Source organism: Schistocerca nitens, chromosome 3 (assembly GCF_023898315.1).
Source record: "Schistocerca nitens isolate TAMUIC-IGC-003100 chromosome 3, iqSchNite1.1, whole genome shotgun sequence".
NCBI lineage: Eukaryota > Metazoa > Arthropoda > Insecta > Orthoptera > Acrididae > Schistocerca > Schistocerca nitens.
The window spans coordinates 631,289,786-631,361,874 of record NC_064616.1 but is presented as its reverse complement, the minus strand read 5'-3'; the positions used below and the strand labels follow the sequence as shown (position 1 = coordinate 631,361,874).

General features: G+C 37.5%; 1 long non-coding RNA gene and 1 other non-coding gene across 2 annotated transcripts; one reads left to right on the top strand and one right to left on the bottom strand.

The window, feature by feature from the left end:
* Nucleotides 1–32,169: 32,169 nt before the first annotated feature.
* On the bottom strand, nucleotides 32,170–67,755 carry LOC126248572 (uncharacterized). The gene is made up of 3 exons (XR_007545510.1): nucleotides 67,518–67,755; nucleotides 38,112–38,453; nucleotides 32,170–32,697 (listed from the first exon to the last, which is right to left on the bottom strand). It is a non-coding gene; the product is annotated as an uncharacterized LOC126248572 (long non-coding RNA).
* Trnai-uau (transfer RNA isoleucine (anticodon UAU)) lies at nucleotides 53,015–53,088 on the top strand. The gene has a single exon. It is a non-coding gene; the product is annotated as a tRNA-Ile (tRNA).
* Nucleotides 67,756–72,089: the final 4,334 nt, after the last annotated feature.

Sequence of the window (72,089 nt, the reverse complement as noted above, 5' to 3'; positions counted from 1 at the left end):
ATCATAGCATCTGCTATTTCTTCAGAAGCCCCTGAATATATTATGTAATACATTTATAATTTTAGATAATTCCTCAGGTGTAACTGGACACATGAATAATTTATTTGTATGATTGTTTTGATCTGATCTGACTTACTTTCTTATTGTCTAGCTGCTTGATATGATGTATATTTATCATCTGCTGTGCTACATTTGAGAAATAACAGTTAAAAATCAATAGTCACTTGTCTGGGGTCAATTAGTTTATTGTGACAGACTGACAGTGCACCTATTTCTCTTTTTAGAACTTGCCAGGTAGTTTTATTCTTGGTGCTATGTATTAGTTTGCCATTTTCATTTTTTTCCTTTTGAAATAACTTGTGTTCATATTTATTCATAGGTAATGAAATCGAGATTAATATTTTGATTTGAGTGATCACAATCTTTTCTATTCTGACGTGTCATCTTTATCCCTTTTGTGGACCACTTGTTTCTTTTTTTGAACAGTTAAATATAGCTGTTTTCTCATTGAAAGCTATTTCAAAAAATGCTTAAATGTGGTCATGAATTTATGATACTTGTCACACGTACCATTACAGTTGATACATAATTCCAGTGTGTTCACTTCGGGAAAAAACAAAAGTATTCCTTATTTTCAATACCGCTATCAAAATTCCTTACAGTGCTTCTTATTACATGTAGTTTTGAGTCTCCAGCAACATACAATGTAAGAAGTTGAACCTAGTTACCACTGATGCCAATGTTTACCAAGTGTTTGCAATAGGCATATGTGTGTGTATCTGGTCAGTGAAAACGATCATTAAAACAATACAATACAATGCAATGTAAAAGTTGCTGTTTTCCAAATTGGTTCAGTTACAATTGGGCTCATACTGAATGACTGTATTGTCTCTATAACACTGTCTTTGAATTTCTTGGATTTCAAGATATCAGCATGGAAGCACCGCATATGACTACATTTTTCTTGAGAGAGTTAATTTCTTCCAAAAGTACTCTGTGTCATTATACGACACTTGTCTCCATCTGGTGACCTGCATATGCAAACAGTAACTGTACCACTGAACAGATTACTATATTTAGTTACACTGCTGAAATCTGTTTTCTATAACATAGGTACAACTATCTTGATGTCTCAATATTTTCATACAAAGCATGCTTGATAGTTTGAACTGAAGGAGGTATATTAGCACTAACTGTCTTGACAGTTTTCCTGCGTTATTTTGTGATATTCTGAAAGAATTATCCTTCGACCCGCCAGGATAGCTGAGAGCGCAAACACGCTGCTTCCCGGACTCGCGTAGGCGTGCCGGCCCCGGATCGATTACCGATGACGGCTGGTGTGCTGGCCAGCCTGGATGTGGTTTTCCACATTCTACTAGGTGAATACTGGGCTGGTCCCCATGTCCCGCCTCAGTTACACAATTCACAGACATTTTTAAACACATTCACACTATTTCACGATTTACATTAGACACAGACAGCTGGGGTACACTAATTCCATCCCGGGGGGTATGGGGTGGCGGCAGGAAGGGCATCCGGCCACCCATTCAAATTAACTATGCCAGATCCGTACTTAACCCTGCACACAATGCAGGATAAAGGCAGTAGCGAAAGAAAGAAAGACAAAAAAATTCTGAAAGAATTATCCTTCATTACTCATGGTGGACTATGAGCAGTGAAGGATAATTCTTTTGGAATGCCAGCCATTCTTGCCAACAAAACATCAGATTATGAAACCAATACTGCCCAAAGATCCCAAAAAAGACATCTACAGACACAATGTCAATAGCGTCTGAGTTTGGTATCTAAAAGATATGAATATTTTGTTGTATATGCCTTTAGTTATTGTTAAGCCATTTCCATTTTTTAAATATTTAATATGGAGGCTTGTTTCACAGAGATGTTTCACCAGCATATTTGAATATTCATGTATGTTTGATATCTCCTTGTTCTGTTTGTAGCTCACGTCAAGGAAATAGCCAAAGGGGGGGTCCAGGGGTCTGGATCCCACTATTACCTAAGTGAAATTACACCTGACCTAGTTGCTATGTGGTAAAATTGAAAGATTTCCGATTTTAAATCATATGACGAAAAAGGGATACGCACTATCAATTGTCAACACAAGGTTAACGATAGGTTTAAACTAACTATACATCCATAGCACTATCGACTATTGCCCATCCCTATTTTAGCCAAGACCAATTTGTTGGCCTTGCTTGAGCTCAGTTATTGTTTCGGTAATCAGTTCAGTTCTTTCTTGCAGCTAAATTTAATGTAAGTGCTACTGTTTTTTGCTTTTATGCTGTGTGCTGTTGTCATAGTTTCTAATTCTGGATGGGTCTGTAATAACAAAGAAGAGGATAACCGATTTTGACTTTTATAAAAGCCTAATTACCCACCTACAGCAGTTTAATGTTAGTACTCGAGTCATTATTTGGAGGCTGGTAGAACTTTGGGGTTGCAGCATTTCAGAAGGTAGCGGACTGATAAATATCGTTTCAAATAACATCAGCGCATAAAAATACACCTGGATTTGTCTGTCTCACCTAAGAATTGGATTGATCAACAAAAGTATCACCCAAATGCTGATGGTTGCATTTTAAAAAATTTGCTCAATATTCTATCATTAGTACCCCAAATGCAAAATATCACCCAATCTGGTGACACTGGTTATTACTTAGCTATGGATACAGAATGATGGGGAGGGGTATGTCATGACTGCACATTCTATAATTTGTCCATTTCTATAAGATTTTTTCAGTGGAGTGCTTGAATTCATCCAAACTGGATCTATGCTGCATCCCTCCCTCCCCCTTTCATCCAAAACCTATTTATGCTCTTGTAATACTATAACTGAAGCTAGCAATTAAATATTAAACTATGCATGCATTCATGCACTATCAAATGACTTAACACGCACAATTAAAGGAAAAACATGCAATGTCACAATCCAATCTTTTGTTGCGAGGCATTGTATTTGATTTTAAAATAATGTACAACAACCAGTTTTTCCAAAATTTCCATGTTGAGCTGCTGAGCTAGCAATCCCTGGATTCATGAGGTAAGGTGGTTTGAATCCATCTGCTGGCAACCTTGAAAATGGTTTTCTGTGGTTTTGCGTTTTCAATTTAGGCAAATGCCAGGGTTGGTTCCTTTCTATAGACCACAGCTAATTCCTTCCAAATACCTTTCTTTCCTGACAGATCTCAGTTATCAAAGATGCAGCCCCTCTGCTTAAATGAAAAAGAGCTGCGTCATGGGCGAGCCAAGCATCCCTTCAAAGACACCTGGTACTAAAAGCCACATGACAAATAAATCCAAATTCTTGTCATTTAGGCTCATGCATTTGTCTGCTGGGACATTCTTTAGTGCAGAAAATGATCTTTCTTGCATTGCACAAAGTGAAAGATGCGTATTAAAATGAGGAAAATTGGAAAAGTGTAAGGTTGAGCGATTCGAGATCCTTTGAATTTTTGCAACCAAAAGTTGTTCTAGCTTCTCTGTCAAACAGAGATTCTTTATTCCAAAAGCCCTGTCAGTAATAATCATGGTGTCACAAAAAATTTGCACTTGTCCATTCCTGATCACTTCTTTGGGTCAAATTCAGACTGAAAGAAGAAGAGTGTAAAACGACCTTGGAGAGTGAAGGGAGATTGGAGCTAGAATTTTCTTAGTGGTTTGCCAAAATACAGCACTCCTAAGTAATGAGATTATCTCTCCGCCTGATGAAAATGCCATGATCATTGCCAAATAAAATGGTTTACCGTTCTTTATGAAAATTGTCTGAATAAGTGAAAAATGTGAGTCTTTTTAAGGCCTTCTTTAACAAATTGGACCTCCCCCCCTTTCTTTCTTTCAAGATCTGGGCTACAGCCTTGATCATGTGGCATCTATTTGATGTTTATGTTGATATCCTTCAATTGTGTGCAAAATAAGGCCAGGCTATTGTAGATCATTCAAATCTGATTCCATTTTCTTTTCAACCCTATAATATCTGTAATGTTTGTACCACTCAGGCTGTATGCATAGTGCTGTCTTGAGAGAACAGTCAACAAGCAAGAACAACAGTTCATTTCTTTGTCTTACTCTTGTCTTGAAAGAGAAAGATTATGCAGTCTGTGTTGTAAAGTTCTGTGTGGTCTGTTGGGCAAGTGAGTTGATTGCTTCTGCCATAGGCCATTTTACATCAGTGAACTTGAGGTTCAAGTTTCTAGACCAAAATTTACACACTATATGAATATCCTTTCCTGAATCCTCCTATAGTATTCTTCCAGTTGTGGATGTATTACTGTTGTGCTATGCTCTTGAGGTATTTTGAGAGAATTTTGTGGTGTATTAGTAACAGGGAATTTCTGCAGTAGTTGTTAACATTCATTCTGTCACCTTTCTAACATAGGTGACAAATCAGAGCAGAAGTCTAGCCAGTTGCAGTGTTTTTCTATTTACCAGACCTTGTAGATTCTGTTTATTATCTTATCAATCACTCTGACCCCAGCACAGAACATGAAAAACCTTAATCTTTCCTCCTTGTGTTTATTCCATGTATGGTTATAGTTTTGCTACTCTGAAGTCCTCAACTGTAGTCTTGTTGCTCGTGAGTGTCTGGATTAATCAGTTTAGGTGGATATGTATCAGTTACAACATCTGCATTGTCTTCACATGAGGAAGGAAATTGTGGTGGCTTTGATGTAAGGATTACCTCCAGTTTATCTTGATCTGCTACTTCCCTTTTAGAGCCGTGGAATTTTAGACTTAGAGAAAAGAAGAAGGAGACTTATGTTTAGGGAGATTGTTTTTTAACATTCTAAAGTATTTCTGTATATTGTTTTTCTTGGAGTTTTGTTCGGCTTGCTCCATCAGCATGTTGTCAAAATATGTTAAACCTCATGGAATCCCTCCAAAGCACATTCCCTCATCTAAAAAGTTTAACCACTTAGTTTGGTTATTTTTTAAGTTACTTGCCTGCCAGGTGAGTTGCATTTGCTTTGCAACTGAATTACATCCACTGCTCTCCATTGTATGTTTCCTTAGTTTTGCTAGTGTCACTCTCATTTGCAGTTGTGATCAGAATCTCTTGCAGCTGTACACAGTTCCCTATAATTCAGGATTCCATATCTATATGAACACTCAATTTTTCTTTTAGTTGTTCTATGTCACTTCTCTCAGTCCTTCTCAAAATGGTGTTCTTGGCATTTCTTGGAAGCATCCTGATTTTAGTACTGATATTTAATGATCTGAATCAATGTTGACATTTTACATTCTGAATTTGTTTTTGAGCCTTCTATGTGATGGTAATGTGACCAATTTGGAATTCACCCATATGAAGATTTATATATGTTCAAGTTTTTATCTGTCTATGCAAGTTTGAGAAAGCAGCTGACTTTAAAAAGGATGTTGAAAGTGTTGCTTGACTCTATAGTTAGACTTTCTTCTTTAGTTAGCCAGATAATTTTCATGAAAGGGAGAAATTGTTAAATGTTAAAGCTGGTTCGACTTTCTTTTAAAAAAGTGTAAATGGCCATTACTGTACACAATATATATAAAAATAATGCAATCAATAACAGGCTCTTTGCAGATAATGCTATTACATACAAGAAAGTTGCAATATCAGAAAACTGCAGCAAAATGCAGAAAGACCTATAGATAAATCATGCCTGTTGTAGTTCCTGGCAGTAGACCCTCAACTAAATCAATATAACATATTATGTATAAACAGATGGAAGCATCCATCATTGTTTGATATTATGATTTGCTGTCTAACAACAGAAATGGCCACAGCCATTAAATATGTAGGAGTATGTGTCTAGAAAATTTTAAAGTAGCACAACCATCTTGTAATTGTAGGAATAGAAAACAACAGACTAAAATAATAAGAGACTATAACTCATCCACAAAAGACACAGTTTGCAAAGCCCATGTTTGACTGATTTCTGAGACCACTAACAGATATTATTAACAGGGGAAATAGAGCTGATCCAAAGAAGAGCACAACATTTTGCCTTTGGTTCATTTAGTAACTGTGAAAGCATAATGGAGATGTTCACCCAACTTTGATGGTAGATGTTGCAGGAGATGCATTTCGGATCACTATATGATGAAAGACCCGAGTTGAAACAAGGCCCCGGGAGTAGACAACATTCCATCAGAACTACTGACGGCATTGGGAGAGCCAGTCAGGACAAAACTCTACCATCTGGTGAGCAAGATGTATGAGACAGGCGAAATACCCTCAGACTTCAAGAAGAATATAATAATTCCAATCCCAAAGAAAGCAGGTGTTGACCGCTGTCAAAATTACTGAACTATCAGTTTAATAAGTCACAGCTGCAAAATACTAACGCAAATTCTTTACAGACGAATGGAAAAACTGGTAGAAGCTGACCTCGGGGAAGATCAGTTTGGATTCCGTAGAAATGTTGGAACATGTAAGGCAATACTGACCTTACGACTTATCTTAGAAGAAAGATTAAGGAAAGGCACACCTACGTTTCTAGCATTTGTAGACTTAGAGAAAGCTTTCGACAATGTTGACTGGAATACTCTCTTTCAAATTCTAAAGGTGGCAGGGGTAAAACACAGGGAGCAAAAGGCTATTTACAATTTGTACAGAAACCAGATGGCAGTTGTAAGAGTCCAGGGGCATGAAAGGGAAGCGGTGGTTGGGAAGGGAGTGAGACAGGGTTGTATCCTCTCCCCGATGTTATTCAATCTGTATATTGAGCAAGCAGTAAAGGAAACAAAAGAAAAATTTGGAGTAGGTATTAAAATCCATGGCGAAGAAATGAAAACTTTGAGATTCGCTGACGACATTGTAATTCTGTCAGATACAGCAAAGGACTTACAAGAGCAGTTGAACGGAATGGACAGTGTCTTGAAAGGAGGATATAAGATGAACATCAACAAAAGCAAAACGAGGATAATGGAATGTAGTCGAATTAAGTCGGGCGGTGCTGAGGGAATTAGATTAGGAAATGAGACACTGAAAGTAGTAAAGGAGTTTTCTATTTGGGGAGCAAAATAACTGATGATGGTCGAAGTAGAGAGGATATAAAGTGTAGAATAGCAATGGCAAGGAAAGCGTTTCTGAAGAAGAGAAATTTGTTAACATCGAGTATAGATTTAAGTGTCAGGAAGTCATTTCTGAAAGTATTTGTATGGAGTGAAGCCATGTATGGAAGTGAAACATGGACGATAAATAGTTTGGACAAGAAGAGAATAGAAGCTTTCGAAATGTGGTGCTACAGAAGAATGCTGAAGATTAGATGGGTAGATCACATAACTAATGAGGAGGTATTGAATAGAATTGGGGAGAAGAGGAGTTTGTGGCACAGCTTGACAAGAAGAAGAGACCGGTTGGTAGGACATGTTCTGAGGCATCAAGGGATCACAAATTTAGCATTGGAGGGCAGCATGGAGGGTAAAAATCGTAGAGGGAGCCCAAGAGATGAATACACTAAACAGATTCAGAAGGATGTAGGTTGCAGTAAGTACTGGGAGATGATGAAGCTTGCACAGGATAGAGTAGCATGGAGAGCTGCATCAAACCAGTCTCAGGACTGAAGACTACAACAACAACAACATACGATTATGATTAGAATTCTGAGAGTCGAAGAAGAATCTGAAGAAATAACAATGACAGTAAAATCAGAGAAATTCCAACTCATTACGTATGTTACCAACATTTTTCCTTGCCACACATTTGCAAATGGAATAGAAAATTGGGGAAACTATAGTGAAATCCAAAGTACTCTCTGCAACCCTCCGTAAGTTGAAATGTGGAGTGTAGATGTTAGTGAATCTATTGTCTAGTCTCAACACTAATTTTGTAATGGTTCTCTCTCATTCTCATTTTTGTACAAAGATACTAATAAAACAGATTATTATTGTTATAATTAATATTAATACTAAATTCATTCAGACAGAGGAACTGATCTTGGAATATTCTTTCTAACAATTAACAAATAAAAAATAATTACAGAAGGATATGCTATTTCTGACTTTGTGTATTCAGTATGATTTGAAGCCTCCACTTACTGCAATACCTCTAAATGTAGCTCCATGGAATCGTGTCCCAGATGTGTTCAGTGGGCAGCACGCCCCATGAATACTACATGATCATGCCAGGGAAACAATTGGAACCATTCTTAAATGAACACATTAGTCAAAATATGGCATGTGGGGATACGGGAAAGAGGTTCAGCACCTAAAACCTCATGGACGAGAATTTACGTTGTCAGTACATACACTGCCAGAATATATGACTCTGCAGGCAGTAGCTGTGCTGAGTTTAGCGGTGAACAGTGTTTGCAACATTCATTCCTGGGGTCAACCATAGCCCAATGAGTATGTACACCTGTTGAACATCTTCCGCCAATCAGTTGGGATTGGATTGTGGGCCTGTGGGAAGCTGGATGGACGTATCAATGGATTGCAGCACACATTGGGCACAGTATATCAGTGGTGTGTCACTGCTTTTGACAATGGTATTTGGAACATTCCCACACTTGTAGAACAGATTCTGGATGCTCGCGTAAACCAGACGCACGTGAAGATTGACACATTGTGCAAGCAATAGCTGACTGCAAGTCATCCATGGATGAAATCTGGGCACATTTTGCATTGTGCAACACATTCTGAACGTGACCCCAGAAATGCTTCGATCAGTTGTGGATCATGTTGTTTCTCGATTTCAACTTGTTGCAGAAAACAGCAGACACCTTATTGAACATGTTTTGCACCAGTCACACTGAAATTAATAATCCGGTTTGATTTTGACTGATGCTTTTTATGCGGGTTTTAGCCTCAGGACAATTAAAAACTGATGTGAGTGATGCTTTTTATGCATTATTTGGCCTCAGGACAATTAAAAACCGATTTTTCCCATTCAACGTAATATGACTTTGGCGTGGTGGATGGGCTTCTGCAACTAACAGAATCACACCTGTACGCCCATGCACGCTGGGTAGTACAGTTTGTTTAATGTCAAATGTACACCTTAGGCATTGTTGTGTGATCCATTTGTCATTTGTAGTTACTTATGTTTCTTCTGCCATACTTTTCCCCCTTCTCCGATAATATTCTGCTGCAATTTGACGTCATTCTGACCAGTGGTGTTATTACTACAGCAGTTTGAAAGTTTAACTTTAATTATAATCACCTTGTACATGAGTATGGTGTAGACCTGATGAGCTCACTGTTCCCAAGTACCTTTGCCCGTGACACACAGGTCTCATCCCAGGTTTCACAATGTGAAGAGCTGTCATTTACAGCTTGTGGTCACACTTGGTGTTTCTGCAGAGTAAAGTAACCATTGTCTGCTGCATTCCACAGGCTGTTACCCTGAAGTTTCTGCCATTTCTTTTGACGGGAAAAATGACGTGGATTTTCAGCAGGACAGTGCACATCCACATATAGCTGCTATGACACAGTGTGCTCTTTGTGATGTACAACTGCCCTGGCCAGCAAGATCACCAGGTCTCTCGCCAATTGAACATGTATGGGACATGATGAAGCGGGAACTTACTTGTTCTCCAAGAACTGCAAGAACCATTGCTGAATTGCAGCCGAAGGAGCAAGATGCTTGGCACAGTCAATCATAGGATGCCATTTGGCATCTCTATGATCATTTGTACACGAGAATACATGCCTGTGCTGCCGCCAGGGGAAGAGATGTGTGCGTTTCATTGGTCTGAATTTGTTATTATGTACTCCTACAATGATCAACCAACTATCACCTCACTTGTCAATAAAATGACCTTGTCCCTGAGAATGTTGTAATTTTTTTTCCTGGCATTGTAGGAATCAGGATCACATTACTCAAATTCTTCCCAAAATCATCACAATTGACATTAGTTTATTACACAATGCAGGCTGCTAAATTTCAGTCTCCACGGTAACATCTTATAAGTATTCAGCAACCATTGTAGTGTGGGTTGAAATGGAACTTATTGGGGGGGGGGGGGGGATTACTACACTTTACCCCTTACAGTGCTAGCAGCAGCATACATGTGCCAATTGTAGTCAGAGCTATGTGTGATTTTTAGACATCGGTAACTGATGCAGTGCCATCAGTATAGCTTACAGCAGTATGTATTCAACTAATACTGCTGACAGGTACAAACCTCTTGCGTTGCCCTACCCCTAAGCCTACACTGCGAATGTGGTGTATGTTTATTGCCATGTAAACAACATGGTAGCTATTTATTCATCCATCCATCCATCCGTCCATCACTGTTTACAGTGGTATTACACGTCAGTATACATTTACAATTACAGTACAGGGTAAATTACAGTTTGAGCACATATTATTTTACAGTAGGCTTATACATATTTGTATGTTAATTAATGAAAGTATGTACATCAACTGTGTGGGACATTTTACTCGTTAAGAATTCATTACTACTAATTTTGAGCAGTTCTTTTTCTATATGATTTTCCCAACTCACAAATCTGTCTGTTTTCAATCCCATGCACTTGCTACAGCCAACTTCTGTTAGCAGTTTTAAGTTTCTCTTTATCTGTTGTTCTCTACTCTTTCCAAGTATTTCCATGTAGGTTATTTTATTTTCATTTATGAATAGATTGTTTCCATTTAAATATTCATTTGCCCTTCCAGTGCCCATGACAGTTCTTGTTTCTAAGTCATTCGTTGAGCTACAGGTTATATCATTTGCATAAATGATTACATTTTCTTTTACTGATGATGCCCACTTGAAAATCACAGTAAAAGGTTGCCACCATATTGTTTACCTTGTATCGTAATTCTACACAGTTGAAGGCTTTTCAGAACTCAAGAAGCACACCACAAACTTCCTTCTGTTTTTCCAGAGCTCTGATTACATGTGTCATGAAACTTGCCGCTGCTGTTTTTGTAGACTACCTTTTTCTAAACCCATGTTGTACTTCATCCAGGATATCTTGTTTTTCTATGAATTTTATAATTCTGTTTTCAACAGCTGTTTCTACAATTATGGTAGGGGTGGTGTAACTGTCTTAGGTCTTTAGTTTTCAGGATCTCCCTTTTCACCACCTTTACAATAGCTTCTGTTACATATATTTGAAATAGGAATAGACATTCTGTTATTCCTGGCAAAACTATACTCTTTAGTCAATGCTTAATTTTGTTTCATTAGTTTCTAACCTATATGCCAATGGCCTTGCTGCAGTGGTAACATCAGTTCTTGTTAGATCACCAAAGTTAAGCGCTGTCGGGCTTGGCTAGCACAAGCGCTGTTGGCAAGCGGGTTGCACTCAGCACTTGTGAGGTGAACTGAGGAGCTACTTGATTGGGGAGCAGCGACTCCAGTCACAAAGACTGACAACAGCCGGCAGAGCAGTGTGCTGACCACATGCCCCTCCATATCCGCATCCAGTGATACCTGTGGGCTGAGGATGGTAAGACGGTCGGTCAGTCCCATTGGGCCTTCAAGGCCCATTTGGATGGAGAGGATTTCTGAACAATATTTACATAATACAGATTTAAAGCAGAACACGCTTCACATGGGGTCAGTCAGTTATTTCCCTTGTGCTGTAAGTACTTTGTTTCCACTTTCTGTCTTACTTGATTTGTTCCTGTTTGTGTTTATGTGTGACCAGACTGTCTGAGAAATATTGGACAAGGTCCCAATTTGATGTTTATAATAACTAGCTTTTGTTGCCTTATCTTGCTATATTCCAACTTTTATGTTTGTACATTGCACTGTCTGCTTGACTGTTATATTTCCTATACCTTTCATGCAATAGTTGCTCTGTTTTAGTGTATTTATACTTAGGTTACCATTCACTGCTATGTTTCCACTGATTGATCTAGTCACTTGGTTTGAGTTATAATTAAACTTTCCCTGCTTAACACGTTATAACAATGAAACCAATTACCGTACGAATACCAAACATGGTAACATTAATGTCCAGAGTATGGAATGTATGATTTCCACGCATCACAGCACCACTGTGCAGTACCGACTATTGCCACCAGGTGCCGTGATTCATGGTCTCACACACCTGACCAATCGCAGTGCACTTGCTGATGTGCCAACATGTGCTTAGACAAAAGGAGCAGGGCCACTTTGAGAATATCACTGGCTGAAAGGATTACGGAAGGGTCCTCTTCCTCCATCTGCTGTGCGGAACATGATGAAGAAATTCGAATCAACTGGAGACCTGGGTGTCACTCCAGGGAGAGGTTGCACCACAGGTGGTTGATGCAATCGCTGTTGCTATGACAGACAAAGCTGCATGCAATTCCTGATCGTCAGGCAGTGCGCATGCTGGGTCACAACAGTAGAACATTCCGTGGTCCACTGTATGGAAGGTGCTTCAAACCATTCTCAAATGGCATTCATACAAGATCCATATTGTACAGCAGCTTGTACCACAGGACGCACAACAATGTGTTGACCTCACTATCCACTTCCTCACAAAGATTGAAGTTGATGAGAGCTGACCCTGGACCATCCTATGGGCAGACACAGCTACTTTTTCTCTGACGGGTGAGGTGAAAATGGACAATTTCCTAGTGTGGGGACCTCCACCTCCAATCACTGTGCACGAAGTTCCTCTGTACTGTCACCGTATGGTATGGCTTATGGCTATGTTCATCATTGGCCAATTCTTATTTGAACAGGTTGGGCACTCAAGGACCAAAGATGTGCAGTGTGACTGGCCAGCGTTACTGCAATATACTTTGCCAAGTCATACCTGCCCCACAGGTGAGAGACACATTGAACTCAACATTTTTCATGCAAGATGGGGCCCCACTGCATATTGCTAGTGAAGTTCACCTGCTTCTCCAACACACATTTGGGAACAATTTAATTATCAGCCGATCGTTTCCAAATGCTGAGCGGCACGATCACCTGACCTCACTCCCTGTGATTTCTGGTTGTGGGGCTACCTGAAGGACAGGATTTACCAGGGGAACATTCACTCATGTGCTGATCTGAAGTGCGGCGTATCAAGAGAGGTAGCCAGCATACCTACAGACATGCTTCGCTCTGCTTTGCAGAATGCAATCCTGTGCTTTCAGACTCTTCTGGATACTGATGGGGTGCCCCTTTTGTAGTGGTAATGGTACCAGTATGAGGTACCACAGCAGTGCATTAAAAAGTATTTCAATTGAATTGTTTCTGCATTATTTCTCTTCCCCATGTCCTTGACATTAATGTTACTAAGTTTGGTTCTCGTACGGTAATTAATTTTCATGTTATAACAAGTTAAATAGGGAAAGTTTAATTATAACCACCTGGTATATTGCTATCATAGCAGCCTACCCTGCACAAATTAAAATGCCATGGTATAACAAACACATTTCCCCAGAGTTTACTTTTACTTCTTTCAAATTCTTTCTGGATGCTGCAGTTTTGCCAATCATTAATATATTATGTTTGCCACTTTATAGGTGGAAATTTTAAATTTGAACAACTTATTCATCAGTAACTGTCTATGTTTGTTTCTTGTAGGAAGAAAGCATTGATCCTTCTCTCAGTTTTCATGAAACAGGTGTTTACATGGCAATATTATGAGGACAGACTGCTACTCACCGTATGGCAGAGATGGTGAGTCACACACAAGCACAACAAAAAGACTGTTAACCAAGTAAGCTTGTGGCCTTAGTTCTTCTTCCGAATTAGACGAAGACACACACACACACACACACACACACACACACACACACACACACACACACACACACACACACACACATGCGCGCGCGCACACACGCGCACAAAAAAAAAAAACCTGCGGGTCCGCGCGTGCGCGCACTCACGCACGCGACCACTGTCTCTGGCTGCTGAGACCAGACTTTGTGAGTTGCATTTGTATAAGAGAGAGAGAGAGAGAGAGAGAGAGAGAGAGAGAGAGAGAGAGAGAGTTTTGTCTATTCAGAAGAATGCCTTTTGGCCGAAAGGAAGTTTAACAATCTTTTTGTTGTGCCAATGTGGTACTCAACATTTCTGCCATATGGTGAGTAGCAATCTACCAAAGATTTGAATATAATTCGCATGCTCTATCACAAAAAAATGATTAAATAGTCAAAAATTTCTGGTTCTTTGGTAATTTTAATTCCTCTTATGAAAATGAATATTATTAGTTTCTTATTTATTGCAGTGTGTGTCAGAGACAGCAGTTAACTGTTGTGCAGCCATTTAAAAATACAGGGTGTTACAAAAAGGTATGGCCAAACTTTCAGGAAACATTCCTCACACACAAAGAAAGAAAATATGTTATGTGGACATGTGTCCGGAAACCCTTACTTTCCATGTTACAGCTCATTTTATTACTTCTCTTCAAATCACATTAATCATGGAATGGAAACACACAGCAACAGAATGTACCAGCGTGACTTCAAACACTTTGTTACAGGAAATGTTCAAAATGCCCTCCGTTAGTGAGGATACATGCATCCACCCTCCGTTGCATGGAATCCCTGATGCGCTAATGCAGCCCTGGAGAATGGCGTATTGTATCACAGCCGTCCAAAATACGAGCACAAAAAGTCTCTACATTTGGTACCGGGGTTGCTTAGACAAGAGCTTTCAAATGCCCCCATAAATGAAAGTCAAGAGGGTTGAGGTCAGGAGAGCGTGGAGGCCATGGAATTGGTCCACCTCTACCAATCCATTGGCCATCGAATCTGTTGTTGAGAAGCGTACGAACACTTCGACTGAAATGTGCAGGAGCTCCATCATGCATGAACCACATGTTGTGTCGTACTTGTAAAGGCACATGTTCTTGCAGCACAGGCAGAGTATCCCGTATGAAATCATGGTAACGTGCTCCATTGAGTGTAGGTGGAAGAACACGGGGCCCAATCAAGACATCACCAACAATGCCTGCCCAAACGTTAACAGAAAATCTGTGTTGATGACGTGATTGCACAATTGCGTGGGGATTCTCGTCAGCCCACACATGCTGATTGTGAAAATTTACAATTTGATCACGTTGGAATGAAGCCTCATCCGTAAAGAAAACATTTGTACTGAAATGAGGATTGACACATTGTTGGATGAACAATTCGCAGAAGTGTACCCGTGGAGGCCAATCAGCTGCTGATAGTTCCTGCACACGCTGTACATGGTACGGAAACAACTGGTTCTCCCGTAGCTCTCCATACAGTGACGTGGTCAACGTTACCTTGTACAGCAGCAACTTCTCTGACGCTGACATTAGGGTTATCATCAACTGCACGAAGAATTGCCTCGTCCATTGCAGGTGTCCTCGTCGTTCTAGGTCTTCCCCAGTTGCGAGTCATAGGCTGGAATGTTCCGTGCTCCCTAAGACGCCGATCAATTGCTTCGAATGTCTTCCTGTCGGGACACCTTAGTTCTGGAAATCTGTCTCGATACAAATGTACTGCGCCACGGCTATTGCCCCGTGCTAATCCATACATCAAATGGGCATCTGCCAACTCCGCATTTGTAAACATTGCACTGACTGCAAAACCACATTCGTGATGAACACCAACCTGTTGATGCTACGTACTGATGTGCTTGATGCTAGTACTGTAGAGCAATGAGTCGCATGTCAACACAAGCACCGAAGTCAACATTACCTTCCTTCAATTGGGCCAACTGGCAGTGAATCGAGGACGTACAGTACATACTGACGAAACTAAAATGAGCTCTAACATGGAAATTAAGTGTTTCTGGACACATGTCCACATAACATCTTTTCTTTATTTGTGTGTGAGGAATGTTTCCTGAAAGTTTGGCTGTACCTTTTTGTAACACCCTGTATATGCCTGTATCTATTACACAAATCTTTGAAGAGCAGCACAAGATGTACCAGTCACATTCATATTTGTACTCTGATTTCTGTTTACTGTATAGATGCTCCTGTCTTCTAGAACAAGTCATGTTATCAGTAATGATTCTCAAGAGGTAATGAGTATATTCAAAAATTAATTTAAGACTGTGTAACCTTCAGAATAAAAGTTTTTGCAAGATTTGTGGATTAACAGCCAATGAACCTGATTTTCAATCACTGTGTATTTGCAGAATTTGAAGTGTTTACATAAATACAGTAAACTGTTATGTAATTATGTGTATAGAATGTGTGTTTAACAGTTTTTAAACCTACAATGTTGTGAAAAACACACACACACACACACACACACACACACACACACACACACACACACACACACACACACACAACAGGTGCAATATTTCATTACAGAATACAATATTTCATTATAATTTCATCATCTTTTTTCATAAATTATATGAAGATATATCTTCTGCCAATAACAATGGAAGCAAAATGCCACATTTTCTATACATGGTGATATCTTCTTCTGCATGCAGAGAAAACCTTTTCTCACCTCCGCATTCGAGTAATTTAGCATCAACTTTACACTTATTAGCAACAGGGTTAGAATGGGTCTTAATGTGTTAAACTCAAAGGATTTTTATAATTTTGGTAAAGCTTCCCATGCTGATGACTGGAGGTTAAACAGAGCATGGCTGTTCCCTTCTATGTACTTCTTAGAATTGAGAATTTACATAGTTCTAATACTGTCATATTTTTTGTGATGGAATAACATGATGCACTACATCAAATGCACTCCTAATTCTTACAGACATTAATTTTATTTAGGAGAATATTGTTTGAGCACTCTCCTGATAAATGAAAAAGCTTCCTACCAAGGAATTTTGATGTTTATGCTCTTCACGGGTATGCTGCCGGATATGATCGTCTTTGCTGAAATATCATGTAGTGAAGATGATCATGTCCAGCAACATACCCGTGAAGAGCGTAAACATATAAGACAGGAAAATCTACAGAATCACAAGGAATTTTGATGTCCGTTCTATATCTACTTACATACTCAGCAAGCTATCATACGGTGCACAGTAGAGGTAACTTTCTACCGCTACTAGCCACTCCCTTTCCTGTTCCACTCATAAACGAGGCAAGGGAAACATGATCTGACATCTTATGCATTTGTAATCACAGGTCAATATCAGTGACACTCAAATTACTAACAATATTTGTAACACTAGTTCTTGTTATCTAGCAGTACTAATATTTATTTTAGAAGAAGATAGCATCAATGACTGCACAGCTCTTACATTGATGACTGTTGACAATGTTTATACGTTCATAATTATTATTGGTTATAGACATCCATATCAAGTTAACTAATAAGTCTATTTGAAATGTGCGATACATCTTTTCACACTACTTTACATAGGTGGTGTGATGACATTTCCACGCCACTGATTCGTTTTCATATAAGCATGTAATGCAAATTTAATTGCATCTGAGAGAGAAATTTTTTCACTTTCAAAATATTTTTTTTTTTTAATTTTTCTGTAAGAAAGTTTTTTTAATCATTAGTTGAATGATGTCAACAATTGTTAATCACTAATGTTGTTATAGAGAAATAATAAAACATGATAGCAGCATTTTAACGGACTCCACAGATATCATTTCATATCATGCCAGTGAATTTAATTCAGTTGGTATGTATTCCTATGGAATACATATGGTTGCCCGTCAAATGCAAACCCACTCTGATGTTACCCCCACATGCCCCATGAGAGAACCTCTAGTTGCAGAGTTCAGAAGTAATTGAAAGAAATATTAGTGACACTGAAAATTGGGGGTTGTACTCAGATACTTAAGGTGAGTGCTTGAGATAAGCAGGAGATTCAGGGTCTAGATCCCATTCCGGCACATATTTTTGTTTGTCATGACATATGAAATGGAAGAATGGTTACATAATACAAATGTCAATAATATAAGCGCTGGATTTAAGTTCAGGTCCTGGCAACCTAGCCATGTAGGTTATATCATCATCTGAACACTAGTACAGCATTATTATGTGATGCTTCTCAAACTATTAGGTTACTGAATACATCAGAATAAGCATTCAAGTTACACTCACTATGTTCATTCAGCAGTAAAGCCGGTTGTCGTTTTCTATGTACATAAATTTCTATTTCTTCCACTAGGTTCAATAATTGCCCTTTTGGTGCCATATGCGACACTTCCATATTATTCTCTACATTTCCTGTCACGTTTTTCTTTATCCAAGCATTTACCAAATGCATGCGTGTACCGAGTGCACTCTTATTTTGGCTATATGTGTGCTCTCTAAAACGACTTTCATACTGTCTGACAAATATAAAACTTCTCAGCCTTGGCAGTCGATCTTTAGAACCAACTCATAGCAACAAAATATGTCTTCCTGCAATTCATTTTTCTCATCTTTGAAAGTTATTGTTGTTGTTGTTGTTGTTATCACAATCAACTTTGTTCTCTCCATAGTATGTTTTCATTGATTATCTTTGCTGAAGTACGAGGGCGTAAATAAAAGAAACGGAGTAACATTGCCATGAGCGGAGCTTATGTAGTAGGCATTTCTGTTCCTTGGCGTGTATAGCACAACTCACTGCCAGTTCAGAACCACTTTTGTTGTCAACCTGGCTTGTTCTGTTGATCTGCAATGATTGTTTTTGCTAGTGCTGTTTTGTTCTTGTTCCATTTTTTATGGTTGGTTGGCTGGTTGTGGGATGGGAGCAAACAGCGAGGTCATCGGTCCCAGCAGATAAAGAAAGGATGGGGAAGAGCGTCGGCCATGCCCTTTCAAAGGAACCATCCCGGCATTTACCTGAAGTGATTTACGGAAATCACTGAAAACGTACACTCCTGGAAATGGAAAAAAGAACACATTGACACCGGTGTGTCAGACCGACCATACTTGCTCCGGACACTGCGAGAGGGCTGTACAAGCAATGATCACACGCACGGCACAGCGGACACATCAGGAACCGCGGTGTTGGCCGTCGAATGGCGCTAGCTGCGCAGCATTTGTGCACCGCCGCCGTCAGTGTCAGCCAGTTTGCCGTGGCATACGGAGCTCCATCGCAGTGTTTAACACTGGTAGCATGCCGCGACAGCGTGGACGTGAACCGTATGTGCAGTTGACGGACTTTGAGCGAGGGCGTATAGTGGGCATGCGGGAGGCCGGGTGGACGTACCGCCGAATTGCTCAACACGTAGGGCGTGAGGTCTCCACAGTACATCAATGTTGTCGCCAGTGGTCGGCAGAAGGTGCACGTGCCCGTCGACCTGGGACCGGACCGCAGCGACGCACGGATGCACGCCAAGACCGTAGGATCCTACGCAGTGCCGTAGGGGACCGCACCGCCACTTCCCAGCAAATTAGGGACACTGTTGCTCCTGGGGTATCGGCGAGGACCATTCGCAACCGTCTCTATGAAGCTGGGCTACGGTCCCGCACACCGTTAGGCCGTCTTCCGCTCACGCCCCAACATCGTGCAGCCCGCCTCCAGTGGTGTCGCGACAGGCGTGAATGGAGGGACGAATGGAGACGTGTCGTCTTCAGCGATGAGAGTCGCTTCTGCCTTGGTGCCAATGATGGTCGTATGAGTGTTTGGCGCCGTGCAGGTGAGCGCCACAATCAGGACTGCATACGACCGAGGTACACAGGGCCAACACCCGGCATCATGGTGTGGGGAGCGATCTCTTACACTGGCCGTACACCACTGGTGATCGTCGAGGGGACACTGAATAGTGCACGGTACATCCAAACCGTCATCGAACCCATCGTTCTACCATTCCTAGACCGGCAAGGGAACTTGCTGTTCCAACATGACAATGCACGTCCGCATGTATCCCGTGCCACCCAACATGCTCTAGAAGGTGTAAGTCAACTACCCTGGCCAGCAAGATCTCCGGATCTGTCCTCCATTGAGCATGTTTGGGACTGGATGAAGCGTCGTGTCACGCGGTCTGCACGTCCAGCACGAACGCTGGTCCAACTGAGGCACCAGGTGGAAATGGCATGGCAAGCCGTTCCACAGGACTACATCCAGCATCTCTACGATCGTCTCCATGGGAGAATAGCAGCCTGCATTGCTGCGAAAGGTGGATATACACTGTACTAGTGCCGACATTGTGCATGCTCTGTTGCCTGTGTCTATGTGCCTGTGGTTCTGTCAGTCTGATCATGTGATGTATCTGACCCCAGGAATGTGTCAATAAAGTTTCCCCTTCCCGGGACAATGAATTCACGGTGTTCTTATTTCAATTTCCAGGAATGTATATCAGGATGGCCGGAGGTTTGAAAAGTCATCCTCCCAAATGCGAGTCCAGTGTGCTAACCACTGCGCCACCTCACCTCACTCAGTCGTTTTTTATGATGGCAGGTTTGAGTGAACAACATGCAGCTGCAAAATTGTATTAAAGTTGAAAATAGCTTACCAAGATGATGCTGTGGGAAAAACTCAAGTTCATGAGTGGTTAGCTCAGTTCAAAAATGGCGACACTTCGACTGATGACAAGCCTCATTCTGGATGTCCATCAATTGCCCGAACTGACAAAAATATTGAAAAAATTCAGAGCTTGTATTCACAGACAATTGATCAACTGTCAGAGATTAGTGGTTTATCCTGGAGCTCGGTTCAGCCCGATTTGTGGCAGACAGGAAACTGGTTCTTCCACAACAACAACAACAACAACAACAACAATGCACTTGCACACACGACCATCTCTGATAAGACAGTTTTTGGCTAAAAATGGCATGGTTCTGCTGCCCCAAGCACCTTACTCCCCTGACCTGGCTCCATGTGACTGTTTTTTATTTCCATGCATGAAAAGGGACATGAAAAAGACACTGATTTGACAACACTGAAGAAGTCAAGAAAAAAGATGAGGGAGGAGTTGTCAGCCATTTCTAAAGATGACTACAAAAATTTTTCAAACAGAAGCAGCACTGGAGGGACTAATGTATTAGTTGTAATGGAGAGTATTTTGAAGAGGATAAAATTGTTTAGTAAAAGATTTGAAAATATATTGCTTTTAAAAAAAATCAGTGTTTTTTTTTGGTAACCCCTCGTCTGTACTTTTTGCTTTTTTGAGCAGTTTCTAGTGTTCCTGCTGTTTTGCATATTAGAGTTAAGAAACTTTGTACATGAACACTTCCAAAATATGTAAGTCACAGAGCATCTTTTTTCCAGGGGCTGGTATATACTCCAACACTGCACTTCTCTACCGCTGCAAATTTTGCAGCGAGTGCAGCAAAGAAGAGGGCATAAAAAAGAAGAAAAATTCACAAAGTAGTTTGTATTAAATTTAGTCTGAAGGTATTAGTGTTCACTGTCTTAAATCTGTTATCAATATGATCAAATACTCAAGTGCAAGAGAGCACCACAAAGGTTTTTTGTCCCCTTCAACTGTCCCAAAACACGTTTTGTGCAGTTCTAGCCAATACACTCATTGCAAAAACTGTTAAAATACAACTACAATAGTGGCAGTAGAAACTGTCTCATTCAATAAACTTTATGAAGGAAGTTCTATTAACAAGGAAGGAGCTTGTTAGCAACTGAAAGCAATGCACATTTCACACCCTTACTGTTCGTGAAACTCTTGCTAGGTGATGACCCTCATGTTACTGTATTCTAGTGCACTCTTGCGAGACATTTACATATTTAGCATGTATTTCTTACAGTTAATAGAATTGCTAGTGCCACAGATAAAAAAATGTCTTTAACATTATAAAAACATAAACATTAACTGCTGATTAATGACACATAATAGAGATATGCTGGATGGAATATAGAGAATGAAAGTTCAGGCATTTCTTAGCTTCCCCTTAATTAGAATATGAAACTCAAATGGAAGTTGGTATGAACCTCTTCGGCTCAGCTAGCTGAGTTTTCCAAATGCCCCATAAGAGTTGTACTCCATAGAAGCCATATCCTCAAACCTCTGTTACATGGAATAATCAGCATTTAAAGGCATAGCTTTTAGAGTAGCTAGTACCTGTTTGAAACAGATCACTCATCTTAAACAGTTCAAAAAATGTTGTCTGTCATTATTTAAATCAGAGTGGAAGGTGTTTGATATACTTCATAATAATACTTAATAAACATTATATTTTGCAGTGGACCTACCTGTCTCTTTTTATTATAATCCACTCATGATCAAGGACAATCAAAATACCAGTGCTTTACCAGGCAAGATCCTTTTTGAGGTGGTTTGCTGTTGCCTTTTTCTGGACTTTAAACTGACTTACCCAGTTTGTTATCACTGTACATCCAAGGAACTCATGTTGCCAATTGTTTAAACATCTGCAGTTCTCAACAGTCACATTACAATACATCTATGAGATCATCATCTTTTTAAACAACAAATAAGATTTTTTCATGAAAAATAGTTTTAATTATTCATATAATTACAGAAATAAAGATAATTTAATTTCTCCTGTTCAACAATTAGAATTACATCCTCTTTCTCCACAATACATGGGAAGTAAAATTTACAACAAATTAAAAGACAAGAATATTCTGAACACGAAGGGGCACAACTGTACAGAACAAAACTCTGCTACAGATGTTTGGTGCTCTGTGGGAGAATTTGTGAAGGACAAACTGAGAATTTAAGCAGAACCATGTTGTATTACTAGGTTAACTGAGTAAAACAACCAGTATCATAATTGTATTGTCTCATCACACACAAACACACAGAACTAACTCAAGTAATGTACATGACACTCTTAAATACAAATATATAAATGAGGTACATATAAAGAGTAAAAATACTTGTTTCATGAATAAAAACTGCTTTTTATTGATGCAGTGTATTTCATTTCTGCCAGATGCATTTTGCCTTTTACTTTAAGGCATCTTCAGTGGGATTTAGAATGACACAGTTTTCTTTTGATATGTGATAATTGTAGATTAGAGAACAGTTCATGTCTCGTTTCTTATGCAAATAAGAGGTTACTTAGAGTTCTTTGTGGTTTTGGTTGGTATCTGCGTTTCCTCTCAACTGGTCACATACATACTGCAGGTTGCACAAGAACTTCACGTACGAAACATAAGCACATTTTCATGTTCTAAACTTTCTTCTTCACAATTTTCATATTGTTTGCCCTTGTTGCTGTGGAGCAATTCACTGTTCTGTACACTATGTTTATGCCCTGTCTATTGAGAATGTTGGAGATTTTATGTGCGAGTTTGTATTTGTACGTCATTGTGTACCATCTTGTGTTTTCCTTTATATTTTCCTGATTATTCTGTGTAGTTGTTATGCTACTGAATGTTTGTGATTGTGTTTGGTTCTATTGTGTTGTGTTGTTGTCTGTGGTTGTTTTTTCTGCTTTTATTTTACTTTTAATTTTGCTGTTTAGATCATACACCATGACATAAAAACACAAACACCCTCATAAAAAGCCAACATTTTCAAAAGGTAGGTCATAAACATAGTGTACAGAACAGTCATTTCTATCCCAAAATACACCCCAAAACTGACAAAACACAGAGACATATACCAGGAAGCATGTATATGGCAATTACAGTGTAGCATTTTTGATGGCAGATACGTAGGAAACACAGGCAGAACCTGATGCCAGATACAAAGAACACATGAGAGCCAAGAAGTATGGGACAAACCATTTCACATTTGCAGAACACACAAGAGAACACACACACACAAAGCAACGTGCAGAGACGAAGACATGAAAATAATTAGACTTAAAAAAACACCTAAATCTGCAAGAAAATTGCCACATACAGAAAACCAAAGCAGAAAAAAAAAAAAAAAAACTGTTGAATGATCAAGTACACATTCCAAACAATGCATTATTTACACTAATAGATACAATAATATAGTAACACTCAAACAGGGGATTATTATCACAACAACAACAATAATAATAATAATATAAAATAATAAAATAATAATAAAAAAGAATAGGCCTCCGGTATGTTCTGCCAGTCGTAAAAGGCGACGAAAAGAACAAACCACTAATAGGGCTAACCCCCCTTTAGTGTGATTAGTTGGTTCAGGACAGAACTAAAGAAGCCTCGGACAAGCGCCGTCATGGTCGGGGACGACGCTTGAACCCTATGCCCGCCCACAATGGTAACGACACTGCTAGCCAACTGGAAAATGATTTAAATCCAAATAGAGGTGTTTTGCAGGATATGCTTCCTGCAACCACCCTAGAAGGAAAACAAAGACAGAGGATGAGATGGTCAGATGAAGTTAATCGACACCTCATGTTCTGTTATTACCAAGCAACAAACCTAGGAACCAACACAACTGGATACAGATCACAAGTATACACAACATTTATTACCAGATACCCAGAATTAAAATTTTTAACAGAACAACGACTAGCTGATCAGATCCGTGTAATAATCAAAAATAACAGGATACCCCAGTCAGAATTAGAAAACATCAAACAACAAGTACAACAAATACTGGAACAAAATAATGTGCAATCAGAAGAAGAAGAAAATACAGTAATGGACTCAAACATCCCAGAGCAAACAAACAAAGAACAACACGCACCAATTAAACAATCAGAGGAAAACGAAATCTTAAGACAGCCACCAGAACAAGCACAAATAGAACACGAAGTGACACACATGTTAGATATAGAAGAAAAATTTCAGCTGACATATATAGAATACAAAGACACAAATACAGACATAAGACCATTCTTGCATAGACCACCAAATAACCCACAAGTCGAAACAACAATAAAAACTATCAACACAATCATACACAACAAAATAAATGAAAACACAACTATGGAAGAGTTACAACTACTGGTTTATATAGGAGCACTCACTACACTAAATATACACACTAGACAGAGATCAGAACGAACCAACACACAGAAGAAACCCACAAAACCAGCATGGCAACACAGGCTACAGATCAGAATAGAAAAACTGAGAAAAGACATCGGACAGCTAACACAATTTATAAGAAATGAAATGTCAGAAAAAAAACGAAAAAGGTTAGGTAAAATCTCACAACAAGAAGCGACAGAGCAATTAGACGAAAAGAAGCAGAAATTACAAGCATTAGCCAAACGACTCAGAAGATACAAAAAAAGTGAAAATAGAAGGAAACAAAACCAAACATTCAACACAAACCAGAAGAAATTTTACCAGACAATAGATAACACACACATTAAAATAAACAATCCACCAAACATAACAGACATTGAACACTTCTGGAGCAACATATGGTCTAACCCGGTACAACATAACAGGCATGCACGGTGGATACAAGCAGAAACAGACACATACAAGATGATACCACAAATGCCTGAAGTGATAATTTTGCAACATGAAGTCACCCAAGCAATTAATTCTACTCACAATTGGAAAGCCGCTGGAAATGATAAAATAGCAAATTTCTGGTTAAAGAAGTTCACCTCAACACATTCACATCTAACTAAATTATTTAACAGTTACATTGCAGACCCATACACATTCCCTGATACACTTACACATGGAATAACTTATCTGAAACCTAAAGATCAAGCAGACACAGCGAACCCAGCTAAATATCGCCCCATAACATGCCCACCAACAATATACAAAATATTAACTTCAATCATTAAACAGAAATTAATGACACATACAACACAGAACAAAATTATAAATGAAGAACAAAAAGGCTGTTGCAAAGGAGCACGAGGATGTAAAGAGCAACTGATAATAGATGCAGAGGTGACATATCAAGCTAAAACTAAACAAAGGTCGCTACACTACGCATACATTGATTACCAAAAAGCTTTTGATAGTGTACCCCACTCATGGTTACTACAAATATTGGAAATATACAAAGTAGATCCTAAATTGATACAGTTCCTAAACATAGTAATGAAAAATTGGAAAACCACACTTAATATCCAAACAAATTCAAATAATATCACATCACAGCCAATACAGATTAAGCGTGGAATATACCAAGGAGACTCATTAAGTCCTTTCTGGTTCTGCCTTACTCTGAACCCACTATCCAACATGCTAAATAATACAAATTATGGATACAATATTACTGGAACATACCCACACAAAATCACACATTTGCTATACATGGATGATCTAAAACTACTGGCAGCAACAAATCAACAACTCAACCAATTACTAAAGATAACAGAAGTATTCAGCAATGATATAAATAAGGCTTTTGGAACAGACAAATGTAAGAAAAATAGCATAGTCAAGGGAAAACACACTAAACAAGAAGATTACATATTGGATAACCACAGCGACTGCATAGAAGCGATGGAAAAAACGGATGCCTATAAATATCTAGGATACAGACAAAAAATAGGAATAGATAATACAAATATTAAAGAAGAACTAAAAGAAAAATATAGACAAAGACTAACAAAAATACTGAAAACAGAATTGACAGCAAGAAACAAGACCAAAGCTATAAATACTTATGCCATACCAATATTGACCTACTCATTTGGAGTAGTGAAATGGAGTAACACAGACCTAGAAGCACTCAATACACTTACACGATCACAATGCCATAAATATAGAATACATCACATACATTCAGCAACAGAAAGATTCACATTAAGCAGAAAGGAAGGAGGAAGGGGATTTATCGATATAAAAAACCTACATTATGGACAGGTAGACAATTTAAGAAAATTCTTTCTAGAACGAGCAGAAACTAGCAAAATACACAAAGCAATCACTCATATAAATACATCGGCTACACCACTACAATTTCATAACCACCTCTACAACCCTTTAGACCACATAACATCAAGAGATACGAAGAAAGTAAATTGGAAAAAGAAAACACTTCATGGCAAGCACCCGTATCATCTAACACAGCCACACATCGATCAAGACGCATCCAACACATGGCTAAGAAAAGGCAATATATACAGTGAGACAGAAGGATTCATGATTGCAATACAGGATCAAACAATAAACACCAGGTATTACAGCAAGCATATTATTAAAGATCCCAATACCGCAACAGATAAATGCAGACTTTGTAAACAACAAATAGAAACAGTAGATCACATCACAAGCGGATGTACAATACTAGCAAATACAGAATACCCCAGAAGACATGACAATGTCGCAAAAATAATACATCAACAGCTTGCCTTACAACATAAACTTTTAAAACAACAAGTTCCTACATACAAGTATGCACCACAAAATGTACTGGAGAATGATGAATACAAATTATACTGGAACAGAACCATTATAACAGATAAAACAACGCCACATAACAAACCTGACATCATACTCACCAATAAAAAGAAGAAATTAACACAACTAATCGAAATATCCATACCCAATACAACAAATATACAAAAGAAAACAGGAGAAAAAATTGAAAAATACATCCAACTGGCTGAGGAAGTCAAAGACATGTGGCATCAGGATAAAGTTGACATCATACCAATTATAGTATCAACTACAGGAGTCATACCACACAATATCCACCAGTACATCAATGCAATACAGCTACATCCAAACACATATATACAACTACAGAAATCCGTAATTATTGATACACGTTCAATTACCCGAAAGTTCCTAAATGCAATATAACACATACCGTACAGTTAATAGGAAGTGACGCTTGATCAAGGTCCGCGTCACTTTCCATTCTCAACCAGACTTAACGTCTGAGAAAGTAAAGAAATAATAATAATAATACCACCCAACTCCTTACCACTCACCTGTCCATGAACCCCTCAAAACTTTCAACTGCTCTCTGACAGCTATTACATTCATATTCAACATTCTACAACTCTAACTGAATAATAACCCCCCACCACCACACACACGCACAAATAATTTACAAATTGCAAATAACGATCCATACATATACACACTCTTTCCATCTTTCTTCAACACACACCAATATAAAGAATAGACTTAGGTTTCAGCATATACTTCATTAGGTTGGCAACATGTATACAAACAAATCCAGCAGGATGAGACAAAGTGAACTCACAGGAGTTAAGACTTTCAATCACAGTTTCTGATCAAATATCTACAACTGGAGACAGAAGACTAATAGCACTTCACCATAATAATGGCAAACCATGTGAAAATAAGTTTGGAACATGAAAACATGCTTGTGTTCCATAAGTGAAGTTCTAGTGCGGCCTCCAGCATGTGACCCGACGAGAGGAAATGCAAATGTCAACCAAAACTGTACAGGTAAAATGTGCCGGGGAAAAATAAAATACACTAGAAACAAATATTTTTGTGATTGCAGTGGATGATGGCCATGCAAACAAACTTGTTAAAGAGTAAAAAAATCTAAATCAATCTTAGTATACAACCATCAGTACAAGTTTATTACATTAATTTACAATGATAGCCCTATCACAATTTAAAAATTCCATGACTGAATAACAACATTTTTGCCAAGGATAGCATGCAATTTTCTTTACAGGAAACCTAGTTCCATAATGGGTTGCCTTTCAATTTACAGTAAATTAACCACAGTCTAGGTGTAGCATTTTTCGCTAGCAATTAATGTCATCCTGTGTCCCAGGCTACATTCCAGTCACTACTTATGTTTTGAATAAAAATAATATCAGTGGTGACCAAAGACTTCTTGTACAGGGAGTCACCCTAGTTCTGCCCATGGTGTTGTCAAAGAAGTGGGATACTGAAGTAGTGAGGGATGACAACACATGTTTGAAGTTCTTTAAGGCTATAGATACTGTGATAATGAATACCACAATATGCAGTTCACCGAAGAGGAATGGACGCCTTTAAAATGGCCAATCACTGAAGTTGGACAGACAATTACAGAAGCAATGGATAACAGAAGAAATACTGCAACTGATCAACATAAGAAGGAAGTAAAAAAAAATGTTCAGGGAAAGATAGGCCTCCATGAGATATGGTGCTATAGAAGAATACTGAAAATTACATGGGCTGATAAGATGAAATATGATAAGGCTCTTTGTACAATGCATGAGGAGAGGAAAATACAGAAAATCTTTCTTCTGAATGAGGTTCTATGTTAATGCAGATGTTGGACCATTATGGAATAAATATGAGGAGTAGCTCACAATTGGTTCCTCTCATACTCTAAGAACAGACAGCAGAAGACTGTTCTCCAATGTAATGAGAATGGCTATGAGAGGAAGTCTGATTGAGGCACAGTTAAGTTTGGGTGGGGGGAGGGTGGGGGTGACTCAGGGGTCAGGACCAGTTGTGATTCTTGTATACAAAACTGACTCATTCCATGACCATGGACATTTGCTCCTCGGTTAGGTCCTACATAACTAGATATGTAAAATAATATGAAAATAAATACATAAATAAAAATATTGACAAGAAGGGACAAGAGTGATACAAATGTCTTCTAATATGACAGGCAATGCCAAAATGTTTCTGTCTGTTCAGCAGTTAAGTATGTTGAGTGCTACACAGGTAATGTATCAAATACTGTACCTCAAGAGACAAGTTCATGGGCTACAGAAAATAAATCGGTGCTAAATTAAAGTAAGACTCAGTTTTTACAGTCTCTACCACAAAATTCAACTAAAATTGAAATCCTGGTTACACAGAATAGCCATATGATTAGTGGGTCTGAACTATTGAGATTTCTAGGTGTCAGATAGATAGTAGACTGTCATGGAAAGCCCATGTTCAGGATCTTGTTCAAAAACTAAGTGCCACTATATTTCCCATTAGAACAGGGTCTCCAGTGAACAAGGGTCCAACATAAAAATTGGTCTACTTTGCCTATTTTCATTTGCTTATAACATATGGCATAATATTCTGGGGTAACGCTTTCGAAGAACAACAGGTAATTTTAGCTCAAAAAAGGGCAGTTTGAGTGATCATGTGAGATTGTGAGCGTCTTGTAGATCCCTGTTCAAGCATCTGGGAATTCTGACAATGACCTGTCCCTATTTATTTTCTTTAAAGTCATTTGTTGTTAACAATGTGAGCTTATTCCTCAGAATTGGCAGCTTTCACTTTATTAATACTAGCCAGAAATCCATTGTGCATTTGGATTGCGCCTTCTTGACTCTTGTCCAGAATGGCACGGTGTATTGCACTGCTGTATTTTCAGTAAGCTAAAAAAAAAAAAAAAAAAAAAAAAAAAAAAATAATTATCTTAGCAGTAATCCTTGCACATTCAACTGAAGAACTTCCTCATGGATTATTCCTTCTATTCTATTGGGTAGTTCCTGGAGAAAACCTAAGCTAATTCTTGGTTTATATTGTTGATTGTGTCATATATAGTCTCAGCTCGTCTTTGCATAGAATTCATCTACATTTGATTTTATCCATGTCAGTTTCATGCACCGACTCATTCCATGACCATAGACATTTGCTCCTCAATTAGGTCCTACAGAACGAGATGTGTAAAATAATATGAAAATAAATAGATAAGAAGAAGAAGGGAGAGAGTGATATGAAATGTGTCAAAATATCAAGGAATAACTGACATGGTATTTGAGGAAGTTTTACAAAGTAAAGACTGTAAGGGAAGACAGACATTACAATACATCCAACAAATAATTGAGGACATTAAGTGCACGTGTTGCTCTGAGATGAAGAGGTTGGCTCAGGGGAGGAATTCATGGCATGCCACATCAAACCAATCAGAAGACTGACGGGGAGGGGGGGGGGGGGGAAATCAAGGCATGTACTGAGGGGTCTCCGAATGGGATTTTAATCTACAAGAGGCTAACATACACATGTCAGACACAGTTTCCAATTTATTTACTTACTTTTTCTTTGCATCGTCAATCTTCTGACAGATTTGATGTGGCCCACCACAATTTGCTCTCCTGTGCCAACATCTTCACCCCCAAGTAGCAATTTCAACCTACACCCTCGATTATTTGTTGGATGTTTTCCAATCTCCATCTTCCTCCACAATTTTTAGCCTCTAGTACCACGGAAGTTATTCCTTGATGTCTTAACACATGAAAATTATTCTCTGATGTCTTAACATTCTGCTTCTTCTTCTACTTACCAGTGTTTTCCATATATTCCTTTGCTTGCCGATTCTGCAGAGTTCTTGCACATTTCTTATATCAGTCAACATAATTTTCAACATTCATTCTCTTCCGTTTCAGTTTTCCCAGAGTCCATGTCTCACTACCATACAATGCTGTGTTCCAAACATACATTCTTAGAAATATCTTCCTCAAATTAAGGCCTATGTTTGATACTGGTAGACATCTCTTCACCAGGACTGCCCTCTTTGCCAGTGCTAGTTTGCTTTTTATGTCCTCCTTGCTCCATCCATCATGGGTTATTTTAATGCGTAGGTATCAAAATTCCTTAACTTTGTCTACTTCGTGATCACCAATTCTGATGTTAAGTTTCTTAACATTCTCATTTCTGCAACTTCTCATTACTTTCATCTTTCTTTGATTTACTCTCAATCTGTACTCTGTATTCATTAGACTGTTTATTCCATTCACTAGATATTGTAATTCCTATTTACTTTCACTGAGACTAGTAATGCCATCAGCGAATCTTATTATTGACAGCCTTTCACCTTGAATTTTAATCCCACTCTTAGACCTTTTTTTAAAATTTGCATCAGTGTTTCTTTGATGTCTAGATTGAACAGTGAGGGCAAAAGTCTATATTCCTGTCTTGCACACTTTTGCATCTGAGCATTTTGTTATTGGTCTTCCAGTCTTCCTTTAGCCTCTTGGTTCTTGTACATATTGCATATTACCCATCTTTACCTGAAGCTTACCCCTACTTTTCTCAGAGTTTTTCCCATGAATTTACATTGTCATAAGCTTTTCCCAGGTCGACAAATCCTATGGAAGTGTCTTGATTTGTCTTCAGTCTTGCTTTCATTATCAACCACAATATCAGAACCGCCTCTACGCTACCTTTATCTTTCTTGAAGCCAAACTGATCGTCATCTACCAGATCTTCAATTTTTGTGTCCATTCTTCTGTATATTATTCATGTCAGCAACTTGAATGCAACAGCTGTTAAGCTGACTGTGCGATAGTTCTCGCACTTGTTGGCTCTTGCTATCTTTAGAACTGTGTTAATGATTTTTTTTTCTGAAGTCTGATGGTATATCGCCAGTCTCCTACATTCTACACACCAACTTGAATAGTTGTTTTGTTACCACTTCCTCCAATGATTTTAGAAATTCTGATGGAATGTTATCTATCCATTCTGCCTTATTTGATCTCAAGCCAGCCAAAGATCTTTTATTACAGTACATTTTCTGCAATATTTTAAATTACTGACTTTTCCAAAACTGCTATTTTTTTTATTTCAGGTCCTAAGGTTCTTGTTCCTACTATTGGATAAATTAAGTAATCTGGCTCTTTTTTATTTTATTCTACAAATTATAATCATTTATGTTTTAAGAATCGTATGCATTTATTATAAACATAATTTTGTACATCTTAGTGTATTTACTCATGACACAGCCACACCATGTGGCTTGTTGGTTGTCATAATTGCAGTCGGTCCATTGGTTGCTCACGGCGTTCAAGTCTTTGTAGCACCCCATTTCCATTTATCTCAAATACCATAATGCATGCAGCATATATTAAAAATAAACACTAGATACACACATAAGATTAATATTCATGGAAACCAAAATCACAATAAAGTTAGTTAGATTAATATTTAATAAATACACACAGTAAATTAAATTTGTACATATTTATTTCATATAATTTCCTTTTTATCAGTGAGTGATTATTTGCTCAACTTGTTGATAAATTATGAACTCTTACGTTGCTCTGAATCCTCTCAATATCCAGATCATAATTTGTGTTTTGGCTGCCGCTAATATGTCCTTGACTGCCAGGTGTCAGCAACCCAGACAATACAATTCACCAACTCTACATTCCAGAGAGGCCACTAGTCCATTGCACTGTGTGAGCCTTTTGATCTGTCCTCTATGCTACATACAAAACATTACAACATTTGTACTTATTATCAAATAACATTAACAGAGTACTGACATACCTTTTAAAATACATAATGGCTAAAGTAACATAGTCAGTTCCCTATCATTTCTCAGTGTAATAATGATGCCTGTAATTTTTCATGTGCAGTAGTATTTTATAACTACAACACCCTAGAGGCCTTTCATCACATTTTTTACAGATGCTGCCAGTTCCACTGCATTAGTATGAGTTGTGCGTATTATTTTGTGTGGTCCTTCATTTATTCCATAATTTTTTTTACATCACTAATCCTGTATTCTTTTCTGGATTTTGTCAAATGCCATCTACTATAATAACATATCCAAAAACTTTATTTCTTTTTGTCCAAATTCAGATACATACCATTAACTTTGATGCCATTCTCAGAGAATGCCCCTGATACTGATATATCCAAAATTATGTTATGCTCCTTCCAATTACTAACTGATATCAGTCATCTACATAACGCCTAACTCTTGGTAATAAGTCCTCTCCTAACACACCATCCAAAATACTTATAAAGGCTGACACAAATATATTCCTCTAACATCTCTGTTCTATCCATTTGTGGAATGATTATTTTATTAATTGCCTTAGCATCCAGTGTTATTTAATTTATTTATTCATCCAAAAACCTTTCCAGGTTGTGGGACACAAAACAAACTTGAAACAAAACAGTAACACATCACAGCAAAAACACGGTATTACTTCAGCAGATACATAAATTTTATTTTTATCCACAAACAAGCTTGCACTAGTTGCAGTAGCTGCACTGTCTTGTTTCAAGTCTCTTGTACCTCAAATATTAAAAAAAAAAAATTGTTACTGAATTGAAGCAATGATCTAACAAGAATGCCCATAGGGTTTCACAAAAGAGTGAATGATGACATGATTTTTACTGTATGTGAAGGCCTATTGTAAATTTTTATAACCTGCTTATTGTAGAAGTTTTGTAGGCTGATGTCCTTACTGAATGGACATGAAGCTTTTCCTTATGTCTTGTATCATACTCATGGCTATTAAAATTTTCATTTATTTCTTTAAATTCTTTCTAGCACACTTAAAGATTTCTAGTATGTACATACAGGAAAGTGGGAGGACTGATGAGTTTTGAATGAGGGTTTTGCAAGAATCTGTTTGACGTGCCTGTTGCATTGCTCTTACAGTTCTTTTATGGGTTAGGAAAATGAGTGAACTAGGTGGTGTACTACCCCAGAATACAATTCCGTACCACACAATGCTATGGAACTGGGCAAAGAGGCAATTTGGACGTGCTAAAACTTGCTTTAACATAGAGTAATTGTACTCTATAACATATTTTATTTAGTGTTCCATTTATTTTATGTTTGTGTGTATCTTGAAGGCATGTGCCGAAAAACTTTGTTTCCAGAGAAGATGAGAAATTTTGTAATAGCCACCATTTTTTATTACCACAACAATGGGGCTAGGATATTGCCTCTGGGCTCTCTAAAAAACATTCCATTTCAGTATGTGTCTAATGTCTTTATCTATGGCCTTCTGTCTTACTATTGGTATTACATATAACTGCAGTTTGGGACGGCTACATTCTCTCACCTCCAAACTAGTGAACATAGTCCTTCCTCAGGCCACATCTATCGGAAAATACTTTAACATTTTCCTCAACAACCTCTTTAGTGATTTCTTTCCATCATATCCTGCACCTTACAACTGATATTATGTCATCATTGCTTTCCTGGGATGCTATGAAATTTAACTTTAATCTACATATTTCAAGTGCACTGTTCTCCTCTACACTATCAAAAGAAACATCTTCCTCATCATCATACATGATGCAATTTGATTTGTCTCTACAAGCTACAATTGTGCTGTCTCAACTTTCATTATATCATTGCCACTTTCATCAGCGTAATCATTAATTTTGTTCTTTGATATTTTTACATGCATTCTGTTTACTTTTTGGGATTACACAGCCTACAAACATCAGTTCCTCTCCCTCTTCACCTACCTTTATTTTAACACCACCTCTCAATAAATCTACAAAATCACAAGTTGCTATTAGTTATTTCATTCCCAAAATTAATTCCATGTATATTCCTGGAATAATCATCTCATTCACATCAAATCTACATTGAATGTCAACTTCCAACATTGCTTGGTCCCATATTAGCTTACTCTTGGCACCAATAGCTAAAATAATTCTTACCCCTTGCACTAGCAGTCCTAGACTATTATTTACTTCTTTTATCTTTAAGTAAATCTCTTCATTAAATGAATGAATGTCACTTCCTGAAACTACAACCACTAGTATTTCTATACCATGTAACGGTATCTTCAATGTCGGCTGATAGCTTTTATTTATTTCCTTTCTGGTTCTAATTCAGTCTGCAACTGAACCTTATCAGAACTCCTAATTATTTTTTCTGTCATGGAAAGTTTCCTTCATATCATTTACTTACTCCAGCCTCATTCTTTCCTCCTGGTTTCTCACCTCCCTTCGATTATGCCTGTAGTTGTTATGGTAATCTCCATGATTCCATCCACCTCCACCTCTAATAGGTGGTCCTCTAAAATTCTCTCTCATATCCTCCCTTTGTCCTTCCTGCCTGTTACCTTGTCTCCAGTAATTACCTCTCCACTTTCTCTATGTTGATTTACTCTGGAAATGAAACCAGCTTGTGACAAAGCAAGCTGGGATATTTTTAATTCCCCTCTTGTTTTGTCATCTGCCTCCTTAAAATTCATTTTCTCAATTTTAACTAATTACCATTAACATACGTAAATATAATCTTCATTTCCATAAAAGAGAAAGATTGGCCCTCAGATTTAAAGAATATAACACCAGATCTAATTTTGTGCTTAGTTTTACATATGTAATTGATTTTCTAATTTATTTTGATTATTACTAGTTAGTATCTTTTGTTATAGGGTGAAATCAGCAATTTTTTATAACTTAAATTCTATTGTTGATAAACAAATATAAAATCTGTAATAATTGTAAACATTTGGGAGACGAAACAATAGCAGTCTGAAAGTATTTATTTGGCTCTATTTGAAAACATGTTAGAAAAGCCAGTCCTTAATTAATCCCAAAGTAATTAACAGTTTTGTCCAAACGTAACTATATTTGTTAATTTCATGATTTAAACAAATAATTCCATCTAACTCTTGCAGTAGAGGAAACTGTTAAAAAGAACCAATTTTTCAATGTATTCAGTTAATCAAGCGAGTTATGTTTTAAATGTAATTTCTGTAAATTTAACTTTAAACAATCTGTAGTTTCAGCAGCTATTATTGCGATGATATATAAGGGCCCGATTTTTGGTCACGAGACAGTTAGTCCACGGCTGGGTTTCAGACGAGTAACCTGTGCTGGTTAGAACAACAACAATGCTTCAAATTAACTAGGAAATAAATGTTAAACAATTAGGTCTTGGGTAAAAATCAGTGACAGTGTCTGTCTCCATATGAACCTGATTATTCTTCAAGAACTGTGAACTTTGTGGTTAGGTTTTACTGCTCATAGATGTTCAACAAGAAACTATTGTAGCAGTATATGGAGTTTCGCCTGCAAACTATTAATGAGGCTTATGGAAAGTTTAAACAATAGTGCACTGGCCATTTAACTGTGTAATATTAGGGGGTTGTTCAAAGTGAAAATTAAAATAATGTAAAACGTAACTGTGCATCTATCGGCTACATCATTTAAAGTAGTTAGTGTTGGACTCCATAAAACCCCATTTTTCAGCCAGTGTAGCAACACAGTACGTTGACACTGAGGACAACAAACAACGAGATAAATGAAGCAGGTGGAACCGCCACAAGCTGTTCTAGAGCATGTAAAATACTGTCAACATTGTCTCTCAGAATTACCAGTAGTTTTTCTTGTACCTTGCAGGAAATCTAATTAAGGCAACTGAAAATAGATCCCTTTCCTGCAGTGGATCATCTAAATATAAGTTCCTTACCCAATAATTTCGAATGAATTCTTTGTAGCTGTGACGCCCACTGTCAACATTTCTTCCATGAAAATGTTACTAAGCAAACTGTTTGGTGCAATGTTTGTTGAACACTGGCTAAGAAAAACCATCAATAAATTCATTGTATGTTTTACAGGAAAACCTGATTCTCATTCCCCATAACAATTCATCACCTTCAAATCTAATAAATAAAGGACTGAATTTTCTTTCTATCATCCCACGATATAGGTAAAGCATTGTCAAATTTTTTAACAATCAAAATTGATGGAGCTTGCACACCTGCATGAAACTTTCGCCAATTGCATCACAACTACCTAATCCTATTTGGCTTCTTCCTGTATGTACTAAGCCTCTATATTTCTGTCATACTATTTTCAACTTTAGCACCATAGTAATTTAATCCCTGCTTGTTAACATCAATATTGTCAGTCATCAATTTTTCCATTTCAGTTATTTCATTTGCTTTATTATGACACTAAGATCTGGCATTATCTATCTCATGAGTGTTTTCACATACCTTTTTGGATTAACTTTTTAATTCTCTGACTAAAAATGTGTGATTCTGTTATGGCAAAATCTAGTGCTGTTATGTGATTTAGTTACTACTTTCTCAACAGCAGATGTTAGCTCACTAATTTGACCAATCATTTTCATGGATTTTACCATCAGTGCTACTAATTCTTCCTGATAATTCCCCTTACTGCACAGAGTGACTGTTCCGCCTTGTCTTGATTGAGTATACCCCTTATGTTTTCTCCAATGATTTATTCAGCTGATCAATTCTAGTGTTTGTCCTCTTGCTTTCCTCTATGAACATATTTCTTATGCCTGTCATTACAAAGTTTTGTTTAGATAGTCCAACCTTAAATTTCTTTCTTAACTCTTCACAAGATTTGGTCAGCTGATCAATTCATTTCATTAAATTTATCAATCTTACTGTTATTTATCTTTAACTGATTATTAGTTTGTTCATTGGTTAGTTTCAGCTTCTTTGACAAACCTTTTTTATTTTCTTTTATTTCCCTGTGGAAATCTACCATTAGCCTATGATTTTCTTTTGACACACGTTTCATTTCAAGTAATATGCATGTGTTCCAATACTAATACCATCATCACTGATCAACAATTCTGTTGACTCAACATGACCTAAACTTTCATAAGCCTCTTGTTCCCCACCTGTTTCAACAATATCCTGATCTGCTAATTATAAGATTCACCATTTGCCTTGATAGTTTCATCATATGCTATGTTATGAGAGACATTTAAAGGTAGTAAAACATCATTCTCATGATCAACTAATTCATGAACATTGTCCTCAACACTTCCCTGTGTCACAACATCATTGGATGCATTTTCATTCACTGAATTCATGTTACATGAAAACGATAACAAAAATTCCTTTCTTCAATAACTCTTTAAATACAACTTACATTAATTAAATGTGAAGCCAGGCACTGCTTCCAGGGTGTCGCAACCTGCCACCCTGGCCACATCCCTGTCAGTCACCAGCAGTCCTCCACTACTGCCTGCCACTTTCGACATTGTGCCCACCATCTGCTAAGTGACACTGATTCCACCAAGTTGATGCAGCACTGTCAATTTAATTTGATCACTGTCAGTCACCAGTACTGCCCTTTTGTCATCACCACACTCCAAGTCATGCACGTTGTCTGATGATAGCATTATCTTCACTCATCCATCTCCTCTCACAGTTTGTATGCTGTCATCCAATTAATAATGTGGCAATAAAATCCATTCACAGTTCATTATACCTGCAATGTTAAACAACAACAGTTCACAATCAATGTCTCTTCCTACCATTATTGCCTGTTATTAACATTGTTACATGGAGTATGTAGAAATATTTAATGTCACTGTTCATAACAATGTAACCCTCAATAACAGTTCAAAATCAAAGTTTCTCCCAATGTTCAATATTCAACATAATTAATTTTGGCTCATGTAATATTACTTAGTTAAAATAGTTCCTATGACAGCAACTATTCCTTATCCAGTGGCAGTTAACAAGGCACACAAACTGTATTTATTATGCAAATGCATTTTGCCAAACCAATTGCACACTTTTTTATGGCTAAATCCAAAATGTGCATGTAAAATCCCCTGTTCAAAATGTTCCTTGTCACATGTATCATTCAGAGTCTATTGGCAGTTTCCTCAGAAAGAGATAACAAATATAACAGTCTGAAATTTAATATTCAGATTATTTTCTGCAACACCAGTCATCCACAGTCAGTTTTGTTTTCCCTACTAGGAAAACTAATTAATTAATTAGGATGAGATATGGAGTGTTCAAAGCGTGACACACCACTGCATCAGATATACGAATGGCACAAGTTCTTCCTCATGAATTGTTGCATGTGGAGGGTTGTGGTGGTGGTGGTGGTGGTGGTGGTGGTGGTGGTGGTGGTGGTGGTGATTGGTTTGTGGGGCCCTCAACTGCGCAGTCATCAGTGCTCATACAAAGTCCCAGTTGTTACACAGTCCAATTTTTCTTTTGCACAGTCCAGTGTCACGAATGATGATGATGAAATGACGAGGGCAACACAAACACTCAGTCCCTGGGCAGAGAAAATCCCCAAGCTGGCCGGGAATCAATCCGAGGACCCCATGATCCAGAGACAGCAACGCTAGCCACTAGACCACGAGCTGCAGACGGGTTATGCTGACCAGCTCATAAAGAGAACGTACGTCGCAGCTGCAAGTTCTCTGATTCATTATTAAGGGATTTGCTTACCTCATATCTTGTAAAGTTGTTTCGATGTCTCAAATGGTCTTCTTCTAATCCAAAAGTAATGGTTCTGGACAAGCGTTCAGTCTACTGTGTATAATGGAATGGCAAGGTGGAAAACCTCAATGCTACTTTAAATGAAAAATCCTGAAACAGTGGGATACCACCTTGTTTCAATGAAAAAGCAAGGAGAAAAAAGGTCTTTTGAATGTCTACTAGGGGTAATACTTGAATGTAAGTTTGCAAATTCTAAACTTCACTTATGAAGCACCATTCCAAGTTCATAAAATTATCTCCACATAAAGTAATAACTAGCCATTCTCTGAGGCACTTTCACCTCAAACAATCACTTTTACACAAAAAACATATTTGATTCACTGTACACGCTTTGTGCCTCTCTGAAAGCTAGTTGGAGACTGTGTAGTGAGTTACCATTAGTGTTTTGTGTCATTCTACACAAAGACATTTTTGATTGATTGGTTATTCAGCCAATGATAAATAACATCAAACAAAATTCTAATTAAATATGAGTTTGACTTTGAAATTACTAAAAAGATATTTAGGGAACTTGCACTGTGGATAATTTCAACAGTCTAGTTGGAGACATGTAGAAACATTTAAATGTTAGTACTATTAAACTAAGTTATACGTATGCTCTTCCAAGATTCACAGTCTGATTCCCTGTACTCTCCATACGCTTCAATACAACATGGCTCCTGCGTATATCTCCTTTCTCATGCTCTGTGACCATCTGTCTTACTATGGGATGGTGACTGCTACTAGTTCTAACTGCTGGCTGACACACAGTAGCATCAGCCTTTCTACATTGTATGATAAAATATAATAAGATTTGGGTTGACACGGGTCATAAATGCCTCAAAGTGAACAGGTACCACTGACTGAAACTACTCTAGACACCCCAAATTCAGAACTGTCATAATCTACATTCCCACAGATGACTTCGTAAGCACCACTTCTTCAGTATAATGAGCACTGACATGTATCCTCAGTTATGAATACCACATATCACACCATATTACCTCCCAGGATTACCAGCATCTATTACTTAATTGGTGGCAATGTGGTGCTGACAGTATAAATATTTAATTCTGATAACTCAATTATTTTTCATTGCTTTGTATTAAAAAAAAGTTGTCAAATAGAGTATTATTATATTTTATGCAATGGGTTTAAATTTATAAGTACACAGATTTGTTCATAATAAACTGTTATGATTCATGTTTTCTCCAGTATTTCTTTCACAGAATATACTAATTACAAAACTGCATCTTACTTCTTGAACTGAGATACTTTTCCTCCAGTTTGTCTTTTTTGTAATGACAGGATGAAGATTTTCTGCCAACTCTTTGAAGAATTTCTTTCACACTTTCTAAATTACTTTGAAATTTACTTTGTCTTTTACAAGTTCTTGTGCTAGTATCAAAACAGAACATCTCTGATTTTTATGAATGAAAGGCTAAATCCAAAAAAAATTCCACTTCCTTTGACATTTCATCAAGTACCAGTAGGCAACAAGAAAATTACAACCAGTACATTGCGGAGCAGACTGACAAAAACCAGCACTTTTGAGTTGCTTAACAGTTACAAAAAGAGTTGTGTCATTGGAAGAAGAACATGGAGAGTGACACTCATCCAACTGTAGTCAAAAGTCACATTGCAGTTGTGTTGCACCGGTGAATGCACTGCTTTCATTTTAATCCATATAGATCAAATAAATGTTCTAAGCTGTTAGGATAACAATGACTCTTCAGAAATTTGTTCTGTGGTTTCACTTTTAGTGAGTAATATGTGTCATCTGCAAATAAAACTGAGTGGGGTTTTATATTTAGATGTAGGCCTAAATCATTTATAAAAAATAGAACCAAGGTTGCACATAAAATGGAACCTTGTAGGACTCCCTGTGAAGTAATTTTCCAATAAGTAATTGTCATTTTTCCATTAATTTTAAAATGCTGGTCTATCTCTTTAGCTATAATTTATTCAGTTATTTCTGTTATGGTACTGGTACAGTATTCATATTTGATTTCCTTTATGACAACCACATGAGTAGTAAGTGTGCATATTTTTATTCAAGCAGTATTTTACTAAATTTTATTATTCACAATATAATTTACAGTCCGTTGATAACCACACTATATTTAATTCACATGGAAATATTTTATTTAATGTGTCATTTTAAAGCTACGACTGTCATCTTTCTAGCAAATGTTTTACTTTTTCCAAAAACGTAATATGTCATAATTTATTCTGAAACAAAATTTTCATGTTTCAGAATGTTTCAATCTTTCCAAATTAAAAAAAATTCCACTACCTAGATAATTCTTAGTTAACTTTGGAAATTCCCATACACATTAAAACTTCCCTGTAATAATGTAGAACCTATTATTTCATTTGCTAATTATGCAACTTTTGGTTAAACCAAGTTACTTCACCGCCTATTGTATGTTTGTACCTCTTATGTTTTCTGCATTTTACTTTAACATTTTAAAAGTAATAATAATGTATTTTGGCATTTTGTAACTTCTACAAATCAGATCCGTAAGTAGGCCTAGTGTGAAAAGCAGCAATCACCACACTGAATGTAGTAAAAAAGTGGACTCTTAATTTGTATGCAAGCATTCAATATGTCAATAAAAAAAAATAATGTAGTTTTCGAGTCTGAGTCCAACAATCATTATGTAAAGTTCGTAGTGAGTCTGTTACATGTACTGTTATTTCATTAAAATTTCCACTAGTGAAATGTTTTGAACTTCTTTTAGTTGGTCTAGCTTACTGACCTGTGGTAAGAGATAGACACTCAAATATTCTAAAAAATGCTCATGATCGAACTAAACTGTGTGCTAATAAATGTGACGGGAAATGAATAATAATAATAATAATAATAATAATAATAAAACCAAACATGCAACACAAACCAAAAGAAATTTTACGAGACAATAGATAACACACACATTAAAATAAACAATCCACCAAACATAACAGACATGGAACACTTCTGGAGCAACATATGGTCAAACCCGGTACAACGTAACAGGCATGCACGGTGGATACAAGCAGAAACAGACACATACAAGATGACACCACAAATGCCTGAAGTGATAATTTTGCAACATGAAGTCACCCAAGCAATTAACTCTACTCACAATTGGAAAGCCCCTGCAAATTTCTGGCTAAAGAAGTTCACCTCAACACATTCACATCTAACTAAATTATTTAACAGTTACATTGCAGACCCATACACATTCCCTGATACACTTACACATGGAATAACTTATCTGAAACCTAAAGATCAAGCAGACACAGCAAATCCAGCTAAATATTGCCCCATAACATGACTACCAACAATATACAAAATATTAACTTCAGTCATTACACAGAAATTAATGACACATACAACACAGAACAAAATTATAAACGAAGAACAAAAAGGCTGTTGCAAAGGAGCACGAGGATGTAAAGAGCAACTGATAATAGATGCAGAGGTGACATATCAAGCTAAAACTAAACAAAGGTCGCTACACTACGCATACATTGATTACCAAAAAGCTTTTGATAGTGTACCCCACTCATGGTTACTACAAATATTGGAAATATACAAAGTAGATCCTAAATTGATACAGTTCCTAAACATAGTAATGAAAAATTGGAAAACCACACTTAATATCCAAACAAATTCAAATAATATCACATCACAGCCAATACAGATTAAGCGTGGAATATACCAAGGAGATTCATTAAGTCCTTTCTGGTTCTGCCTTGCTCTGAACCCACTATCCAACATGCTAAATAATACAAATTATGGATACAATATTACTGGAACATACCCACACAAAATCACACATTTGCTCTACATGGGTGATCTAAAACTACTGGCAGCAACAAATCAACAACTCAACCAATTACTAAAGATAACAGAAGTATTCAGCAATGATATAAATAAGGCTTTTGGAACAGACAAATGTAATAAAAATAGCATAGTCAAGGGAAAACACACTAAACAAGAAGATTACATATTGGATAACCACAGCGACTGCATAGAAGCGATGGAAAAAACGGATGCCTATAAATATCTAGGATACAGACAAAAAATAGGAATAGATAATACAAATATTAAAGAAGAACTAAAAGAAAAATATAGACAAAGACTAACAAAAATACTGAAAACAGAATTGACAGCAAGAAACAAGACAAAAGCTATAAATACTTATGCTATACCAATACTGACCTACTCATTTGGAGTAGTGAAATGGAGTAACACAGACCTAGAAGCACCCAATACACTTACACGATCACAATGCCACAAATATAGAATACATCACATACATTCAGCAACAGAAAGATTCACATTAAGCAGAAAGGAAGGAGGAAGGGGATTTATCGATATAAAAAACCTACATTATGGACAGGTAGACAATTTAAGAAAATTCTTTCTAGAACGAGCAGAAACTAGCAAAATACACAAAGCAATCACTCATATAAATACATCGGCTACACCACTGCAATTTCATAACCACTTCTACAACCCTTTAGATCACACAACTATCAACAGATTCGAAGAAAGTAAATTGGAAAAAGAAAACACTACATGGCAAGCACCCATATCATCTAACACAGCCACACATCGATCAAGACGCATCCAACACGTGGCTAAGAAAAGGCAATATATACAGTGAGACTGAAGGATTCATGATTGCAATACAGGATCAAACAATAAACACCAGATATTACAGCAAGCATATTATTAAAGATCCCAATACCACAACAGATAAATGCAGACTTTGCAAACAACAAATAGAAACAGTAGATCACATCACAAGCGGATGTACAATACTACCAAATACAGAATACCCCAGAAGACATGACAATGTAGCAAAAATAATACATCAACAGCTTGCCTTACAAAATAAACTTATAAAACAACACGTTCCCACATACAAGTATGCACCACAAAGTGTACTGGAGAATGATGAATTCAAATTATACTGGAACAGAACCATTATAACAGATAAAACAACACCACATAACAAACCTGACATCATACTCACCAATAAAAAGAAGAAATTAACACAACTAATCGAAATATCCATACCCAATACAACAAATATACAAAAGAAAACAGGAGAAAAAATTGAAAAATACATCCAACTGGCTGAGGAAGTCAAGGATATGTGGCATCAGGATAAAGTTGACATTATACCAATTATACTATCAACTACAGGAGTCATACCACACAATATCCACCAGTACATCAATGCAATACAGCTACATCCAAACTTATATATACAACTACAGAAATCCGTAATTATCGATACATGTTTAATTACCCGAAAGTTCCTAAATGCAATATAACATATACCGTACAGTTAAAAGGAAGTCACGCTTGATCAAGGTCCGCGTCACTTTCCATTTTTGACCAGACATAACGTCTGAGAAAAGAAAGAAATAATAATAATAATCTTCAGTGATGTGTACATCATTTAATAACAGTTAATCACCATCAATAACCACAAAAAGAATATCAAAATCAAAGAAGAAATTCTATGAGGCAGTGGTATATGAAGCAGGTTGGTGAGTTACAACCCATACATCAAATTAAGAGAAATATTTCCTTATTATGTGAGGTTGCATTTTATTTATTTTGAGATTGTGTGTGAAGCAGAAATTAGATAACAGTAATTTGACAATATCTTTTCTAAATGGCTGACCAGACCACATAAAACATTTACTATATTTTGGCATTTATAGCTACCCTATCAAGTTTAAACCAAATGGCAGTATGTGGTATTATTGACATGAATCTGTGTCAGCTATAATTAAACTAATTTAGCTTCAACATTTCCAAGGAAGTGGTACATAGTAGTATCATGATTCTCTACATGTTTCTCACTGAGAATCAGTTCTTCATATTTTACAAATAGATTTTCATGAGATAGTGTGTATCTTTGCAGCATGTTATGTCAGTTCAGATTTTTGTTTTCCCATTTCTGTGACACTCTGTCATGACAAACAAATCTATAATCACTCACATTGCCATGATATATGTACACTTAATGTAAAGCGTTAATACATTCTGATGAGGATACCATAACCTTATGCATAATTATAGCATAGGTCATATGAATGTTATTTCATACAAAACAGTTCAATGAACAGAAACCTGTCACCTGGACAAATGTTTTGTAAAAAAAGTTCATCACACAATGTTAGAAAAACGTCACTAGAGAGGAAAAAAGAAAAAAAATCAATAATGACTATGGTGGGAATGGGAGTGTTGCGTGTAGTCAGTGGAAAAATAGATAGTGCCATTATCTTGTTTTAAGCTTGGGAAACAACTTTGGTGGATTCACCGGATACATCAGTTAACCAATCAGCTCAGTTCTGTCCGGATTGCATTTAGAACGCGCTCTCACTTTGTTACCCCGCAGAGAGAATTACTAGTGTTCTTTGCATATATTTACCCAATACTGTTCAATGGCATAATCTTTAACTTTTGAGGTCAAAAACTGTTTATTCTACAGAATCATGTATTAAGAATGTTGTATAAAGTGAGTAACTGAACATTTTGCAGCAGCCTCTTCAAGGATGTAAGGATTCTTAAACTTCAGTTATGTTGTTGTTGTTGTTGTTGTTGTTGTTGTCTTCAGTCCTGAGACTGGTTTGATGCAGCTCTCCATGCTACTCTATCCTGTGGAAGCTTCTTCATCTCCCAGTACCTACTGCAACCTACATCCTTCTGAATCTGTTTAGTGTATTCATCTCTTGGTCTCCCTCTACGATTTTTACCCTCCACGCTGCCCTCCAATACTAAATTGGTGATCCCTTGATGCCTCAGAACATGTCCTACCAACTGATCCCTTCTTCTAGTCAAGTTGTGCCACAAGCTCCCCTTCTCCCCAATTCTATTCAATACCTCCTCATTAGTTATGTGATATACCCATCTAATCTTTAGCATTATTCTGTAGCACCACGTTTCGAAAGCTACTATTCTCTTCTTGTCCAAACTAGTTATCGTCCATGTTTCACTTCCATACATGGCTACACTCCATACAAATACTTTCAGAAACGACTTCCTGACACTTAAATCTATACTCGATGTTAACAAATTTCTCTTCTTCAGAAACGCTTTCCTTGCCATTGCCATTCTACACTTTATATCCTCTCTACTTCGACCATCATCAGTTATTTTGCACCCCAGATAGCAAAACTCCTTTACAACTTTAAGTGACTCATTTCCTAATCTAATACCCTCAACATCACCCGATTTAATTTGACTACATTCCATTATCCTCGTTTTGCTTTTGTTGATGTTCATCTTATATCCTCCTTTCAAGACACTGTCCATTCCGTTCAACTGCTCTTCCAAGTCCTTTGCTGTCTCAGACAGAATTACAATGTCATCGGCAAACCTTAAACTTTTTATTTCTTCTCCATGGATTTTAATACCTACTCCGAATTTTTCTTTTGTTTCCTTCACTGCTTGCTCAATATACAGATTGAATAACATCTGGGGTAGGTTACAACCCTGTCTCACTCCCTTCCCAACCACTGCTTCCCTTTCATGCCCCTAGACTCTTACAACTGCCATCTGGTTTCTGTACAAATTGTAAACAGCCTTTCGCTCCCTGTATTTTACCCCTGCCACGTTCAGAATTTGAAAGACAGTATTCCAGTCAACATTGTCAAAAGCTTTCTCTAAGTCTACAAATGCTAGAAACGTAGGTTTGCCTTTCCTTAATCTAGCTTCTAAGATAAGTCGTAGGGTCAAGTATTGCCTCACGTGTTCCAATATTTCTACGGAATCCAAACCGATCTTCCCCGAGGTCGGCTTCTACCAGTTTTTCCATTCGTCTGTAAAGAATTCACATTAGTATTTTGCATCCGTGACTTATTAAACTGATAGTTCGGTAATTTTCACATCTGTCAGCACCTGCTTTCTTTGGGATTGGAATTATTATATTCCTCTTGAAGTCTGGGGGTATTTCGCCTGTCTCATACATCTTGCTCACCAGATGGTAGAGTTCTGTCAGGCTGGCTCTCCCAAGGCCGTCAGTAGTTCTAATGGAATGTTGTCTACCCCTGGGGCCTTGTTTCGACTCAGGTCCTTCATTGCTCTGTCAAACTCTTCACGCAGTATCGTATCTCCCATTTCATCATCATCTACATCCTCTTTCATTTCCATAATATTGTCCTCAAGTACATCGCCCTTGTATAGACCCTCTATATACTCCTTCCACCTTTCTGCTTTGCCTTCTTTGCTTAGAACTGGGTTTCCATCTGAGCTCCTGATATTCATACAAGTGGTCTCTTTTCTCCACAGGTCTCTTTAATTTTCCTGTAGGCAGTCTCTATCTTACCCCTAGTGAGATAAGCCTCTACATCCTTACATTTGTCCTCTAGCCATTCCCGCTTAGCCATTTTGCACTTACTGTCGACCTCATTTTTTGAGATGTTTGTATTCCTTTTTGCCTGCTTCATTTACTGCACTTTTATATTTTCTCCTTTCATCAATTAAATTCAATATCTCTCCTGTTACCCAAGGATTTCTACTAGCCCTCGTCTTTTTACATATTTGATCCTCTGCTGCCTTCACTGTTTCATTCCCCAAAGCTACCCATTCTTCTTCTACTGTATTTCTTTCCCCCATTCCTGTCAATTGTTCCCTTATGCTCTGCCTGAAACTCTGTACAACCTCTGGTTTAGTCAGTTTATCCAGGTCCCATCTCCTTAAATTCCCACGTTTTTGGAGTTTCTTCAGTTTTAATCTACAGTTCATAACCAATAGATTGTGGTCAGAGTTCACATCTGCCCCTGGAAATGTCTTACAATTTAAGACCTGGTTCCTAAATCTCTGTCTTACCATTATATAATCTATCTGAAACCTGTCAGTATCTCCAGGCTTCTTCCATGTATACAACCTCCTTTTATGATTCTTGAACCAAGTGTTAGCTATGATTAAGTTGTGCTCTGTGCAAAATTCTATCAGGCGGCTTCCTCTTTCATTTCTTAGCCCCAATCCGTATTCACCTACTACGTTTCCTTCTCTCCCTTTTCCTACTACCGAATTCCAGTCACCCATGACTATTAAATTTTTGTCTCCCTTCACTATCTAAATAATTTCTTTTATTTCATCATACATTTCTTCAATTTCTTCGTCATCTGCAGAGCTAGTTGGCATATAAACTTGTACTACTGTAGTACGCGTGGGCTTTGTGTCTATCTTGGCTACAATAATGCGTTCACTTCAGTTTATTGTGATTTATGAAATTAATAATGATAAGTAAAAATAATTTTGATATGGATTATGCTTCCATCTTGGATTCAGAATGAAGCTTTATATTCTAGTTCAAAGGACTCAAATTGGGTACTAGCAAACATTAAGCAAGGATAGTAATTTTTTTCTGTTTTCCGCCTTTCCCTTAGTTGATCTAAATTCCTTGAGGTATGTACCGTCTATGCAACTAAATGAAGGCAGCTTGGTTAGTGCCATACGCGTTTTGCTTCTTTTATTTGGGAAGCATCATCAGTGGCCTGAAATACATATTTCCTTTTATACATACAATAAACATATTATGTAGTAGATATAATATACTGCTATAAAGAAAAAACATGACAAACTGTAATATAGCATCATATTATATCTACCACATAATACATTTACTGTATGTATAAAAGGAAACATGGAAGTAGGGCCACTGATGATACTTCCCAAATAAAAGAAGGGTAACGCATATGGTAATAAACAAATTGCCTTCATTTAGTTGCATAGATGGTTCATGCCTCCAGGAATTAAGCAAGTAATTGGAAATCCCCAGATGCTCAAAATTAACTGAAAAGAATGCTTTATCTAGCTCTCTTCCTTTAACTTAGCAAAATGTTTGGACTCTGGGATGTAAATTAATTTGTACACATTATGAACCAGGTTTTTTTAGATGTCACAGAGCTAAATTTCTTAGCTGCAGGCCCACACAGCTGTGACTACAGTGCTGAATGAGAAACAAGCCAGTATACTGTTCAAATGTGTCAACTTCACACATCCTCCAAAAATATTGGAGAGTTCCTAATAGTAATAGAGGACTTTATTGTATACATCAAGACACAGATTTCTGTCTATAAAATTCTGTAAAACCCATATGTAAACTTTGTGAAACATATTGTCTTTTTCAACTTCTTATATGTGTCAAGTTTATGTTGTTATGCAAGCCATATACTAAATAAATAAATCATTAAGTGATGGGCACAATGTTGTAGCCTGTATTGTTGAGCAACACATAAATAAAAAAAATGTATATATTTGACAGCCATGTGTGTTAAATAATTACTTGAAAACCATTGACCCATTCCATACTAAAGGAGTGGAGAAAGCCAAGTAGTAATGATTTGAGACATTGTTGGATGCAGTATTAAATATTGGTTCCTATGTATTGGGGCACAACCTGAAAAGGAGTCAGATCACGGAGGTACCTTACGTTCTTCCAGTGCTGATGTTGATTTGAGTCTTCTCAGGTTTTCTGGCAGATTATCATGTCTGATTGACACAGTATTCTGTCCATCTTGCCGACATTGTTAGGTGCTCCTGATCGGAGGTGTCACATCACCTGCTCCTCCCATTATACCTGCCGCCTACCTCCACCACTCTCCCCTTGTGGTCCATCTCATGGTGCTCTGTCATGCCATCTGCACCCATGTCCATGCCTGTGCCTTCATTTGCACCTGTGAATGTTTGTGAATGGATTAACAGTGTCTAATGCTTCCTCTCCCAATCAAGGACACACTGAGAAAGTGCTACCTTCATTTGCATGGGGTCCCATGCCTTGCTGAGTTGGTAGGCAGTGTCCCTATTAATCAGGTTTTCCCCGTAGCTTGATTTCAGTCACTTCCTTAATGATACTGTCCCGAACCTCGGAGTCTATGTCATGATTTTCATCTCATCATACTTTATGAAGTGCTTGTATCACAGATAGTGCTCAGCTACTGTTGTTTACTGGGTTGTTCCAGCCTAGTGTGGCACTGGTGTAGCACACATTGAATTTCTACTGTTCTGGTTGTCTGGCCAATGTATGACATGCCAAACTCACAAGGTATGTTGTAGGTGTCTGTCTGTCATAAACCTAAGTTGTTCTCTGCACTGCCTAGTATGTTGTTTGTTTGGTGGCTGGGTATGCCACACATACAATGCCAAATTTTGTTTAAATTCTGCTGATCTTCAGAGAGACAGGCCCTACATATGGTATGTACGTTAATGTCTTTGGTTTGTCCTCTTCTCTTTCTTTGTTTGGCACGGACACTGATTGACAAACACTATGTGATCAAAAGTATCCAGACACCTGGCTCAAAATGACTTATAAGCCTGTGGCACCCTCATTCGGTAATGCTGGAATTCAATATAGTGTTAATCCACACTTAGCCTTGATGACAGCTTCCACTCTCGCAGGCATATGCTCAATCAGGTGTTGGAAGGTTTCTTGGGGAATGGGAGCCCATTCTTCGTGGAGTGCTGCATTGAGGAGAGGTATCGTGTCGGTCGGTGAGACCTGACATGTAGTCGGTGTTCCAAAACACCCCAAAGGTGTTCTATAGGATCCAGGTCAGGACTCTGTGCAAGCCAGTCCATTACAGAGATGTTATTGTCGTGAAACCACTCCGCCACAGGCCGTGCATTATGAACAGGTGCTCGATCATGTTGAAAGATGCAATCGCCATCCCCGAATAGCTCTTCAACCGGGGGAAGCAAGATGGTGCTTAAAACATCAATGCAGGTCTATGCTGTGATAGTGCCACAAAACAACAATGGGTGCAAGCCACCTCCATGAAACAGAGGACCACATCATAACACCACTGCCTTTGAATTTTACTGTTGGCACTACACACAATGGCAGATGACTTTCACCAGGCATTCACCATACGCACACCCTGCCATCGGATCGCCACATTGTGTACCATGATTCACAACTCCACACAACATTTTTCTACTGTCCAATCATTCAATATTTATGCTTCTTACACCAAGGGAGGTGTCGTTTGTCATTTACTGGCGTGATTTGTGCCTTATGAGCAGCCGCTCGACCATGAAATCAAAGTTTTCTCACCTCCCACCTGACTGTCATAGTATTTGCAGGGGATCCCGATGCAGTTGGAATTCCTGTGTGATGGTCTGGATAGATGTCTGCCTATTACACATTACGACCCTCTTCAACTGTCCTCTGTCTCTGTCAGTCAACAGACGAGGTCGGCCTGTACACTTTTGTGCTGTATGTGTCCCTTCACATTTCCACTTCACTGTCACATCGGAAACAGTGAACCTACGGCTGTTTAGGAGTGTGGAAATCTCATGTACAGACATATGACACAAGTGACACCCAATTACCTGACCATGTTCAAAGTCCATGAGTTCCGCAGAGTGCCCCATTCTGCTCTCTCACGATGTCTAATGACTACAAAGGTCACTGATATGGAGCACCTGGCAGTAGGTGGCAGCACAATGCACCTAATATGGAAAACGTATATTTTTGGGGGTGTCGGGATACTTTTGATCACATAGTGTAGTGCACATCTGATTTGGGCAATGAAGTAGCCATTTTTATGGAAGACCTCTCAGAGATGCTCAGGTTCAGAGCCCAAGCTGTCTTTGTCTGGTAGGGCGTGTGCCCTGTGGACTTCAAGTGCTCGTCTTCTGAGCAGGATGGTGGCAGCTATTGGAAAAGGGGTACTGATCAGTGTGGTTTGCATGATGACTGGGTGTTGTGTGATGTCCTTAGGTTAGTTAGGTTTAACTAGTTCTAAGTTCTAGGGGACTGATGACCATAGCTGCTAAGTCCCATAGTGCTCAGAGCCAGTGTAGTTTGGCTTGTGGTAGACACTGCACACGCGACCATTTGGTTTGTCTCTCACCTGATCATCAAAGAACATCATCTGTTCATCCTTCTCCAGTTCCGTGGTGAATCTGATATTTGGATGGTATTAGAGAAGCAGGAACTCGCTGAGCTTCACCATTCCACAGGGCCATCTCACAAACATGTAATCCCTGTACCAAATGAAATATGTTGGTTTGTAAGTGGTCAAGTCAGATTCACCAGCACTGGGGACAGAGGACTGCCAATGGCTACACCTTCAGTTCATTTATAATATTGTCCTTTGAACAAGAAGTAGGTGAATGTTAACAAATGCCTGCACAGGTCTTTCAACATAGGGTTGAACTATTCACTTATCACTTCTATCAAATCCTTTAGTAAATGATGACTAACTGAAACCCTCAGCTGCCGACAGGTGTTGTTGATATACCTCGATGTGGACAACTGAAAATGTGTGCCCCGACCAGGATTCGAACCCGGGATCTCCTGCTTACATGGCAGACGCTCTATCCAGCTGAGCCACCGAGGACACAGATGAATAGCACGACTGCAGGGACTTATCCATTGCACGCTTCCCGTGGGACTCACATTCCCAACTGTCCACAATTCTACATATGTAATGTACCTTATAGACATTTGCCCATTCACTCATTACTCGCACACGCTTTGGTGATTCCCATAAGATAAGTCCCTGCAGTCGCGCTATTCATCTGTGTCCTCGGTGGCTCAGATGGATAGAGCGTCTGCCATATAAGCAGGAGATCCCGGGTTCGAGTCCCGGTCGGGGCACACATTTTCAGCTGTCCACATCGAGGTATATCAACAACACCTGTCGGCAGCTGAGGGTTTCAGTTAGTCATCATTTATTCCAGGGAAAAGCTGCACGGTCATCAACAGTATTCTGTTCTTTCGAGAACATTTACTGTCTTCATATAAATCCTTTAGTGGCACTCTTGTGAACAAAGAAACTACATCAAAACTGACCTTCATGTCAGTACCCAAAATGTGTAGGTCCTTCAGACACTGGATGAAGTCCATTAACTCGTGTATCTGGTGGCAGCATTTCTCTTCGTAATGATTGAGCAACATCTTGAGTAACTTGGTGAGGTTCTATGCAGAATTGTTGACTACAGGGCATAAAAGGGTATACCACTTGTGTACTTTTGGTAGCCCATACATTACAGGTGGTACTGGAGCCTGTGTACATACATGCTCAATGATGTTCTCTGGTAATCCTGACACTCTGAGTAGTGCTGTTGTCTTCCTGTCGACCTGGTTACGGGAGTCACTGTCAACACATCTATATGAAGAGTCATCCAAGAAAAGATGAATATTCTTATAATAATCCAGCCTGTCCATAATAACAGTGGCCTTCCCTTTGGCAGCTGGGAGTACTACATTACTGTTGTCCTCCTGTAGTTCCCAGAGGGTTTTCCTCTCATCCCTGGATATACTGGGCTTAAATCATCATATGCCTTTCAATGGACTTCTTCTGCTGAATAAAGTGTCAGTGCTAGTGCAGCTTAATTGTACTGGACTCTTGAAACTTGATAAAGGCAGAATTTTTGATCTAGCCACGAAATTGAGGCTGCTTCTTAGCAGTTTTATCATTGTGTTGTCAACTTCTTCGTCTGTTAGATTGATAACAGTGTGAACTCCTTCAGCTTGATGTTGTTGTTTAGACCATAAATGCTAATGCTCAAACATCAGCATTTGGTGTGTCATTGCCTTCATGTGGAGTGATTCAGCAAGGGACGATGAATCACTATCCACCCACTTCCAAATTTCATGATCTAGGGTATCTGCAAGATGAATGTGTACACTGAGTAGTTCTCTGCACTGTCTCAATCACAATGCAAACAAAAATAATAAATAGAAGAGGACAAACCAGAGGCATTAGCATACATACTATATGCAGAGCCTGTGTCTGTGAAGATCAGCAGAATTCAAAGAAATTTGGAATGAAATGTGTACATAATGTCACCATGACATTGTAAGTATAACATGACAAACAGCCAGAGTAGTATTCAACATTTAGAACACCAGTGCCACACTAGGCTGGAATAACCCAGTAAATCTGCAGATACAAGCACTCCATGAAGTATGATGAGATGAAAATCCTGGTACAGAGTCCTATGTTCTGGACAGTATCATTAAGGGGGCGACTGAAATCAAAAAGGGCAGAAAATATGATAACATGGACACTTAGCAAGGCCTGGCACCCCATGCTCAAATGATTGTAGAGTAATGGCATCTTGTCACAGTAAACTGGGTTTGTGATTGGGAATACAAAGGTAGGACTTCCTCGGCACTTCCTCGATTAGTAGAGGAGACATTACACACTACTAAGACACAGATGAAGGTGCAGATGCAGGCACGACCAACATGACAGATTACCACCAGCCAAACCATAGGGGGTGACTGGCAGGGATTGGGGTCAGGTACAGAGGGAGGAGCAGTTCCTGTGGTACCTCAGTACATCAGGAGTGCCTGATGTAGGGAAGCTACATCAACAAAATGTGTTTCCAAAACCTGAGATACTATCCATGTAACAGTCAAGCCCACAAGTCACGTTTAATTTGAGGAGTGCTTAGCTGTATGTTGTGAGAAAAGTGGAATCCTTCTGTGAAAAATGACTAATATCACTGCTTTTCTGATCTGCAAATTTAGCTGTCTTGCTTACTGACTGATGGTCATGAACATTCACTAATGACATTTATGGACTTGTATATCAACTGCAGGGAGATACATTCCACATAATCTTATCAAGGATGACTTTATGTCCATCCCAAGTCGTTTAGGGATCTGGGTTCTATTATATGAAAGCCTCACATTCTACTGAATTCTCAGAGATCATGTATAGTCCTGTAATCAAAGGCCCATTTTTTGTCTATTCCACAACATTTAGAGATCGAGATTCCAGTATGTGAGAACTTTACACTGTTCTGAGATCTCAGAGATCATGTACAGTCCTGTAATTCTGATCACTTGTCTATTGCCATGCATTTGTTGTGTAACTTTTATTTCAATCATATGTAACGCTCTTGGTCCTGTAATTTTCACAAACATTAGTCTAGTTAACTGAATATTTAATTTATTTTCCTTCAGTTGTGTAGCTCTTGTAAAACTGATTACGATATTTGGGTTGGCAGTGAAGATAATTATTTCTCCTTTACTGATATAAACGAAGGGGGTCATTAATACAGAATAATAATAATAATAATAATAATAATAATAGTAGTAACAACAACAACAATAACGATAAACCTAATATCAAGTAGCATAGCATGCCAGCAGCGAATTTTCCCCAGTCTGAACATGGCGTCTTTTCTGAACTGATGAAGATGCCTAATATGGATTTTTGCTTTCTATTAGTTCAATATGACGTAACCTGCTTGTGTACCTTCAGTCCCATGAAATTAAAGTTTATTCAAGAAATGTTGTGATTTGTGATCTTTCAGAAATCATGCGAAAGTCCAACTGAGAATATGGAGGGAGGGGGGCTGATAGATCAAAAATTCTGAAAAACATATCTTTAGGAATTCAAATTTTTGGGAGATTCCTTCTGTATTTTCTCACATGCATGACTGATTGTAGCAGCTATGTCAGGAGAATAGGCTTTTAATATTTTACTTTAAATTTGAATCAGTTCATGAGAGTTTCTGTTTTAAAGAGGTTTAAGTACATTTCCAATTTCCTGTGAAAAAGTTGGACTAGCACAAAACTGACAGACTGTTTGCGTAACTTGCAGTCACAAACACTGAACTAATTTTCCTTTTCAGCTACCTATACCAACTTCCTCCATCGTGTTAAGGATGTAATTATTAAAAATATTGCTATGTAATAGCATCCTTTCTCATCTGGCCACTTACTTTGATATCTAAATCATCCTGATGCTTGACATATCTCACAGTTTTCCTTATATGGCTTTAACAATGTTTTCACAAATATTTACTTAGTACTTGACATGCAGACATTATGATTTTCTTTGATAGCGATTCTTAAGATGGGTCAATATGTCTACTGTTCAGACAGTTGTACATCTGTGCTTGTTCTAACCATTTTGGACAGATCCACAAGGTTTGTTCAGAAAAGAGATCACTAAATCTATAAAAAGTAACTTATTGATCAGAATAGTAAAATGCATCAAAATTATTCAAAAAAGGACCATCCTACATTGATATATTTTTGCCAGTGAGATTTCCAAGTATTGTATGCTTCTTGGAAAGCTTGAGTTGAACCGTCCTTTAGGGCATGCATAACAGCAGTTTTCATGTTGTCGATGGTCTTGAAATGGTATCTTTTCAAGGGTGTCTTGAGGCAGAGAAACAAAAAAAAGTCTCCTGGAGCGAGGTTGAGGCTGGGGGTGGGTGGAGTGGGGTGTGTGGCTAGGGCACTGTTGCCACATCATTTTTGAGCAGGTAATCACTCACCTAAATAGTGGTCTGACTGGGTGCATTGCTCTGATGTAGCTTCCCAGAACTGGCGATGTGTGGGCTGATGGTTACAATTTCATGAAAGTGGTGTTGAGTATATCCAAGAGTCTGAGTTACATGGTCTGTATTAAAAAGTTCACACACACGATTCATGCTGTATAAACCTTCCGACATTGAAGAGCATTCAGAGTGAGTTTCACCATTGACGCCACTCCAGTTGTCTTGACAGACATTCATTCCTAAATGTTACTCAATCTCTGGAAAATTTTTGGCACTGGACTTGCCAAGTTTCACACAGACTTTCATTGAATATTGTTTCTTAAGTGTGTCTAGAACTGGCTCACCAAACAGAGGTTCATGTAGGGACATGTCCTGACTTTCCAAGACCTTGGAGGAAACTGGGGTTGATCATGCTGGGAAGCTAAAAACATCCGCCAATTAGCACAGGGAGATAGACACACTCCAACCCAATAGGAGCATCAGAATAGAACTAGTGACATTACTTGCTGGACAAACCTTGTCTTTTCCAGCAGCTCAATATTTTAATTCCTTCAAAATTCATGGCCTTTTCATGTTCTGTTACTTCTGTATTTCGCAATTCTTATTGGGATCAACTATTGAAGGTGGAGACATTTATCTAGAAATGTGTCAAAGTTAAAAATTAACATTTAATACACTAAATATAGCACTCCAACATATATTCCCTTAGCTCTTCCAACACTTGACTATTGTGAAGTAATTAATTACCCTGACTTACTTGTCAGAAACTCCATTTAAGTAGCCATATTGTCTATTGAGCCATCTAATCATAAAGATCTGTATATAGGACCAAATATAAAGACATTATCAAGCAAGTAACTTACCAATACACAGCTGTCTTGTACAGTTCTGAAGCAAAGGTTTTCAAATGATACTGAAATATAAGTTTTGAGCAATATTTTTATGCCAGGGGTTTGATTTCTTACAAAGAAAGTAAGAATCTCCTGCAGAGTTGGCTGAAACACTCCACGGAGTTGTTCAGCCACCCAATAGGGAAGGGTTTACTTCCTCCACACACAATGGCCCCTTTCCATACAGAGTATGAGAGTTATGCCTATCGTGTATTTATTGAGAGTAGGGCAGCATTATGATACCCAATGCTGATGCATGAGACACAGCAGAGATCTGGAATTTAATCTAGCACATTGGCACAAAATCTGGTACATAGGAACTTTACAGACCTCAGCCAGGATTCAAACTGGATACCTCTCAACAGAGTACCATTGTACAGGCATACATTTATGATTTCAGCTGTGGGTGGAGGTGGGTACTCCTTTTAATTAAAAACACGGGGGATATGGAAACTGAAATTGCCACAAGTTGTTATTTGCCTACATTTGTCTGTCCAATAATGCAATAGTGCTTCTGAGCTTTTTTAGCTATTGAGGCAGCTAAAACAGACTACCCAGAATATATCCAGAATGAGTAAGTCAAGGTGAGGTTTTCATTAAGTTGTAGCAGACAATGTGGCAAATTTTTTGACATAAGGAAATAATTTTCAATGTTTGTAGCTGTTGACTCATGAGATGAAAATCGTTTTTTAAGTGAAGTACGTACTTTTTCTGCAGCACTGGAAAGTGCCTCTGAGAAGGACTTTAACATATGTGATACTTAATCAAACAGCAAGAAGGTAAAACTGTGCCTGAGCACTGAGAAAAGAGATCCCATAATTAATATTGGTTTTACTGTAACACAAATAAGCAAATACTTAAACAATTCTTTGTGTACCCACTTCTCCCAGTAGTACAAACTGCCCCAGAAACCTGTTTGGTTTCCATGTGACTTGCTATACAACAATGATAGGCAGTAGTTGTTTATATTATTATTATTATTATTATTATTATTATTATTACTATTTTCTTTAGTATCTGTCCCATGGATCATGTGCAGTACAACACACTGTATTGTAATGTTAGACATTTTACTCTTCTTAATTTTAAGGCTATATAGTATTTACTCATATTTATATTCGCACATTCTACTCATAGGTTGCACAAAATTCATGTACCATATACTATGATAGTATCTTAGAGTTTCACATTTATTTTATAATAGTAACATATGTTATAATAGTGACATATGTTACTATTACATGTTATCAAAATATTCTCTTACTGAGTAGATGCCTGTGTCTTAACTGTTCTCTCAATTTTTTCTTCCTTTTTTACATTTGTGATTGATTTTATAGGATGTTCTAGAGTTTTATTCCCATGTGCTAGGTAGGCTTTTGGCATTTGTAAGTGTTTGGAAGCATAACATGGTAATTACCTACTTGCTGTGTGCAGTGATAGTGAATATGTGAATTTTCTCATATTTTATTACTAATCCCCCCCCCTAAATGAACCATGGACCTTGCCACTGGTGGCGAGGCTTGCATGCCTCAGTGATACAGATATACAGATAGCCGCACCATAGCTGCGACCACAACGGAGGGGTAGCTGTTGAGAGGCCAGACAAACATGCGGTTCCTAAAGAGGGGCAGCAGCCTTTTCAGTAGTTGCAGGGACAACAGTCTGGATGATTGGCTGATCTGGTCTTGTAACATTAGCCAAAATGGCCTTACTGTGCTGGTACTGTGAACAGCAGAAAGCAAGTGGAAACTTCAGCCATAATTGTTCCCTAGGGCATGGCATGCAGCTTTACCACATGGTTAAATGATGTCCTTCTCTTGGGTAAAATATTCCAGAAGTAAAAGTGTCTCCCCATTCAGCTCTGCAGGTAGAGACTACTCAGGAGGATGAGCATTATTAGGAGAAAAGAAACTGGCATTCTATGGAACGGAGCATGAAATGTCAGATCCCTTAATCAGGCAGGTAGGTAAAAAAATTTAAAAAGGGAAATGGATAGGTTAAAGTTAGATATGGTGGAAATTAGTGAAGTTTAGTGGCAGGAGGAACAAGACTTCTGGTCAGGTGAATGCAAGGTTATAAATGCAAAATCAAACAAGGGTAATGCAGAGTAGGTTTAATCACGAATAAAAAATAGGAATGTGGATAAGCTACTAGAACAGCATGGTGAATGCATTATTGTAGCCAAGATACACACAAAGCCCATGCCTAAACAGTAGTACAAGTTTATATGCCACCTAGCTCTGCAAACGATGAAGACATTGAAGAAATGTATGATGTGCTAAAAGAAATTATTCAGATAGTTAAAGGAGATGAAAATTTAATAGTAAAGGGGGACTGGAATTTGATAGTAGGAAAAGGAAGAGATGGAAAAGTAGTAGGTGAATATGAATGAAAGAGGAAGCCACTTAGTAGAATTCTGCACAGAGCATAACTTAATCATAAGTAATACTCGGTTTAAGAATCGTGAAAGAAGGCTGTATACATGGAAGAGGCCTGGAGACACTGGAAAGTTTCAGATAGATTATATAACGGCAAAACAGAGATACCAGGTTTTAAATTGTAAGACATTTCCAGGGGCAGATGCGGACTGCGAAAAGGTAGGAATTTAAGGAGATGGGACCTGGATAAACTGAAAGAACCAGAGGTTGTAAAGAGTTTCAGAGAGAGCATTAGGGAACGATTGACAACAACAGCTGAAAGAAATACAGAAGAAGAATGGGTAGCTTTGAGAGATAAAATATTGAAGCCAGCAGAGGATCAAGTAGGTAAAAGATGAGAGCTAGTAGAAATCCTATGGTAACAAAGGAGATAGGCCTACTGAATTTAACTGGTGAAAGGAGAAAATATAAAAATGCGGTAAATGAAGCACGTGAAACAGAATACAAACATCTCAAAAATGAGATTGCCAAAAAGTGCAAAATGGCTAAGCAGTAAGACAGATACTGCCTACAGGAAAAGTAAAGAGACCTTTGGAGAAAAGAGAACCAGCTGTATGAACATCAAGAGCTCAGATGGAAAACCAGTCCTAAGCAAAGAGGAGAAAGCAGCAAGGTGGAATGAATATATACGGGGTCTACACAAGGGTGATGTACTTGAGGGCAATATTATACAAACGGAAGAGGACGCAGATGAATATGAAATGGGAGATATAATACTGCGTGAAGAGTTTGACAGAACAATGAAAGACCTAAGTCGAAACAAGGTGCCAAGAGTAGACAACATTCCATTAAAACTACTGGTAGCCTTGGGTGAGCCAGTCATGACAAAACTCTTCCATCTGGTGAGCAAGATGTATGAGACAGGTGAAATACCCTAAGACTTCAAGAAGTATAGAATAATCCCAATCCCAAAGAAAGCAGCTGTTGACAGGTGTGATAATTACAGAACTATCAGTTCAGTAAGTCACTGTTGCAAAATACTAACATGAATTCTTTACAGGTGAATGGAAAACCTGGTAGAAGCCAACCTCGAGGAAGATCAGATTGGATTCTTTAGAAATGTTGTAACACGCGAGGCAATACAACTTATCTTGGAAGATAGGTTAATGGAAGGCAAATCTATGTTTCTAACATTTGTAGACTTAGAAAAAGCTTTTGACAATGCTGACTAGAATAATCTCTTTCAAATTTCGAAAGTGGCAGGGGTAAAATACATGAAGCAAAAGGATATTTTCAGTTTGTACAGGAACCACATGGCAGTTATAAGAGTCTAGGGGCATGAAAGGGAAGCAGTGGTTGGGAAGGGAGTGAGACAGGGTTGTAGCCTATCCCTGACGTTATTCAATCTGTATACTGAGCAAGCAATATAGGGAACAAAAGAAAAATTTAGAGCAGGAATTAACATCCATGAAGAAGAAATAAAAACTCTTGAGATTTTCCGACAACATTATAATTCTGTCAGATACAGCAAAGAACCTGGAAGATTAGCTGAACAGAATGGACAGTGTCTTGAAAGAAGGATATAAGGCAAACATCAACAAAAGCAAAACAAGGATAATGTAATGTAGTCGAATTAAGTTGGGTGATGCTGAGGGAATTAGATTAGGAAATGAGACACTTAAAGTAGTAAATGAATTTTTTTATTTGGGGAGCAAAGTAACTGATGATGGTTGAAGTAGAGAGGATGTAAAATGTAGACTGGCTATGGCAAGGAAAGCATTTCTGAAGAAGAGAAATTTGTTAACATCGAGTATAGATTTAAGTGTCAGGAAGTCGTTTCTGAAAGTATTTGTATGGAGTGTAGCCATGTATGAAAGTGAAACATAGGCGATAATTGGTTTAGACAAGAAGAGAATAGAAGCTTTTGAGATGTGTGAATGCTGAAGATTAGAGGCGTAGCTCACATGCGTAATGAGGCGGTACTGAACAGAATTGGGGAGAAGAGGAATTTGCAACACAATTTGACTAGAAAAAGAAGTCGACTGGTAGGACACATTCTGAGGCATCAAGGGATCACCAATTTAGTATTGGAGGGAAGCGTGGAGGGTAAAATTCGTAGAGGGAGACCAAGAGATGAATGCGTTAAACAGATTCAGAAGCATGGACGTTGCAGTAGTTTTTCAGAGAATAATAGACTTGCACAGTATAGAGTAGCATGGAGAGCTGCATCAAACCAGTCTCTGGACTGAAGACCACAACAACAACATTACTTATTTCATGTTTCTCGATTAAAAGTGAACTTTCCTAGGATGTACATACAGGGGAATGGTGATATCTTTAATTTTTTAAAGTGAAGACCTACATAAATCTCTAACACTCTTTCCAGTAACGATTCCAATACCTCTCTTTTGTAATTTGAATGTACTCTGTGCTGCAAGAGAGTTACCATGGACTAAGACTGGATATCTTACACGAGAATGAGCATAAATGTGTAACATGCACTGGGTCATTCCATACAAATCATCCAATAAAAAATAAATTTTACACCCACCTCCTTAGATTTTCATGAAATTTGGCTCAAATGGTTCTAATACCATCCTGACAACACCTGCAAATTTTTTTTGCTGTATCTCTTATAGTTTTTTTTAAATGAATTTTTAAATTTTTATGTTTTGCGTTTTCCGAACCTTCGGAAATGGTAAATTTAATTTGTATTCAAAACTTTAAAATTGCTTATCTTAAAAACTCTTTTAGATAACATCATGAATTTTTGCAGCAAGTTTATTTATTATACATATTTGAAGATAAAAATGATACTATTAAAATATATTAATATTTTCTATGAAAAAAAATATATGTATTTTTTTTTTTTTTAACGGATGTTTTGTTTCATAAGAATTGCAATATCTAGAGTCTCAGAACTGATAGAATGCTCAAATTAGTTTTAATTTACTCTTAAACATATAGGCTACTTGATAAAACAAAAATAATGATGGCTTTTTAACATGTTTATTAATTATAGTAGATTACATTAGAATTATGTACAAAGATAGTGTACTTATGACACTTATGTATAACCCAACTGATTGCTTGAAACATTGAATTTTTTGAGTAATTTTGTCTTTTTAATAAACATTAATGCTGATTCAAACTGTTTTTCCACTTCATCCAAGAGCTTTCTGTTCTTTTGATACAGTCTTTTTTGAAGTAATACATTCTTCCAGTGCCGCTTGATTGAGGTGCGTCTACTACACAGACTATGTGCTCCAAAGGCACTACGCAAGAATCTTCTCTTTCAGGCCAATAAATGGTGCAGCTTGTCCTGAAGGATGTAGAAATAGAATTTCTGCATCTTCTTCATCATTGAATATTGTTTTTACCAGTCCAAAGTACCAGTTATCGTCATAATTTGCAGCCATATAGCTATTTATGGATGGTTCAACACGAACCCAATCAGATGAAGAATGGAAAGAAAAGACTAAGGAGGGTTTTACACTATCTGTAGTCCTTCTAATTTCAAGGCTGTTTGTTGGAAGTGGTTTGAAGTTATGAAAACTTCTTGTTCCAGAAATGGTTCGGGTTGCTGAAAAACATTTTTTTAGTTTTAACCGTAGCAAATCAGCGTCTTTTTTTGTCAATAAAGTGAAAATGAATGTTTTCAATATTTTTTTCACAAAACTTTTACACATCGATTGCTGTCATTATTTGTTCTTCGTCTGAAAGCTGTAGACTGGCTTTCCTTAAAATTCTTTTAATAGTTCATCCTAGGCCATCACAAATTGACTTCCCATGACTTGTTGCAAAAAAAGTGTGTTGGGCCTTCAAATTAAAGTCTCTCAAGTGTTCAGTCAAATTTTTAAAACTGTTTCTATTTTTGTACTGCCCAGCACAACCATCTGTAAAGTAGTGAACTGAGTCAATGTCAGTATGATGTAATGACAGCCACTTTGTAATTTATTTTTGTACAAAGTTAACAAAACCAGTGTCATGTTCTTGGTCATCACTAATAAAACAGTGGTTGGAAACAAAAACATTGTTTTCCTCATTTCTTAGAAAAACTCCAACTGGGTGTAGAGTACAACTACCTCTATTCCAGTGGTAACTTTGGATCTCATTTTGTATAACAAAGGAATAATTTTCACTGAAATCCATCACAATAATTGCTGTTTTGGGTGGTGGGTCTTCTTTCAATCTTTTAAAGGCTGCTGATTGGGATTTTGCTATAAACGAGTGCGGGGTGAGCTTTTCCAATGACCTAACCAATAAAGAAATGTAGTCTTCAACAGTGATAGACTGTTTGATCATTTCTGCCCTGTCTGTGTTAACCCACTGACTGATTACAATTTCTTCTTCTAAATCATAATCTTCACTTAGTTTTTCAGTTAAGTACTCAGTTAGTGCAGTATTTGCAGGACAGCTGTCGCAATGATGTAGCATGCAGTTTTGGTTTTGCGTGTTGCACACAAGCATCTTAATTAGGTCTTTATAAGATTCTTCAATTTTCACAGCATCCAGTAATAGTTTAACATTCTGGTGGATACTGCATACACATACAGTGTGTGTGCCTGCAGCACCAGCAAGAATACACCATTTAGGTCTCAAGAAACAAAATTTTGAAAATCCTACTTCTACCTCGGGATTCTCCCATTAGAAAGAAGTTCTCTCAAGATACACAAAATGAGTCTTTTTTGCATGTACAAATTTTTTTGAACACTTACTTTGTCTTTTGTTCCAGATAGCACTCTGGAACTTTCATCCTTTTTATAAAAAATCTGTTACAAGTCTTACTGTATTTTCAGAAAGATTTTTACCTTTTTTTGGACCAGGAGTTTCCAAAATACCCTTTTCAGATTTTAGCTTTCTAGCTTGTCGCACCATGTACTCACTCACATTAAATTCTTTCATCACTTTATTTCGACTCCAAGAATCTGGAGCCAAGGTCAGAATCTGGATTTTTCTAGACCTCCCAACAGATGAAATCTTCTCTTTCATAAGAGAAATCATTACATCAAAATCCTTTGCTTTCTCAACCACACTTTTATCTCCTTCGTCATCATCAGAACTTGGTGCATCATATTTTAATGCTTTTGAAACCGCCTTTTTTGCAGTCTTATCAATACTGCTAACCTTCCTTTTAAAATAAGACCCTTTACTTTGTTCTGACAAGCCATGAAGCTTTATCGGTGTTAAACCTAAATTATCAAGAGCAATGTTTGTTTGTACGAGGGATTCATTTCTGGATTCCAATGATTCTAATTCACCCATTACTTCATCATCTGTTTCACTTTCATTGACTTCAACTCTTAATTTTTCCTCACAAAAGTTACGGCATGTTGAGCAAAGCTTTTGTCCAGGTTTTATGCTAATATTTTTTGTCAGTAATTGTTTAGAAAGATCCAAGCCTACACTTCTCAACGATTTTTTGATGGGCTTTTTGTGTTTTTTAGTGGGTCTACACATGTTGTTTGATACTTTTCAAAAACATTTAAGAAGTAGTAGCTGTGGTGTGAACATATATTCTTAAATTCACACAGATTAATTCCAGATCGTAAGTGGATCAAATCTTTTTCTTCCTCACTCAATTCAGATACCGGTTGTAACTTTTTTGAAGGTGTGTAGGTTGTTTGGAAACAGTCAGATTTTTTAAATAACCCTACGCACAAGGTTTGAATATCTGACATACTGATTTCACTTTTGGTCTGATTACTGTTCTGGTTACTTTTATAGGATATTTGAAAAGAATCTCTGTAAACTAAGTAACAGTACTTACTGAAAGCTCAAATAAACATAATAAAATACTATCCAAGCACTATTTAACACTGTAATAATTTTTTACTTTTTATTTTTAAAATATAATTAATATTATTTTAAAAATCAGATAACTATTAAACAAGTTAAAAGGGCAACATAATTTTTCTTTTATCTAATAGCCTATACAATTAAGAGTATTTTAAAACAAATTTGAGCTTTCTACCAGGTCTGAGACTATAGATATTGCAGTTTGTGTAAAACTAAACATCCTAAACATCCGTTAGCTAAAAAAAAAAAAAAAAAAAAAAAAACTATAAGAGATAGAGCAAAAAAATTTTACAAGTGCTTTCAGGATGATAAAAGAAGTAATTGTACCAAGTTTCATCAAAATCTGACATGGTGGGTGTCAAGGCCTGGGTGACTTGACATGGAATGACTCCACTTATTACTTATTTACGCAGGGTTCTTAGGGTCCTTACAATACAACAATAGTTACAAAGCTTTGAATTAACATGTGTCTAATGCATGTCGGGTTCATTGTTATTCTGGATTCACAGGCTGAAGAATTTAGCCTCCTTACTATTTACAGCTGGTTGAATACTAAAAGTGATACATTGATATTGGACACTTCAGTTTTGTTCATAACAAAAATTTAATGATGCTGTTTTACTGTCATTAAAAAGTATCTAGTTTATCTGGGTTCTAGCCGACTGTCATCATTTTCTACCTGTATTATAATTGCCATGTCATCAGCAAACAATACTTTTCTTTTTGCCTCAATATTTAGGAATGAGTCATAAATACAGATAAGAACTAGAGGTTTGTGTACTGATGCTTGATGAATGCCAGAGGTGAATGGGTCTGAATTGACAAGCACACAGGAACTAGTTTAGTGTTGCAGTATGTAAACCATAAGTTAACTCTTCGGATACGATCGCTGAAACAGCTCAATCGGAAGTCCTTATACCACAGTGTCTAATTGTCCTAATGAGATTGGCGTGGTCAACCATGGCTAATGCTTTTATTAAGTCTAGGAATATTCCTATTACTTGACTTTTATCATCCAGAAGTTTTAGAACATTGTGCACACTGTCATATATAGCAGTGTGATTTTTGGCTTCTAAAGCCATGCTCTAGTGAGCTGGCATATTTTTGTTCCCAAGGTTTTTCAACCAAATATTTATTTATTTATTCATCCCTCTTTAAGCATTTGCATGCAATTGATATCGTCATGAACTATGTAAAAGAGGTTTTATAAAGGCACATATACGATACAAAAAACAACACGTGGTAAATAAAGATTCCTCCACATTGTTAAATATGGAATTATACATTGGTAATTTAATAAGTATCACGCAATAAATTAATAAAGGATATACACAAAAATTTGCAAATATGGTAACAGTATAAATATTAGCTGAACATTATTTAGTTACTTGAACATTCATTACAAGATACTAAGGGGCACAAAAAAGCATAGAATGAAAGTAGGTAACATTGCCTGCGCAAGTAGTGTGTTGAAAAGCTTTAGTCCTACATATTTGTAACTGTTTTGTGTTTTATTACGTCGAATTGACGGTATACTTGTTTTATAAATAAAAACTGTCTTTTCTTGCTGCACTGTGTTCTATATCTCACAGACTCTCTTTATTTTACGGTATCTTCAGTAGTGTATAGAATGATACAGTTTTGTTTTGATATATGTTATTTGTAAATTTTAAGGCAATTCACATTCCGTTTTAAGTAAATACGTGGTTACTTACAGTTCTTTGCGGTTTTGGTCGGCATTTGCGTTGCCTCTCAATTGGTCACAGGCTGCAGGTTACATCAGAACTTCACATACGAAATATAAGAACGTTTTCATAATTCGAACTTTTTTTTTCTTTACTATTTACATACTGTTTGCCCTTCCTGACACGGCGCACTATTAGTTTTCTGTCAGTAATTGTACATATTTAATCAAAAACGCAACTACTGTCAGTTCCTCATGTCTCATCCTGTTTGCCCGGTTTGTATACGCACGTTGCCAACCTAACGAAGTGTCTGCTGGAAACTAACGTCATAACGTGTGTGTGTGTGTGTGTGTGTGTGTGTGTGTTGTAGAATGTCGAATATGAATGTAATAGCTCTCAGAGAGTGGTTGAAAGTTCTGGTGTTCAGCTTATTTGAGTTTTGGTTGAAATGATTTGTGGAGAGGTTCATGGGCAAGTGACTGGTATTATCATTACTATCATTATTATTGTGATAATAATCCTCTATTGGAGCATTACTCTATTAATTTATCTACTAGTGTAAACAATGAGTTGTTTGGAACGTAAACTTGATCAATTAACAGGGTTTTCTTTTCTGCTTTGGTTTTCTGCATGTGATAATTTTGTTGCAGGGTTAGTAGGTGTTTTTTATTGTTGATTATAATTATTTTCATGTCTTATTCTTCTCAAGTGGTTGGTTTGTAATTGTGTTCCCTTAGGTGTTCTACAAATGTGGAGTGGTTTGCCTTATACTTCCAGGCTCTCATCTGTTCTTTGTATCCGACATCATATGCTCTGCCTGTTTGTCCTGTGTATCTGCCATCACAAGAGCTACACTGTAATTGATATATACGTGATTTCTAGTATATATGTATGTTATTTGTCAGTTTTGGGTTTATTTGATAGAATTGTCTGTTGTGTATGCTATGGTTATGCCCTGTCTTTTGGAAATGTTAGTGATTTTGTGTTTCTATGTCATTGTATACCATCTTGTGTTTTCTCTTAAATTTTCCTGATTATTCTGTGATTTGTTATTGTACTGAGTGTTTATAATAGTGTTTGGTTCTGTTTTGTTGCTGTCAGTGATTTTGTTTTTCTGCTTTTATTTTATGTTTAATTTTGTTTGTTTAGCTGTGTGACTATGTTACAACTGTAATCGTCAAGTGGGGATACTTTGACTGCAGGTCTTACTTTGTTCAAAAATTAGGAAAAACTTTGAGCGTCTCTTTCACAGATATTACTGAACTTAGCTGAGTGCACTCTTTCCGTCGTAGTTCTCCACATTGTCGCTAGATGGCAGCACAAATCCCATAATCAAAGAACATAAGTGTGCAGTCATAAATGGCAGACATACTGAACGTTACATTCCGCAAATTTTTTTCGTCTGTCTAAATACCTATATGAAGAATATCAGTGGTGATTTCCAGTGTTTGTGTATTGTAGTAAGCTCTAAGATATCTATTGACAATGCTTATATAATATCTTGAGCAAGAATTGACTCATGAAACTTAAAAATAAACGTTTCGTTGAGGACTGCATGTTTGTTAAGTTATGTGGGGTTACTTTGGCCAGTAGTCAAAGTATCCCCACAACACAAAAATAGCGATTTTAATGGCTTTTCTTCCGTTTTACAGCATTTTTTGCTCTTATGTTGTAGGTAGGCCTAAACAAAGAGAAAATGACAAGAATTCATAAAGACTCCCTTCAGCAAGAAGATATAACAGTGCTATTCCAGAAAATATCGAGTCAGCTTTAAATGAGGTTAACAAAGGTACATTGTCAATCACTGCAGCTGCTAAGAAATACAATATAGCGAAAGGAACATAAGTAATAGGTTTCACAACAGGCATGAAAAATAGTTTGGCAAGCCCACTGTATTTTCTTGTGAAGAGGAGATAGCTTTGGTGCTTCATGCTGTTGTTGTTACTGAATGGGGTTTCCCTTTTGACAGCCTTGATTTACGACACCTTGCTAAGTCTTATTTAGATATACAGGGAAGACCAGTTAAATTATTTGGCAGGAATATTTTGCCAGGTATTGATTGGGTATGTTCATTTGTTAGCAGACATAAAAAATGGTCTTACATTTAGGAACTGCCAGAATATCAGGCGTGAAAAAGTGGGAATTACAGCAGATGTAATAAAGAACTATTTCATTAATCTGGAACAGTCACTTCAAGACGAAAATGAAGTTACTGGTGTACCTCCAGAAAGAAGTTTTAATTTTGATGAAACGAACCTATGTGATGATTCGGGTGTGAAGTGCATTTTCAAGTGAGGGGTGAAATACGCAGAACAGGTGAAGGACAGTAGCAAAACCAGCATTTCTTTGATGTTTTGTGGCTCTGCAGCTGGAGAGGTTCTACCTCCATATGTAGTTTATAAGTCTGAACATTTGTGGCAAACCTGGGTGAAAGGGGGTCCCAGCAAAGCCAGGTACAATCGAAGTAGTTCTGGTTGGTATGATGCCAATTTTTTAGACTGGTTTATGAAATTATTTCTTCCACATGCCAAAAAGCTTGTGGGGCAAATTTGTGCTTATTGGAGACAATCTATCGTCCCACTTCACTCTTGAAGTCATACAGGCAGCTGTAAGCAATAACATTGCCTTTTTGTGCATCCCAGAACACTCCAGACACATGTGCCAACCACTAGATGTGGCATTTTATGGCCCCTTAAAAATTTTGGACAACTGGAAAAGTGGCTTAAAAAAGAGGTCACATATTTTGTCAAAAGATAGTTTCCCAGCATTATTATCAACCCTGTATGATAAGATCAAAGGTTCACCAGAAAATGAACCTGTAAGTCAGAATCTTATTTCATGATTCAGAAAATGTGGTATCTGGCCTTTTAATCCAGAGCAGGTACTGAGCCGTATAACTGCTCAGAACAACTCTGGCTTGGATGAAATTATGCCTACAGTCTCCAATGAATTGATCGATCTTTTGAAATCGATGAGAAATGGAGAGAATGCTGAACCTCGCAGACGGCGTTCCAGAGTAAATGTCATAGCAGGAAAGAGTTTGTGTATGGAAGACCTTGTAGATGACCCAGATTCCACTTCCAGTGAGGACAATGATCCAGATATTCATTTATTAAATACAGGTAAAATCATTTATGATTGTGTAATCACTTGTTAACTTATTTCTGCTTTATCTTGGTTCTTGTTATGGTTCTTTTGAATCACCTAGGTTATTTTACTTTATTTCTTGTTCTCAGCTGAAGATAATAAAGAAAGAATGGCTGGAGAGACTGCTGAATGTGTGGGGAATTCAGGGATGACTCAAAAAAGTGTAAAAAATAATGACTTTGTGATTGTTTGTGTGCTGACAACACACAATACACGCAAATACTTTGTGGGTGAAATCAAAGAGAAAACTGACTCAGAATTTCTTGTTAGGGTTCTAAGGAAACAGAAAAATAAGTTTGTGTGGCCAGAAGTGTTGGACGAATGCTTAATATCATTTGAGCAAATAGCTTTTGTACTCAACAAACCAGATATTTTGAAGTGTGGTGTTCATTTCTCAGAAAAAGAACTTGAAGGCTTTTCTATAAATTGAGTGGTTTGAGGAGGTTACTGTTACCTCACATCACACTAAATTCAAATGTTATTCAATAAGCTTGTATAATATAATGGTGTGCGACTGATGATAAATGTACTGCAGCTTCATTACGGTTACTTAAAATATTTTTTGAAATATAAATATACATTTACTTATCATGAAGTTGGTCAATTTACACGACAGCTGGGGATATTTTGCCCAAGTAAGTATTTTTCATTAAGTTTGTGCAAGTGTCCAAAGTAACCCCGACCATGAGGTAACTTTGACCAGTAACAAAAAAATTATTTTGCTTGATGTACATCGTTTTAAATAAACTTAGGTAAATTAATCAGTAGCTAGGTGGCTAGCCCCCAAAATACAATATTCAGTTTCAGGAAACTGTGTGTGACCGATATCACACTTAAATTGAAAATTTTGGTCAAAGTATCCCAATTTGACGGGGCCATTGCTTTCAGCTATCTGCAATATTATGTGAAGTTCTTTATGGTTTTATTGGATGTGTGACCCTGTGTTGAGTTTGTGGAGCATGTGTCAAAGTGCTGCTTGCTTTTGTATGTGTGGGTATTCCGAGTATTGGGGAATTATAACATTAGTTGCTGTGGGTTTATGGTAAATTGCAAACATGTTTTTATTGTTTTGTTTTTTGATTCTTATATCCAGAAAGTTAATTTGATTATTCTGTTGTCTTTCAATTGTGAATTTTATATTTTTATGAACCTTATTGATGTCAGTATGTAATTTTTCCTCTCACTTGTCCGTGAACCCTTCCACAAAAATTTAAACCAAAACTCAAATCATCTGAACACTAAAATATCCAACCACTCTCTGACAGCTATTACATTCATATTCACCATTCTACAGCACACACACACACACACACACACACACACACACAGCTACAAATATAACAGAAATGAATAGATGTTAGGCCTGTTTCACATTATGACACTGGTGACAGTCACCAGCGACGGTCACCAACAGAGATACATTCGTCTGAACTGGAGTGTTCATACCGGAACACT